This window comes from Bufo gargarizans, chromosome 4 (genome assembly GCF_014858855.1).
Source record: "Bufo gargarizans isolate SCDJY-AF-19 chromosome 4, ASM1485885v1, whole genome shotgun sequence".
NCBI classification, from domain to species: Eukaryota; Metazoa; Chordata; class Amphibia; order Anura; family Bufonidae; genus Bufo; species Bufo gargarizans.
The window spans coordinates 28,628,264-28,700,352 of record NC_058083.1 but is presented as its reverse complement, the minus strand read 5'-3'; the positions used below and the strand labels follow the sequence as shown (position 1 = coordinate 28,700,352).

The following is a 72,089-nucleotide window of genomic DNA, read 5'->3' as shown; positions in this document are numbered from 1 at the left end:
TCATGTCAGCAGAGAATCAGTCTGCATGTCATAGCAGAGAATCAGGCTTCACGTAAGCCACCACTGCAACAGTCCATTGGCATATATTTAGGCCCAGCACCCAGGCAGAGGAGAGAGGTCCCGTAATAGAGAATCTGTCTTCATGTCAGCAGAGAATCAGTCTGCATGTCAAAGCAGAGAATCAGGCTTCACGTCAGCCACCACTGCAACAGTCCATTGGCATATATTTAGGCCCAGCACACAGGCAGAGGAGAGAGGTCCCGTAACAGAGAATCTGTCTTCATGTCAGCAGAGAATCAGTCTGCATGTCATAGCAGAGAATCAGGCTTCACGTCAGCCACCACTGCAACAGTCCATTGGCATATATTTAGGCCCAGCACACAGGCAGAGGAGAGAGGTCCCGTAACAGAGAATCTGTCTTCATGTCAGCAGAGAATTAGTCTGCATGTCATAGCAGAGAATCAGGCTTCACGTCAGCCACCACTGCAACAGTCCATTGTCAGATATTTAGGCCCAGCACCCAGGCAGAGGAGAGAGGTCCCGTAACAGAGAATCTGTCTTCATGTCAGCAGAGAATCAGTCTACATGTCATAGCAGAGAATCAGGCTTCACGTCAGCCACCACTGCAACAGTCCATTGGCATATATTTAGGCCCAGCACACAGGCAAAGGAGAGAGGTCCCGTAAAAGAGAATCTGTCTTCATGTCAGCAGAGAATCAGTCTGCATGTCATAGCAGAGAATCAGGCTTCACGTCAGCCACCACTGCAACAGTCCATTGTCAGATATTTAGGCCCAGCACCCAGGCAGAGGAGAGAGGTCCCGTAACAGAGAATCTGGCTTCATGTCAGCAGAGAATAAGTCTGCATGTCATAGCAGAGAATCAGGCTTCACGTCAGCCACCACTTCAACAGTCCATTGGCATATATTTAGGCCCAGCACACAGGCAGAGGAGAGAGGTCCCGTAACAGAGAATCTGTCTTCATGTTAGCAGAGAATTAGTCTGCATGTCATAGCAGAGAATCAGGCTTCACGTCAGCCACCACTGCAACAGTCCATTGTCAGATATTTAGGCCCAGCACCCAGGCAGAGGAGAGAGGTCCCGTAACAGAGGATCTGGCTTCATGTCAGCAGAGAATCAGTCTGCATGTCATAGCAGAGAATCAGGCTTCACGTCAGCCACCAATGCAACAGTCCATTGGCATATATTTTAGCCCAGCACACAGGCAGAGGAGAGAGGTCCCGTAACAGAGAATCTGTCTCCATGTCAGCAGAGAATCAGTCTGCATGTCATAGCAGAGAATCAGGCTTCACGTCAGCCACCACTGCAACAGTCCATTGGCATATATTTAGGCCCAGCACACAGGCAGAGGAGAGAGGTCCCGTAACAGAGAATCTGTCTTCATGTCAGCAGAGAATCAGTCTGCATGTCATAGCAGAGAATCAGGCTTCACGTCAGCCACCACTGCAACAGTCCATTGGCATATATTTAGGCCCAGCACCCAGGCAGAGGAGAGAGGTCCCGTAACAGAGAATCTGTCTTCATGTCAGCAGAGAATCAGTCTGCATGTCAAAGCAGAGAATCAGGCTTCACGTCAGCCACCACTGCAACAGTCCATTGGCATATATTTAGGCCCAGCACACAGGCAGAGGATAGAGGTCCCGTAACAGAGAATCTGTCTTAATGTCAGCAGAGAATTAGTCTGCATGTCATAGCAGAGAATCAGGCTTCACGTCAGCCACCACTGCAACAGTCCATTGTCAGATATTTAGGCCCAGCACCCAGGCAGAGGAGAGAGGTCCCGTAACAGAGGATCTGGCTTCATGTCAGCAGAGAATCAGTCTGCATGTCATAGCAGAGAATCAGGCTTCACGTCAGCCACCACTGCAACAGTCCATTGGCATATATTTAGGCCCAGCACACAGGCAGAGGAGAGAGGTCCAGTAACAGAGAATCTGTCTTCATGTCAGCAGAGAATCAGTCTGCATGTGATAGCAGAGAATCAGGCTTCACGTCAGCCACCACTGCAACAGTCCATTGGCATATATTTAGGCCCAGCACACAGGCAGAGGAGAGAGGTCCCGTAACAGAGAATCTGTCTTCATGTCAGCAGAGAATCAGTCTGCATGTCATAGCAGAGAATCAGGCTTCACGTCAGCCACCACTGCAACAGTCCATTGGCATATATTTAGGCCCAGCACACAGGCAGAGGAGAGAGGTCCCGTAACAGAGAATCTGTCTTCATGTCAGCAGAGAATTAGTCTGCATGTCATAGCAGAGAATGAGGCTTCACGTCAGCCACCACTGCAACAGTCCATTGGCATATATTTAGGCCCAGCACACAGGCAGAGGAGAGAGGTCCCGTAACAGAGAATCTGTCTTTATGTCAGCAGAGAATTAGTCAGCATGTCATAGCAGAGAATCAGGCTTCACGTCAGCCACCACTGCAACAGTCCATTGCAGATATTTAGGCCCTGCACCCAGGTAGAGGAGAGAGGTCCCGTAACAGAGAATCTGGCTTCATGTCAGCAGAGAATTAGTCTGCATGTCATAGCAGAGAATCTGGCTTTACGTCACCCAACATTGGAAAAGTCCATTGGCATATATTTAGGCCCAGCACCCAGGCGGAGGAGAGAGGTCCCGTAACAGAGAATCTGTCTTCATGTCAGCAGAGAATTAGTCTGCATGTCATAGCAGAGAATCAGGCTTCACGTCAGCCACCACTGCAACAGTCCATTGTCAGATATTTAGGCCCAGCACCCAGGCAGAGGAGAGAGGTCCCGTAACAGAGAATCTGGCTTCATGTCAGCAGAGAATTAGTCTGCATGTCATAGCAGAGAATCAGGCTTCACGTCACCCAACATTGGAACAGTCCATTGGCAAATATTTAGGCCCCGGCACCCAGGCAGAGGAGAGTTTCATTCAACTTTTGGTAGCCTCGCAATATAATGGTAAAATGAAAATAAAAATAGGATTGAATGAGGAAGTGCCCTGGAGTCCAATAATATATGGTTAAGGGGAGGTAGTTAATGTCTAATCTGCACAAGGGATGGACAGGTCCTGTGGGATCCATGCCTGGTTCATTTTTATGAACGTCAGCTTGTCCACATTGGCTGTAGACAGGCGGCTGCGTTTGTCTGTAATGACGCCACCTGCCGTGCTGAATACACGTTCAGACAATACGCTGGCCGCCGGGCAGGCCAGCACCTTCAAGGCATAAAAGGCTAGCTCTGGCCACGTGGACAATTTAGAGACCCAGAAGTTGAATGGGGCCGAACCATCAGTCAGTACGTGGAGGGGTGTGCACACGTACTGTTCCACCATGTTGTTGAAATGTTGCCTCCTGCTAACACGTTGCGTATCAGGTGGTGGTGCAGTTAGCTGTGGCGTGTTGACAAAACTTTTCCACATCTCTGCCATGCTAACCCTGCCCTCAGAGGAGCTGGCCGTGACACAGCTGCCTTGGCGACCTCCTGCTCCTCCTCTACCTTGGCCTTGGGCTTCCACTTGTTCCCCTGTGACATTTGGGAATTCTCTCAGTAGCGTGTCTACCAACGTGCGCTTGTACTCGCGCATCTTCCTATCACGCTCCAGTGCAGGAAGTAAGGTGGGCACATTGTCTTTGTACCGTGGATCCAGCAGGGTGGCAACCCAGTAGTCCGCACACATTAAAATGTGGGCAACTCTGCTGTCGTTGCGCAGGCACTGCAGCATGTAGTCGCTCATGTGTGCCAGGCTGCCCAGGGGTAAGGACAAGCTGTCCTCTGTGGGAGGCGTATCGTCATCGTCCTGCCTTTCCCTCCAGCCACGCACCAGTGATGGGCCCGAGCTGCGTTGGGTGCCACCCCGCTGTGACCATGCTTCATCCTCATCCTCCTTCACCTCCTCCTCATCCTCGTCCTCCTCGTCCTCCAGTAGTGGGCCCTGGCTGGCCACATTTGTACCTGGCCTCTGCTGTTGCAAAAAACCTCCCTCTGAGTCACTTCGAAGAGACTGGCCTGAAAGTGCTAAAAATGACCCCTCTTCCTCCTCCTCCTCCTCCTGGGCCACCTCCTCTTGCATCATCGCCCTAAGTGTTTTCTCAAGGAGACATAGAAGTGGTATTGTAACGCTGATAACGGCGTCATCGCCACTGGCCATGTTGGTGGAGTACTCGAAACAGCGCAACAGGGCACACAGGTCTCGCATGGAGGCCCAGTCATTGGTGGTGAATTGGTGCTGTTCCGTAGTGCGACTGACCCGTGCGTGCTGCAGCTGAAACTCCACTATGGCCTGCTGCTGCTCGCACAGTCTGTTCAGCATGTGCAAGGTGAAGTTCCACCTGGTGGGCACGTCGCATATGAGGCGGTGAGCGGGAAGGCCGAAGTTACGCTGTAGCGCAGACAGGCGAGCAGCAGCAGGATGTGAACGCTGGAAGCGCGAACAGACGGCCCGCACTTTATGCAGCAGCTCTGACATGTCGGGGTAGTTGTGAATTAACTTCTGCACCACCAAATTCAGCACATGCGCCAAGCAAGCGATGTGCGTCAAACCGGCTAGTCCCAGAGCTGCAACGAGATTTCGCCCATTATCACACACCACCAGGCCGGGCTTGAGGCTCACCGGCAGCAACCACTCGTCGGTCTGTTGTTCTATACCCCGCCACAACTCCTGTGCAGTGTGGGGCCTGTCCCCCAAACATATGAGTTTCAGAATGGCCTGCTGACGTTTACCCCGGGCTGTGCTGAAGTTGGTGGTGAAGGTGTGTGGCTGACTCTATGAGCAGGTGGAAGAAGAGGAGGAGGAAGCCGAGAAGGAGGAGGTGGCAACAGGAGGCAAAGAATGTTGCCCTGCGATTCTTGGCGGCGGAAGGACGTGCGCCAAACAGCTCTCCGCCTGGGGCCCAGCTGCAACTACATTTACCCAGTGTGCAGTTAGGGAGATATAGCGTCCCTGGCCGTGCTTACTGGTCCACGTATCTGTGGTTAGGTGGACCTTGCCACAGATGGTGTTGCGCAGTGCACACTTGATTTTATCGAATACTTGGTTGTCCAGGGAAGGCACGGCTCTCTTGGAGAAGTAGTGCCGGCTAGGAACAACAGGGTGGCTAGGTGGGAATTTACGCTTTCTCTCAAATGTTTGTGAGATGGAGAGCTGAACGCTGCCGTGTGACATGGTTGAGACGCTTGGTGACGGAGGTGGTGGTGGTGTTGGTGGTACATCCCCTGTTTGCTGGGCGGCAGGTGCCAACGTTCCTCCAGAGGCGGAGGAAGAGGCCGAGGCGGCGGCAGCAGCAGAAGAGGCCGAGGCGGCAGCAGCAGAAGAGGTAGCAGGGGGAACCTGAGTGACTTCCTTGTTTTTAAGGTGTTTACTCCACTGCAGTTCATGCTTTGCATGCAGGTGCCTGGTCATGCAGGTTGTGCTAAGGTTCAGAACGTTAATGCCTCGCTTCAGGCTCTGATGGCACAGCGTGCAAACCACTCGGTTCTTGTCGTCAGCACATTGTTTGAAGAAGTGCCATGCCAGGGAACTCCTTGAAGCTGCCTTTGGGGTGCTCGGTCCCAGATGGCGGCGGTCAGTAGCAGGCGGAGTCTCTTGGCGGCGGGTGTTCTGCTTTTGCCCACTGCTCCCTCTTTTGCTACGCTGTTGGTTCGGTCTCACCACTGCCTCTTCCTCCGAACTGTGAAAGTCAGTGGCACGACCTTCATTCCATGTGGGGTCTAGGACCTCATCGTCCCCTGCATCGTCTTCCACCCAGTCTTGATCCCTGACCTCCTGTTCAGTCTGCACACTGCAGAAAGACGCAGCAGTTGGCACCTGTGTTTCGTCATCATCAGAAACATGCTGAGGTGGTATTCCCATGTCCTCATCATCAGGAAACATATGTGGTTGTGCGTCAGTGCATTCTATGTCTTTCACCGCTGGGGAAGGGCTAGGTGGATGCCCTTGGGAAACCCTGCCAGCGGAGTCTTCAAACAGCATAAGAGACTGCTGCATAACTTGAGGCTGAGACAGTTTCCCTGGTATGCATGGGGGTGATGTGACAGACTGATGGGGTTGGTTTTCAGGCGCCATCTGTGCGCTTTCTGCAGAAGACTGGGTGGGAGATAATGTGAACATGCTGGATCCACTGTCGGCCACCCAATTAACTAATGCCTGTACCTGCTCAGGCCTTACCATCCTTAGAACGGCATTGGGCCCCACCATATATCGCTGTAAATTCTGACGGCTACTGGGACCTGAGGTAGTTGGTACACTAGGACGTGTGGATGTGGCAGAACGGCCACGTCCTCTCCCAGCACCAGAGGGTCCACTAACACCACCACGACCATGTCCACGTCCGCGTCCCTTACTAGATGTTTTCCTCATTGTTATCGTTCACCACAACAACAAAAATATTATTTGGCCCAATGTATTGTATTCAAATTCAGCTGAATATAAATTTGAGGCCTAGTATTTAGGCGCTGGGTGACAGGTATGGGTTTACTGACAGAATTAGACTTGGAAATGCACAGTAGCGTGTGTGTGAAGTTATTCAGAATGACCTCTATCAGCACCTTGATTCTGATATACCCTTTTAGGGATGTATTTAAAGTAGGCATGATACAGCAGAAACCACTAAATTAGGAAATTGCTAAATTGGGAATTGTATTTCAACCCAGAACAAAAAATGTGCTTTGACGGACACTAAATAACTTGCCCAGCCAGAACAGTACAGCAGTAACGACAGATTTAGCGGGATATAAATTTGAGGCCTAGTATTTAGGCGCTGGGTGACAGGTATAGATTTACTGACGGAATTAGACTTGGAAATGCACAGTAGCGTGTGTGTGAAGTTATTCTGAATGACCCTATGTGCACCTTGAATATTATATACCCTTTTAGGGATAGATTTCAAATAGCTCTGATACAGCAGAAACCACTAAATTAGGAAATTGCTAAATTGGGAATTGTATTTTAACCCAGAACAAAAAATGTCCTTTGACGGACACTAAATAACTTGCCCAGCCAGAACAGTACAGCGGTAACGACAGATTTAGCGGGATATAAATTTGAGGCCTAGTATTTAGGCGCTGGGTGACAGGTATAGATTTACTGACAGAATTAGACTTGGAAATGCACAGTAGCGTGTGTGTGAAGTTATTCTGAATGACCCTATGTGCACCTTGAATATGATATACCCTTTTAGGGATAGATTTCAAATAGCTCTGATACAGCAGAAACCACTAAATTAGGAAATTGCTAAATTGGGAATTGTATTTCAACCCAGAACAAAAAATGTGCTTTGACCAGCCAGAACAGTACACCAGTAACGACAGATTTAGCGGGATATATATATATTTTTTTCATTTTTAAAGGTCTGCGCATGCTCTATGCCGGAAAAGAAAAACGCAAGTGTGAAAGTACCCTTAGCTGGTTTAATTTTGAAATTGGAGAGAGAACCAAAAGTTTCTAATATAGATAGAATAATTGGGAGAGATTTTTTAGGGTTCGTCGTGATGATTAGAAGATCGTCAGCAAAAGCTGCCAATTTAATCTCATGTTTGTCTACCTTAAGACCTGTAATGTCCAACTGTTGCCTTAGGGCCTGCAATAAAGTTTCCATTACCAACACGAAGACAAGAGGGGACAGGGGGCAACCCTGTCTGGTGCCGTTTTTAATAAGAAAGCGGGGGGAGAGGATGCCATTGACTGACACAGATGCCGAGGAAGAGTGGTACATGGCCCCAACTGCATTTGAGAAAGATTCAGGGATACCAAATCTTGTAAGTACCGACCTAATTTAAGTCCAGTCAATCCTGTCAAAAGCTTTCTCAGCATCTGTGCCAAGCATGACCAAGGTAGTGGCTTTATGGGATGAGAAAAATAGGGCATTTAAAATTTTCATCACATTGTCTTTCCCTTCTCTACCTTTAACAAAACCAACCTGGTCTGAGTGGATCAGGGAGGGTAATAACTGTTGTAATCTATTGGCTAGCATCTTAGCCAGAAGTTTCAGATCGGTGTTGAGAAGGGAAATGCACATAGTTTGCACAAGAAGAGGGATCCTTCCCAGGTTTAGGGATGATAGTTATAGTGGCTCTGGACATATCAGTCGAGATAGGGGAATTGAGTAGAGCACCATTACATACAGAGAGAAGATAGGGGAGGAGGGTGTCTGAGAAGATTTTTATAATAAGATAGAGGGAGTCCGTCAGGTCCCAGGCATTTCCCAGTGGGGGAGGAATTGAGAGCCTCCTTTAAATCGGACATTGTGAAAGGGGCAGCGAGTCTATCTTGCTGGGGAGGGGTGAGGGATGGGAGTTTTAATTTATTGAGAAATATAGAAATGTTGTGTTTCTTATCTAGCTCAGGGTCCGGGAGGAGGAGGGGGGTGAAGGGAGATTGTAGAGGTATTCATAGTACAATCTGAATTGTTCCGCTATTTCTTCAGATTTAAAAAGCATTTTGCCTAAGGAGCTAGTTATGCTTTGAACGTGGCTAGCTAGTTTCCTTCGTTTGATTCTCTGCATTTGGAATTTGGTGGCTTTATCGCCGTGAGCGTAGAACTTCTGTTGTGAAGATAAGAAAAACCTGGCTGAACGTTCATTAAGCATATTTTTAAGTTCAGTTTTGAGTGTAGACAATTCAGATAAATGCTGTTGAAGCAGGAGATTTTATGTGTTTTCTCTAAAGAATTAATCTGGGATAGGAGGAAATTTTGCCTTTTCTCAGATTGCTTCTTTAAGAATGAACACAGGCTGATTAAATGGCCTCTAATATAAACCTTATGTGCATCCCATAACACATTGGGAGAAATTGAGGGAGAAAGATTAATAGAAAAGTATTCTTTCAGTAAGGAATTAATACAGTTTTTATGACTATCTTTACCGAGGATGGATTCGTTGAGCCTCCAGCAGGGCGACCTACCCGGTCCCGTAGGGTGGTGAAGGGAGCAGAAGACTGGGGCATGATCGGATAAGGTCATGACTCCTATTCTAGCTTCAGAACACAGTTGTAGATACTCTTTCGCCACCAGGATATAGTCAATTCTGCTGTAAGAGTTGTTAGCTGGGGAATAAAAAGAGTAATCAGAGGTAGAAGGATTTAAACATCTCCATACATCAGTGAGACCTAAATTGTATAGCCTAGCCAGAGTAGCGCAGATTGCTCTTGCAGATAAAGCAGATTTCTTAGAGGAAGTGTCAACAAAGGGGCTAAGGGTTAGGTTGAGATCGCCTGCTAGAATCAGGATACCTTCTCTGTGGCTCTCCACCAAAGTTAAGAGGTCAGCAATCCAACGAGGTTGGTCAGTATTGGGTGCATAGGCGTTTACCAACGTGTAAAGAACTTGGCCTACACGGCCTTTCAGAATGATGTATCAACCGTCTGGGTCCCGTATATGATTCAAATAGGTGAATGGGGTGCCCCTACGAAACCCAATACTGACCCCCCTTGAGGCAGGGCCATCTGCTCCACAATGGTACCATAAAGGGAATTTGGAATATGATAGGTTGGGGAAATTATTGTTCTTGAAATGTGTTTCTTGTAGAAAAACAACATTACTCTTTTCTTTCCAGAGCAAGGAGAAAATTTGACATCGCTTGGAGGGGGACCTAAGACCTTTAACATTGAAGGAAACTAAGTTCAAATCAACCATATCTAAAGCAAATATTATCAGGAGATAGAGCAGGGTAGAGGCACACACTGTATGCCCAACAACAACATTGAGAAAACAACTTGTAAAACCGAAAAACGACAAGGAAAAATCCAAGTCCTAGTAAAAAACATAAAGAATATGGAATTGACTAGCATTATAAGAGGGGGAGAGTGGGTAGTTCCCATAAAACCTGCATGAAGGTGGGGGAGGATTTGTACTGAAGACCACATAAAGAAGCAGTAGTGATGAAAAGCAATAAGAAAAAGGAGAAGAAATGCAAATAAGGTGAGGAACAAGTTTAAGAGAAAGGGGTAGAAAGGTAAAGCAATGACAGGAAGGGTGAGACAGGGAGCATTAGACATTGCATTGTAGCATTACTTAATACAATGTAGACTGCTGAAAAATCACCTCTAGAGCTGTCACAGTGAAAAATGTGACAGAAAAATGTATAGCATACAATAATGATGGTTAAACTTAGAAAAGACCTGAATACTGAACATATATTGAGGATTCAGGTTCCTTCCTGTGGAGCAGGGATCTTCTTAGGAGTGGTGGTGGAATCCTTGGACTTCTTGGACTTCTGCTTCTTGGGAGTAGTGGAAAACTCCCATGGTTGTAGGGACGGAAGGGAAGGTAATGAGGTGATGTCCTGCACTTTGTCCCAATCCTGAATGTCCAGAGGCAGTATGTCCAGCGCATTATACGCTTCAGGTAAGTCGAGAAAGGACGAGATGAGGATCCTCTTGCCTGAAGCTAGGAATGACAATCCAAAGGGAAATGTCCACCTGTATGGGATCTTCCTTTCATTAAGGAGGGAGGTGAGAGTTTGCAAGGCCCTTCTTTTCTGGAGAGTAGATGGTGACAGATCCTGATAAATCTGGATAGGGACCCCGTCCAGGAGTATAGAAGGAGCTGATCTGTCCGCCTTAAGTATGGCTTCTTTGTCCTGGAAATTCAGGAAGCGACTTATAATGTCCCTCAGTGGATAATTTTCTTTAGGACGTGGGCGTAACACCCGGTGAGCTCTTTCAATAATCAGCATAGATGGGTCGAAATCCCCAAATATTGCTGCGACTATTTTCATTATCGCAGCAGGAATGTCAGTAGCCGCGACTGATTCGGGGACTCCTCTGAAGTGTAAGTTATTCCGTCTACCCAGGTTCTCTTGATCCTCCAGGGAGGTATATAATTGGTTAATGTGCACTTGGCAGTGCGAGAGTGACTGGGAGACCGCTTCGCTGTGCTTCAGAGAAACGGCTTGAACAGATTCTAGTGAGTCAACCCTGTGGCCTATGTGCTGGACGTCTTGGGCCACCTCCTGCAGCTTGAAGTAAATTGTCACGGCTGAGGATGGGGGAAAATCCTCAGCCGTGCGATGCCCGATGATGTTAGGGTGCTCGGCCAGGAAAACAGGATTAGGGAGCAGGTCACCTCCTAACGCGTCCCTAACCTGACCCTAACTCCTAGCTGCATGGGCCGACCTTTAAGGTAGGAGGACCCATGCTCAGGAACCTCGGATCCCTAACTCACCCTCCGTCCGGTCCCTGGGCTAGGAGTCAGGGTAAGAAGACCTACTCCTCCTAGGCACGGAGGAGCAGGAGTCTCAATGGCCAAGCTGCTGGGAAAAGGGGAACACAAACAGCCTTACAGGTATGGCAGGCGAACTAGTAGTTCCACCAACCTGCCACAGCCTTGCTGACTGGATCCCTGTGCACACAGGAATCCAGAACCGTAAGCTGCACAAAATCACATAGGAAGGTCCCAACAGAACATCACATACAACATCACAGACAACAAGACATAAACATAAAGTGACATAATCTTTATGACCACAGGGGTGGCTCTCACTGGCAGGTAGAATAGACAGGAGGCTGCTCCAGCCAAGCATGACTGAAGCAACCCTCAGACCTGAACTAACAGTGAGGCTTTATAGGCCAAGAAGCCACACCCCACAGTCGGACACACCCAGTGACACAACACACACACTGGGAAGGGAGTTAACCCTTCCAGCACCAGGGAAGGGAAAACACAAGTTAAAGGGGAAGTGTCCAAACATGGAACACACTGTGGCTGTTGCCGCAAGCAACGACATGGGTGGCAACCGTGTCCTGGGAGTCAGCCCGCAGGCCGGGACACTGCCACCACATGTACAACTCCAACCAAACGTTGCCACGGGCAACCACAGTGTAGGAAAGATGTCGGTGCACACCACACATAACACAGAGTGCACACAGACATACCAAAGTGCATACAAACGCGCACACAACTCCAAGGGAACCGCACACATAGCTGTTGTCCGCGGCAACCGCACTTAAGGCTAACAACCTTATGCCTCCAGCTGCGGTTGACACTACAACCCAAACCGCGGGCAACTGTATGCGGCTCCCAAGGAGTCACGGCCATAAACATGGTCGTGACTTAAATAGGGTTTAGGGCTTCCTCCAGGGCTTGCCTGATAAAACAGCGAGAAATCGGGAGGTTTTTTGACTCACCCGACTCCTCTGGCTCGTCCTCTTCATCATCATCGTCATCTGAGCAGGTGCTTGCTGCTTTTTAAGATATTTAGTCATATCAGACGCCGCTGATGGAGCTTTTGCTTGAGGGGTAGGATCTCCATGCTTAGTGCCTCCGTATTTCACCATTTTGGAGTGGTTTTGCTAAAGAATGCTGTCCCCACAGCAGGATAATAGCAGGAGCCTCAGCCGGACACAGCCATTCAGCTATGGCGCTAGCTCCGCCCTTCATGACGGCGACATCTGCCATAACACCCAATTGACTCAGTGGGGGACAGAGCCTAAACAACTGGCTCCTCAGACACATTGGCTAGAATGGAGAGCTGCGCTTGCTTACACAGTAAGAGAAGGATCGTTGACATCAAACAGTCTGATGACTACTGGATAGCTATGTTTTTAAACCCTCGCTATCAAAGCAAAATGACAGAAACACTGTTTTTGGTGACCAGAAGCCTGAGTGTCCAAAAGGGAGGACCCTCTCCGCCCCATGAAGAGTCCCCCACCTCCTGATGCCACATCCAGCAGAAGCTGCATGAATAGCCAGTTCAGTCTCCTAAACATGATGGAGCAGTTTTTTTCATGTGCCGTGTCAGGCTGAGGCCAATCAGCAAGCCGATACCTCCCGCCTCAATGCCCAGGTTCAGGCATACCTAAATTCTGGTCAGTCTCTGGCGCATACCCTGTTCCATGACCCCATGGACTTCTAGGCAGGCAGACTAGAACAGTGGCCCAAACTGATCCAATATGTTCTCTGTATTCTTTCTTGCCCAACCTCTAGTGTCATCTCAGAGATGGCTTTCAGAGTGGCGGGGGGCACAATGACATTCAAACAGACCAAGTTGTCCCCCTTCAGTGTCTAAAACAGCGATGGTGAACCTTTTTAAGACCGAGTGCCCAAACTGTAACCCAAAACCCACTTATTTATCGTAAAGTGCCAACACGGCAATTTACCCTGAATACAACAGTCCAATATAGTATATCTACCATGTACTTTATCATTTATCTATAACACCCTGGCTACATTCAATGCGCTTCCTGTGCCATTCACAGTGCGTCCTGCACTGATAAATGGCAGGAAAAGTCTAAGGCATATTGGTACACCATAGACTTTTTCCAGGGTGTGGGTGCCCACAGAGAGGGTTCTGAGTGCCACCTCTGGCACCCGTGCCATAGGTTCGCCAACACTGGTCTAAAACATCACTTTTGTTAAAATGAACCAAGCCTGCCTAAGGCAGATGAATAGATTTGGCCTTGGTGATAGTGCTCTAGCTTGCTACTGTTGCTGTCTGCCTACAATCATGTTCAGTATGTCTGCTGCTGCCATCATGACACTTCCACCACCATGCCTCTGTTGCTGTCTGTCTGCCAACATGTACCATATGGCTGCTGCTGCTACCAACTCAGCTGCTACTCCTCACTGATAATCTGCTACTTCCACCATTATTAACCCTATGGTTTCACTGCTACTACCACTACTAATACTACTTCTACCCCAACTGTTACCCATAGACAGCCAACCTATTGTCTTGTACAGTACTTTCCATGCTATGCTGCTTCTGTTGCTGCTACTATTGCGACCACGTGCCTGTAATACCCTACCCTTTCCACATCCCGATGGCACTGCTCCCAATTAAAAGGGAGAATTTAAACCAAATATTCTTCTGACAATTAACTCTTGTGATTGTTATATGGGTAGCCATTCTGACCCCATTAAGGCCTACATTTTGGATGCTTGGTCTCCCAAAAATCCAGTGTTTTTTTTAAATCCCATAACACATGTTATGGGATAGAAAATACATGATCTGCCCCTGATAAGGGACAATTTTTTGGAAGCTTTGGAATATGAAAAAGCATGAGACACGTGACAAAGAAAGTCTGCAAACCTGAACCGAACCAATTCTCAAAACGGTTGCTCATCTCAAATATACACCAAAATACCCAGTGGATAATTCATGGCATCTGGTGAATTGCACTTATCCAGGTTAGAGATAAGTATATGCAGCAATGACATGTGTGTTAAGGAAAGATAATTTACTGTTATTTATTGCCTCCATATCCGAAGGAAACGGCTAAAAGTAAATTGGCTCCTCAAATGGATGGGTAAACATCAGAAATATTCCAGTATGAAATGATGGCTCCCAGTGTGAGTCCACGGTCTACTACTTCTGTTCCTGGACCCCTGGATCATCATCTGCTGTCAGTATCTGGTTCTCGTGGATTCCTAATTTCTCATCATTATTGTTCTCTTGTTATTTCACTTTTAGCTCAACCAATATATAAGAAGAGTTCATTTTACAACTTCTGGTGGAGATTCCATTCACCTTGATGAGAAAGGAAATTTTCCAGCAAGATTTGATCTGGTGAATTACAATGTGTACGCTAACAGTACTGTGGGGACACAAACGGTGGGACATCTCCATGAAGACAATGGTCGTCTACAGTTGTCTATAAATGACAGTTCTATAGTATGGGATCCACGATTTTTGATGGTAAATTTTACATCAGATATGTTCTTTATCATAGAGAGCTGTAAATATATTTTTTTTATGCTAAAACTTTTACTTACAAATCATTCTCTGCAATGTGATGTAAAGATCGGGTGGTGGTAAGTGGTGGTAATGCACATTGTCAGCCTGTGACTCTTCATTCCAGACACCGCGCTCCACCTGTAGTGAGAGCTGTCTCCCCGGATACTGGAAAGTCCCACTGGAAGGAAAACAGAAATGCTGCTACTACTGTGTCCCCTGTGCAGAAGGCGAGATCTCCAACCAGACTGGTGAGGGATGGATAATCATTGGGTCCAAACTATTTGTCTAGCTGTTCAAAAAATCCTACTTTTCAGTAGAGTAGCCTGTATTGCAGCAGATTGTTTGTTCTGAATTTCCATCTACTTGGTAAGGCCGCTTTCACACAGTGTTTGATCTGTGATTTCCACCAGTGACTAAGCCAAAAGGGTATTAACGGCAGCTCTGACTTTTTTTTTTAAGTTTACTCTTAGGCTACTTTCACATTCGCGTTTCTATTTTCCCGTATTGAGATCCATCATAGGGTCTCAATACTGGAAAAAAAAATGCTTCAGTTTTGTCTCCATTCATTATCAATGGGGACAAAACGCAACTGAACAGAACGGAATGGTCCAAAATGAATTCCGTTCCATTCTCATACCGGAGAGCAAACCGCAGCATGCTGCAGTTTGCTTTCTGTCCTGGGATGCAGAGCAAAATGGATCCATTATGAACCACAATAAAAGTCAATGGGGGACGGGTCAGTTTTCTCTGACACAATGGAAAACAGATCCATCCCCCACTTTAAATGGAGTTCATGACGGAACCGTCTTGGGTATGTTAAAGATAAAACAACTGGATGCGTTTATCAGTAACAGAAGCGTTTTTGCTGAACCCTGCCGGATCCAGCAAAAACGCTAGTGTGAAAGTCGCCTTATCTTTCACTGAAGAATTCAAATGCAAACAGATCAGTACAGTTGTTAGCATGCAGCGGACTGGCAGTCAACATACAGAATGCACTTTCACGGATGTTACAGGTCTCATGGCTGCACAAGTCATTTATACGCCAAAGAGTCTCCTTAGCAATCTTCCATCACTTCACTAGCTGACTCTGACATAAGCATCCAGATGTAGGGTGCATGTGTATATTTTACACAATACAATGCAACCAAAAGGGTGGTCCACTCATGGCTAGTGATGTCCCAAACTATTCGCCGGCGAACAGTTCACGACGAACATAGCTTGTTTGCGTTCGCCGCGGCGGGCGAACATATGCAATGTTCAGTCCGCCCCCTATACGTCATTATTGAGCAAACTTTGACCCTGTACCTCACAGTCAGCAGACACATTTCAGCCAATCAGCAGCAGACCCTCCCTCCCAGACCCTCCCACCTCCTGGACAGCATCCATTTTAGATTCATTCAGAAGCTGCATTCTTAGTGAGAGGAGGGTAAGCGTAGCTGCTGCTGATTTAATAGGGAAATCGATAGCTAGGCCAGTGTATTCAGTGTCCACTAGAGTCCTGAAGGACTCATCTGATCTCTGCTGTAAGGACAGCACCCCAAAAAGCCCTTTTTAGGGCTGGTACATCAGTCTTCTTCTTTTTATTTATTTATATATATATATATATATATATATATTGCAGTTGCCTGCCCGTGTGTGAGAGGCTGCAGGCCCACAGACTGTACTGTGTGCACACCTGTCACGGACGGTGTACAGGAAACAAGACAAAACAACATGCATATATGACTGAGTGGATCCAAAGCTAAGGAACCAAAAGGGAGACCCCTGCACAAGACCTGAGACTATCCCTGGCTGCTCAGCCTATGCAAAGATCCGAAAGGTGGAGGTTTGCATATCCACGTACCTCGACTATATAACCCCTGAACACCCTACAATAGTGAGGGGACACGACCACCGGCTCCCTACTCCAGACACGGAGGGAGTCAGGGTCACCTGGGATCCAGCAAACAGAAAATAACAGATAAAGTTCAGCACTTAACTTTGTAGCAGACAGGAAAACAAGATCAGCATGCACACACACTCCAAGTGGAAGCATAAGCCGCCCAGTAATGCATTCTGGGGAGGAATTTAAAGGGAAGCAATTATTCCAACTCCATGACAGCTGAGAGAGGCTAACGAGATGAGGAACTGAACAGCACAACAAAGAGAACTCAAGGAGGAGGTTCTGAAAGGCCTCTGTCAGAGCTTCTCAGCTGTCTGGTTGTGACAACACCACTCATATAGGGTGTCACAATACCTTGCAGATAAAAAAAAGTCAATTTATTTTTTTCTCTGTGATATAATCGCAGTTGCAAGCCAGTGTGTGTCAGGCCCACATACTGTACTGTGGCCATTGGCCAGGCCACCACTCATACCGTTACAGGGTGTCACAATACCTTGCAGATAAAAAAAGTCAATTCATTTTTTCTCTATGATATAATCGCAGTTGCAAGCCCGTATGTGTCAGGCCCACAGACTGTACTGTGGCCACTGGCCAGGCCACCACTCATACCGTTACAGGGTGTCACAATACCTTTCAGATAAAAAAAGTCAATTTATTTTTTCTCTGTAATAAATATAATCGCAGTTGCAAGCCAGTGTGTGTCAGGCCCACAGACTGTACTGTGGTCACTGTCCAGGCCACCACTCATACCATTACAGGGTGTCAGAATACCTTGCAGATAAAAAAAAAGTCAATTAATTTTTTCTCTGTAAATAATATAATCGCAGTTGCAAGCCAGTGTGTGTCAGGCCCACAGACTGTACTGTGGTCACTGTCCAGGCCACCACTCATACCATTACAGGGTGTCACAATACCTTGCAGATAAAAAAAAGTCAATTTATTTTTTTCTCTGTGATATAATCGCAGTTGCAAGCCAGTGTGTGTCAGGCCCACATACTGTACTGTGGCCATTGGCCAGGCCACCACTCATACCGTTACAGGGTGTCACAATACCTTGCAGATAAAAAAAGTCAATTCATTTTTTCTCTATGATATAATCGCAGTTGCAAGCCCGTATGTGTCAGGCCCACAGACTGTACTGTGGCCACTGGCCAGGCCACCACTCATACCGTTACAGGGTGTCACAATACCTTGCAGATAAAAAAAAGTCAATTTATTTTTTCTCTGTAATAAATATAATCGCAGTTGCAAGCCAGTGTGTGTCAGGCCCACAGACTGTACTGTGGTCACTGTCCAGGCCACCACTCATACCATTACAGGGTGTCAGAATACCTTGCAGATAAAAAAAAGTCAATTTATTTTTTCTCTGTAATAAATATAATCGCAGTTGCAAGCCAGTGTGTGTCAGGCCCACAGACTGTACTGTGGTCACTGTCCAGGCCACCACTCATACCATTACAGGGTGTCACAATACCTTGCAGATAAAAAAAAGTCAATTTATTTTTTCTCTGTAATAAATATAATCGCAGTTGCAAGCCAGTGTGTGTCAGGCCCACAGACTGTACTGTGGCCACTGGCCAGGCCACCACTCATACCGTTACAGGGTGTCACAATACCTTGCAGATAAAAAAAGTCAATACATTTTTCTCTGTGATATAATCAAAGTTGCAAGCCAGTGTGTGTCAGGCCCACAGACTGCACTGTGGTCACTGGCCAGGCAACCACTCATACCGTTACAGGGTGTCAAAATACCTTGCAGATAAAAAAAAAGTCAATTTATTTTTTCTCTGTAATAAATATAATCGCAGTTGCAAGCCAGTATGTGTCAGGCCCACACAGACTGTACTGTGCCCACTGCCCAACACTTATATAGGGTGGCACAGTACCTTGCACGCATAGTACCACTTATCTTAAAAAAAATGACAGGCAGAGGCAGGCCACCCCGCAGGGGCCGTCGTGGTCGTGGTGCTGTGATTTCCACTGGCCCTGGAATAATGCACAGTGTTCAGAGGCCACGTACCCTGAACCCAAAAAATTCGGAGGACATAGTTGACTGGCTTACACAGGACACTCAATCTTCAACAGCTTCCGCTAAGAACCTTGACGCACCATCCTCCTCCAGCTCAGCTTCGGTCACCTGCTCTCAAGTTACCACTCTCCCGCCCACCGCCACCACCACCACCACTACCACCACAGCCACCACAGTTATTTACACATCAGTTGGATGAAATTTGTGATGCGCAACCATTATTGCCAGAGGATGTAGATAACAGGGATATGTCTCAGTCAGGCAGGATTACACACATGGACGTACAGTGTGATGATGATGATGATGTTGTACCCGCTGCTGCTTCCTTTGCTGAGGTGTCAGATACAAGTGAAGTGGTTGATGATGACGATGTGTCCGTGGATGCCACGTGGGTGCCTGCTTGAAGAGAAGAAGAAGAGGGGGAAAGTTCAGAAGGGGAGACAGAGAGAAGGAGGAGACGAGTTGGAAGCAGGCGGAGGTCATCGCAAGGAGCTAGTGGCACAGTCAGACAGCATGTATCGGCACCTGGGGCCAGCCAGACAGCACGCCAATCAACGCATGCTGTTGCAACCACCAGAATGCTGTCATTGCAAAGCTCAGCAGTGTGGCATTTTTTTGTGTGTGTCTGCCTCTGATAACAGCAATGCCAGTTGCAGCCTGTGCTAAAAGAAACGTAGTCATGGGAAGTCCAACACCCACCTCGGTACAACTGCTTTGCAAAGGCACATGATCTCACATCACAAACGCCTATGGGCTCAACACATGAGTACAAGCAGCACACAAACTCAAAGCCACCATCCTCCTCCTGGTCCAGCATCTTCAGCCACGTCAACCACTGCTATCCTCCTTGCCCCCTCTCAACCACCCGCCACTCCGCCTCTCACCTTCAGCAGTTCCATCTCATCTGCCCACAGTCAGGTGTCTGTCAAAGAAATGTTTGAGTGTAAGAAGCCAATGTCACAGAGTCACCCCCTTGCCCGGCGTCTGACAGCTGGCTTGACAAAACTCTTAGCCCGTCAGCTTTTACCATACCAGCTGGTGGAGTCTGAGGCTTTCAAAAAATTTGTCGCTATTGGGACACCACAGTGGAAGGTACCCGGATGATTTTTTTTTTCAAAAAAGGCATTCCGAAACCTCTACTCTGTTATTGAAAAGGAAGTCATGGCATCTCTGGCATACAGTGTTGGGGCAAGGGTCCATCTGACCACTGATACCTGGTCTGAAAAGCATGGTCAGGGCAGGTATATCACGTACACTGCGCATTGGGTCAACCTGCAGATGGCTCACAAGCATGGAATGCGTGGCTCTGCAGCGGAGTTGGTGACACCACCACGACTTGCAGGCTTGCCTACTGCCACCTCCTCTACTCCTCCTACTCCATCCTCTTCGATAACCTCCTTGGCTGAGTCCTCTTCTGCAGCGGTGTCTGGCTGCACATCAACTGAATCCCCCCAGCTCCACAGGGGCTATTCCACATCCCGGATACGACAGTGTCACGCTGTCTTGGGGTTGACTTGTCTGAAAGCAGAGAGCCACACCGGGCCAGCACTCCTGTCCGCCCTGAACGCACAGGTGGATCAGTGGCTGACCCCGCACTAACTGGAGATCGGCAAAGTGGTGTGTGACAATGGAAGCAATTTGTTGGCGGCATTGAATTTGGGCAAGTTGACACATGTGCCATGCATGGCACATGTGTTGAATCTCATCGTACAACGCTTCGTGTCTAAGAACCCAGGCTTACAGGACGTCCTCAAGCAGGCCAGGAAGGTGTGTGGCCATTTAAGGCGTTCCTACACGCCCATGGCTCACTTTTCCGATATTCAGCGCCGAAACAACATGCCATTGAGGCGCTTGATTTGCGACAGCCCGACACGTTGGAATTCAACACTCCTAATGTTAGACCGCCTGCTCCAACAAGAAAAAGGTATAAGAGAAAAAAAGATGTAGAGGGTTAATCACAAGACTTACTTGGAACCAAATCCAAGGGGTCTATATAATTAATTGCAGGGCGCCAGAGGAGGTGAGAATAGGATAAAGTAGGTCAAAGAGTAAAGTCAGGTATTTGATAGGCAGCCAGATGTGGTCAATGGTAATGAAAAAAAGGAGGCTGAAAAAACCACAATGTTCGGCGCCAGTCAAAAGGGAAAGGAGACAATAGCTACATTTGTGAGGTATATATATTCAACCCGTGCAGATCAGTAATTAGAAATAAATAAAAGTCGCACTGGAAGTCTAGAGGTATTAGGACCAGTTTTATGTTTACTGGATCGTGGTAATAGCAGTAAATAGGATAGATAGCGGAATAACACCCTAAACACTCAGATCCTGAGTGAATATCTTGCACAGAAATCAGAAAGTGCAGGTATAAACTGGTACTACCAGGTTTTGGACCCATAAGGGCCTATACATATAAGTGGATAAAACAGTATATAATTAATAAAATTGCATATACTTATTAAAATCAATAGTAATAATAGTATTCTCCACTCACTTCACGGGGAGGAAATTTTGAGGGATAAAGCTCAAGACCCAAAAAAAGTTTCCTCCCAATCCTGGATGGCTTCAATGGTCTTAGGAAGAGGCAGCAGTTCCAAACTCGGTACGTCTTGCAAATTCCTTTTGATTATAAAACAACAGGAACAAAGAGCTCTACGCGTTTCGGGGCACAGAGTGAGTCCCCTTCATCAGGAGCAGCATGTTATCACATAAAACAAACAGACATTTTATACCTACAATATGGGGTCAAACAATGAGGGGTCAAACAGTATGGTGTCCTGAGTGATGTCACTTCCGGGTCGAACCTGACTTTGATCATCATTTAACCCTCTTTCCATGAAACAAGTGGTAGTATTAAGTGCCACGTTACATTTTCTATATCTGATTCTGTGATCCATATCATCCAGCGTCGGTATATTACCTTAAACACTTTTGGAATAAGCGGTCCAGGTGACGGAGTGTGCCGGGGGACTACTTCCGGTCCATGGAACGCACAACTGGAGCGCACGCTAGCTTGGTGCGCATGCTCCAGGCACAGAACCGGAAGTGCCGTGTTTATCTGGTCAGCAAAAACTGGGCTTTCCCTTTGTGCTGGATGCGGTGTTTTGCACTCAAAAATAATAATTACTGATGTCCGGAGGACTAGTTTACACCTGTTAATACAGCACCTACTCAAAACTACCTAATACTTAGCTTTTATTGATATGCTAATAAAACTATATTGCTAACTTAACTAATTGTTAAAATTCCAGTGCATCGCAGTCCTCACTCTTCTATTTCATTCACTATAGTGTTGCACAGCATCCCCTATTAATATAGGGTACAGGTCACTGCTAGATTCAACTGATGCCGCTGGCTGCGTGCTGCCAGCATGCTATTTGTTCAGTTTTGTGATTCCCCTTATGCTGTTTGGGGCTGCAAACTGCACTGTATTAAAATTGAAACTTCACGCTGCCCCCCGACATGTTTCGCCGTTACTGGCATAATGCGTTCCACTTACGGCACTTGCGGTATCGCTATCTTATAGGGAACGGGGACTGAAATGTCTTACCGATAGACTAATATCAGACAAGAGATGATAAATGGGAGTATGAGGATAAACACTGGGGCCACTATATATACACATATCCGGAGGGACCATAATATTAATAAAAATAAATAAATATAGAGTATATGAAGAATGAGGAGTATATGTGTATATATATATATAGTAAATGGGGGAGTCAAATGGATATGAGGTTTAGACTATTGTATATATATACACATATATACCTCGAGGCCCCTCGTGACTAAGTGCTGAGTTTCCGGAGTTGTATCAGATGACATGTACTTGCACATATATGCAAAATATATAATAAAAATTAAAAATAGATAAAATAGATAAAAAGAAAAAAAGAAAAAATAATAAATATATAGTAAAATACATTTCTGTTGTACATATCTTTCATACCGAATACAATGAAATATATAAACAAATATAATAAAGATATAATTATATAATAAAAAATAATAATACAATGAAAATAATAATAATAATAATAAATTATAAAAAGATAATAAATACTGGGAGAAAATACTAAGAGAAAGTATATAAATAGATAAATATAAATATAAAACTCTTTTCAAGGATTGTCATAAATAAGTATAAAAAGTTATATTCAGGGGTGATGAACTTCATGGGTGGATTCAAAATTCAGTGATCAATAATTGGTATACTCCAGGGTTTCATTGAGGCCAAAGGGGGACAATGTGTTCAGACGATAAATCCAATACATCTCTTTTCGTGATAAACACTGATATGACTGGGGTACCCATTCAAGGGGTGTAACTTTTAGCAGTGCTGGGTCGCTATTGTGGGACTCCTGAAAGTGCTTGGGAAACTATGTGTAAAAATCTGTCTTTTTATGTTCGCGCGCTGCTCGTTCATACGTTCTCTTAAGGTCTGCGTTGTTCTTCCTACATAGAGGAGCTTACAAGGGCATTCTAGTAGGTAAATGACAGATCTTGTCCCGCAGTTTATGTTATGTCTCAAGGTGTAAGTGTCAGGAGTACCTGGGATTTGGATTTCTTTTAACCCATGGGTCATCATCTGGCAACATTTGCACCTTTTTGTACCACATTTGAGTACCCCTTTCGTGATGTCCCCAAGGTTAGTTTTTTTATTTTTTGTAAAGTTCGGGCACGACGGGGCCAAAATATTTTTGAGGGTAGGGGCCCTTCTGAACGTGAGGGTTGGAGTGGCAGATAGGATGTCTTTCAAGATGGGGTCTTTTAGGAGAATGTTCCAATGTTTGTTTATGATTTTTTTTATTTCTGTATGTTTATTGTTGTACTGGGTAATAAGATTGAATTGTGGTGCTTTACTTGGAATCGACATGTTTTTTTTCGGTAACAGAGCTTCAGTTTGGCTTAGTTTGAGGGTTCTTTTCACAGAGTCCTGAACTAGGGATCAGGGATAGCCTTTCTCTTTGAAACGGGTCTGAAGGATAGAGAGTTGTTCACGTAAAACTCGATTGTCAGAGCAATTCCTTCTTATCTGTTTCATTTGGCTAAATGGTATGTTTCTTTTCCATTTAGAGAAATGACAGCTCTTGAATTCGAGGTAGCTATTAGCGTCTACCTTTTTAAAATGTGTTTTTGTCGTGATAAACTCAGAACCCGATTCTAAATGAATATCCAGGAAGATAGCTTTAGTGGGATGTTGTTCCATGGTGAAGGATAGACCCCAATCATTAATTTTCAGATTGTTGAAAAAGTATGAGAGTTATTCACTGCTTCCTTCCCAAATGAACAGCATGTCATCTATGTAACGTTTGTAGAACTTTATTCTGGGGTGGAAGAGAAGACCGAACTGTTTCTCAAACATCCCCATAAATAGGTTTGCATACGATGGGGCAAACTTAGTCCCCATCGCGGTACCTTTGATTTGGATGTAAAATTGGTCATTGAAATTGAAGTAATTGTGTAATAGAATGAATTCTATTGAATTCAAAAGAAATTCCTTTTGTGTATCTGGCATGGAGGAATCTTGACTGAGATAATGTCTAACCGCTGTTATCCCAAGTTCCTGTTTGATGTTGCTATATAAAGAAGTAACATCTAACGTTACCCAGATGTACTCCTTCTGCCATTGGACATCTTGTAAGAGCTTAATCAGATGGGGAGTGTCTTTGAGGTATGACGGTAACGACTGCACATGCTTTTGTAAATAAAAATCTACATATGCTGAGAGGTTTGAAGTAAGTGAATTTATACCTGAAAATATAGGTCGGCCTGGGGGGTTAACAAGCGATTTGTGGATCTTTGGAAGAAAATAAAATTTAGCCAAAGATGGGTGGGATGGAGACAGAAAAAGTTTCTCTTTTTTGTTAATGACATTTGAATGAAAACCTTGCTCTACCAACATTGTTAGAGCCTTTTTGAAAATATTGGTTGGGTCCTCTTTGAGAGTTCTGTAGTACTCAGGATCGGATAAGATCCTATTAGCTTCAGTTAGATAGTAATCTGTATTAAGGATAACCACTCCCCCTCCTTTATCCGCATTTTTAATAGTGATGTTCTTGTTATCTTTGAGTGTTTTTAGTGCTTTCTTTTCTACTGGTTTTAAATTATGGCCTCCAGGTGTGGTCTTGTTGTTTTCACAAAGGTTCTTGAAATCGTCTAAAACCATTGTGTAATAGCTCTCCAGTTGGGGGCCTCGGTGTTCTATAGGGTAGAACGTGGAGTTCCTTTGTAGATTAGATGGTACAGGGGGAAGTAGTGATATCTCATCACTATTGTCACTATTAGAATCCAAGGGGTGTTTATCGGATGGATCGGTATTCTCTCTCTGTGGTGTAATGAGCTCCTTTATTCTAAAATGGCGTTTTAGAGTTAATTTCCTAATAAATTTATTCAAATCTATAAAAAGTTCAAACGGATCAGGTGAATTGGTAGGACAAAAGGATAACCCTTTACTCAAAATGTTGATCTCATCAGAATGAAGGGTATAACTAGAAAGGTTAAAAATTCCCTTTTCTCTTTCCAGTTTTTTGTTATTGATACTGTTAGTATCGCTTAGGGGGAAGATTGGAGTGGTGTCATCTGTTGGAAATCTAGAATTTTTGGATAGTGTGTCTCTGCAAATGTTGCCAGATGATGACCCATGGGTTAAAAGAAATCCAAATCCCAGGTACTCCTGACACTTACACCTTGAGACATAACGTAAACTGCGGGACAAGATCTGTCATTTACCTACTAGAATGCCCTTGTAAGCTCCTCTATGTAGGAAGAACAACGCAGACCTTAAGAGAACGTATGAACGAGCAGCGCGCGAACATAAAAAGACAGATTTTTACACATAGTTTCCCAAGCACTTTCAGGAGTCCCACAATAGCGACCCAGCACTGCTAAAAGTTACACCCCTTGAATGGGTACCCCAGTCATATCAGTGTTTATCACGAAAAGAGATGTATTGGATTTATCGTCTGAACACATTGTCCCCCTTTGGCCTCAATGAAACCCTGGAGTATACCAATTATTGATCACTGAATTTTGAATCCACCCATGAAGTTCATCACCCCTGAATATAACTTTTTATACTTATTTATGACAATCCTTGAAAAGAGTTTTATATTTATATTTATCTATTTATCTACTTTCTCTTAGTATTTTCTCCCAGTATTTATTATCTTTTTATAAAAAAAATTTTTTTTCCATTGTATTATTATTTTTTATTATATAATTATATTTTTATTATATTTGTTTATATATTTCATTGTATTCGGTATGAAAGATATGTACAACAGAAATGTATTTTACTATATATTTATTATTTTTTCTTTTTTTCTTTTTATCTATTTTATCTATTTTTAATTTATATTATATATTTTTCATATATGTGCAAGTACATGTCATCTGATACAACTCCGGAAACTCAGCACTTAGTCACGAGGGGCCTCGAGGTATATATGTGTATATATATACAATAGTCTAAACCTCATATCCATTTGACTCCCCCATTTACTATATATATATACACATATACTCCTCATTCTTCATATACTCTATATTTATTTATTTTTATTAATATTATGGTCCCTCCGGATATGTATATATAGTGGCCCGTCACCCGGACCGCTTATTCCAAAAGTGTTTAAGGTAATATACCGACTCTGGATGATATGGATCACAGAATCAGATATAGGAAATGTAAGGTGGCACTTAATACTACCACTTGTTTCATGGAAAGAGGGTTAAATGATGATCAAAGTCAGGTTCGACCCGAAAGTGACATCACTCAGGACACCATACTGTTTGACCCCTCATTGTTTGACCCCATATTGTAGGTATAAAATGTCTGTTTGTTTTATGTGATAACATGCTGCTCCTGATGAAGGGGACTCACTCTGTGCCCCGAAACGCGTAGAGCTCTTTGTTCCTGTTGTTTTATAAATAAAGGGAATTTGCAAGACGTACCGAGTTTGGAACTGCTGTCTCTTCCTAAGACCATTGATTGGGAGGAAACTTTTTTTGGGTGTCTTGAGCTTTATCCTTCAAAATTTCCTCCCCGTGAAGTGAGTGGAGAATACTATTATTACTATTGATTCCAACACGAAAAAGCTATCAACGAGTATTTGTATGACAGGGGAGCTAGGACAGCCTCTGCAGAGCTGGGAATTTTTTTGCCACGTTACTGGACGCTCATGCGCAATGCCTGTAGGCTCATGCGTCCTTTTGAGGAGGTGACAAACCTAGTCAGTCGCACCGAAGGCACCATCAGCGACCTTATCCCGATTGTTTTCTTCCTGGAGTGTGCCCTGCGAAGACTGCTGGATCAGGCTGTAGATGAGTGTGAAGAGGAAGAGTTGTGGTCACCATCACCACCAGATACAGCCTTGTCATCATTGCTTGCCGGACCTGCGGCAACGCTGGAAGAGGAGTATGAGGAAGAGGAGTCAGAGGAGGAATGTGGCTTTGAGGAGGAGGAAGACCAACCACAGCAGGCATCCCAGGGTGCTCGTTGTTGTCACCTATCTGAAACCCGTGGTGTTGTGCGTGGCTGGGGGGAAGAACAGACCGTCAATGACATCAGTGAGGACGAGGAACAGGAAATGAGTAGCTCGGCATCCAACCTTGTGCAAATGGGATCTTTCATGCTGTCATGTCTGTTGAGTGACCCTCGTATAAAAAGGATGAAGGAGAACGACCTGTACTGGGTGGCCACGCTACTAGACCCCCGGTATAAGCAGAAAGTGGCGGAAATGTTACCAAATTGCTGAAAGTCGGAAAGGATGCAGCAGTTCAAAACCAAACTAAAACATTTGCTTTACACAGCTTATAAGGGGGCTGTCACAGCACAACGGGAATCTAACTGAGGAAGAGGTGAAAGTAATCCTCCTCCTACCACGACCACGGCGGCAAGGACAGGACGCTTTACAGATGTGTTGTTGATGGAGGACATGCAGAGCTTTTTCAGTCCTACACATCACCACAGCCCTTCGGGATCCAGCCTTAGAGATCAACTCGACCGACAGATAGCAGACTACCTCGCCTTAACTGCAGATATCGACACTCTGAGGAGCGATGAACCCCTTGACTACTGGGTGTGCAGGCTTGACCTGTGGCCTGAGCTATCCCAGTTTGCGATAGAACTTCTGGCCTGCCCCGCTTCAAGTGTCCTGTCAGAAAGGACCTTCAGTGCAGCAGGAGGCATTGTCACTGACAAGAGAAGTCGCCTCGGTCAAAAAAGTGTTGATTACCTCACCTTCATTAAGATGAATGAGGCATGGATCCCGAAGGGACTGACAGTGGGGGATATGTTTGACTAACAATAGGCCTGATGACATGCCTTGGCCTCAAATGGTCCCCACGCTGCTGTATTTAATGTCTGCATACCGGATGACTTTCGTGAATTCTCCACCACCAACTAGGGTTCAAGCCGCAATGTTTTAGTCACCTTTCTGCCTGGAAAACATGCATTTTTCCGGCATGTGTACATGCTTAATTTTTCTGGCCTCGTACCTTGTTGTGGTGAAGGGGCTTGCGTGTCACAATGAAGCGATCATCACCTCTATGAACGTGTTGGCAATGTTGCCACACCCCAGATGATAAGGCCGTTGCTTCATTACGATCAGACCAAAAGCGATCGGCTGGATAATTTTTCATAGAAAAAACATTATTAATTTTTTTTAATTTGTATGGGTTTTTAATACATAAAATAAAAAAATCATAATAAAGTCTCTTAATAGTTTAGTAGAAATAATGCAGACAATTTAAAAAATCCCCATCAATTCCAATACAAAGCAAGTACAGAGCTCAGAACTAAATTATGTCGTAATGGTTCGTTAATTCGACATTGCTCCGTGCACGCGCAGTGCCCCAGCTTGGGAGTAAGAGGACCGACCAAGCTGCTTTTTCTTTCTCCCGGTTCCTAAAATCAATTCATTTTGGTGTATCAGAGTTTGGTCTGTCACTGTGAAAGCAGTTGAAGATCCCCGCCCAATTTATTTATTTTTCACAAAAGGCAATCCCTGATATGGGACGTAACAGGGATTAAACTGATGAGAAGAGAACTACAGAAAATACCACTCATATCAGGTGTGACAGTAAATTGCACAGTGCAGACGCAGTGACCGTGGATTAAAACAAAGGGGAGGGAGCCAGCGTTTTTTTAACCATCTCCCCGTTCGAAAAATCAATTCAATAAATGGACCCCAGATTGGGGACGTAATAGGGATTAAACTGATGAGAAGAGAACTACAGAAAATACCACTCATATCGGGTGTGAGAGTAAATTGCACGGCGCAGACGCAGTGACCGTGGATTCAAACAAAGGGGAGGGAGCCAGCATTTTTATTAACCATCTCCCTGTTCGAAAAATCAATTCAATTCACCTTTTGGGACCCTTGGTGTTGTACGTGGCTGGGTGGAGGAAGAAACCTTCAATGACATCAACAGGACATGGCTAGCTTCGTATACAACCTTGGGAGTTTGCGGTTGGGCAAATGGACTGTTTGCGGTTGTTTGCGGTGCATTAAAAGGGAGTTTGGTCTGTCAATGTCTGTGAAGCGGGCGTAACCCTTACACTACCTGATCGATACAACATCATACCTGATCGTATACAAACACTGGATGTTTTAAACCACGTTGTTCAAAAAAATTGGATTGTTAGGTGATTTATGCCCTTTATGGATTAAAACCCAGCTCTGCATCAACTATGTAATTTTCCATGGGAGTTTTGCCATGGATCCCCCTCCGGCATGCCACAGTCCAGGTGTTAGTCCCCTTGAAACAATTTTTCCATCACTACTGTGGCTAGAAAGAGTCCCTGTGGGTTTTAAAATTCACCTGCCTATTGAAGTCTATGGCGGTTCACCTGGTTCGCCGGTTCGCGAACATTTCAGGAAATTCGCGTTCGCCGTTCGCAAACTGAAAATTTTATATTCGCGACATCTCTACTCATGGCAGGCAAACTCTTTTGTACCTGTTTGAACAGGTTGCTGTAGTTCAAGTTCACATGCACAAAATCCACCGTGGGATGTGGCGATTGTTCTGCAGATGTTCAATCTCCTAAAAGGGTTATTCAGGCCGTGACGGGGACGAGCCTCCCTAGTGCCTCCCGTGAAAAGGAAATGCAGAGGTTGTTGTGCGGGGTTCAGGAGCGATGCGGGTGTCTAAAATATCACCAAATGTAATATAAATATGTGTATGAAAAATATATATCATAACTAGAGATGAGCGAATTTCTTCAAAATTCGATTTGGCTGCTTCGCCAATTATTTTTTTATTTTATTCCTTTGTGACAAATTACTTCGTCACGAAGCGCATTTTTTTGTAAGTAGAGGGTGCAATGACAGGGAGCTGTGATAGTCCCGCCCCTGTCATTGTACCCTTTAGATGCTGCATTCATACATGATTGTGGCATCGGAGTTTAAAATTAGTATAAAATTAACAATAAAAAATATCATATCATTATATCAAACTTACCGCCTTCATTTGCTTGCGACGAGCCGGCCGCAATCACGCCGGGCGGCGTGGTGATGTAATCTCACGCCTCACAGGATTTCGGCTGATATCTTCAAGCAAGATGGAGGCTGGCGGCCCGTCGTGAGCAAATGGAGGTGGTAAGTTTGATTTTTTTTGTTTTTTATACTATTTCAGGATAAATCGATTCGCTGACATGAAGCACGGATCAAATTCCACTTTGTGGGATTCGATTATTTCATCTCTAATCATAACTGCTTTGGTAATCCTCTCCAAATATAGTGTATGCATATTTGGAGTAAGGATCCCCCGGAGGACTCATTCACCAGGATTCAACAAGAGTTATATAAAAAAATTAATAATGTGATTTATTTTCGGTTTTCATAAAAGTTGATTACTTAAAAATTGTTTAGGAAAAGGCTTAGGCTATTTTCACACTAGCAAATATAGCAAACAAAAAGGCAGCTCTCCACTGGTTTTCTGGAAATAGGTGCTCTTCCCCAAATTGACTCACCCTTGTCAGTTGCGTATAGTTAATAATAAAATAATAGCGGGCAGGCACTCCAATTATGGGTTCATGGGGATAAGTGAGAATATTTTATTCAATTAAAAATACAATTCATATAACATTTGAACAATAATAACAATAGCAAGAAAATATAGCAGCAATTGATGGCAGTATAAAATATAATCTATAAATGGCAGCACGTTATAGCAGCAGATAGTCCAGTAATAGCAGTATAAACACCCCAATAGTCGGCCGGTTTTTAACTTAGCAATAGTTCTTCATAGAAGACAATGCAAATGTCTCAATAGGTTGTGTCAATATTCAACAGCGGCAGAGTTAAAGTGCAATGTGCTAATAATAGTTTTGCAACAACGTTGATACTGCTGGTTGAGATAACAGCAACAACGATGTTGATAGCAATGGCTGTAAATGATGATGGCTTGATGTTTCCAAATACAATGTAAATCGGACTTAACTTCTTATATAGTGCAGATGATCGCACCTTTTGATATAATCACACCTTTTCAGTGCAAGCAATTCCTGTAGTAAGATGTAGATGTCTTTACTCACGGTTTGGCTGCCTCTTAGGCCCCTTTTACACGGGCGAGTATTCCGCGCGGATGCGATGCGTGAATTGAACGCATTGCACCTACACTGAATACCGACCCATTCATTTCTATAGGGCTGTTCACATGAGCGGTGATTTTCACGCATCACTTATGCGTTGCGTGAAAATCGCAGCATGCTCTATTTTGTGCGTTTTTCACGTAACGCACGGTTGCTGGGAGACGATCGGGATGGAGACCTGATCATTATTATTTTCCCTTATAACATAGTTAAAAGGGAAAATATTAGCATTCTGATGGATCATGTGATGACCGGAGTGACATCACCACAGGTCCTGTTCCTGAAATGAATGCTCACCACCTGTCCTGTTCAGCAAAGGAGACAGAAGAGATGCCGGGCTACGTGATCAAGTGGACTAAGGTAAGTTAAATTTTTATTTTATTTTTTTAACCCCTCCAGCGCTATTTTACTATGCATTCTGTATTCAGAATGCTATTATTTTCCCTTATAACCATGTTATAAGGGAAAATAATACAATCTACAGAACACCGATCCCAGACCCGAACTTCTGTGAAGAAGTTCGGGTTTGGGTACCAAACATGTGCGATTTTTCTCACGCGAGTGCAAAATGCATTACAATGTTTTGCATTTGCGCGGAAAAATCGCGGGTGTTCCCGCAACGCACCCGCACATTTTCCCGCAACGCCCGTCTGAAAGAGGCATTAGTGCGGCGTCCCACACAATTTCTGAGAGCAGACTAACCTTTATCTTGTTCTTTTTGGAAACTCCAATCGCAGCTGTCCTCCAGATTCGGCGTCCCTAGTGTTATGGAGGCATCTCTGTGTAGTTCAGATTCGCCACTCAGATATTTGGTTCGCCTTTTTACTTTGCTGCCGGTGTTCCACTTGTATAGGAATAGGTCAGTTTACCATGAGTCTTTACTTTTCTTCTTTCTGGAGCGCTCCAGCAATGTTGTTTTCTGTGTTAGTATACTTGTTCACCCAAACATGTTTCGGAGTGTAAACTCGCTCCTTCCTCAGTGGTCAAGCATACTTCACATCACGCAATCTTTTTGTCTTTTTTGTGTTATTTATTTATTCTCTTTATCTGTCAAAGCCACAAGAATTATTTGTCGCCTCCAAGTCCTCTGTATAGGGATTTCAAAACATCCCAAAGATTTAAATTATTTCATCCTTATGCTTCTTCAAGAAATAATGTATGCAATTGCATTTCACTATAAGATATCATATAAAAATACATATAGAATGTATAAAAATATATAAAATAATATATATATATATATATAAATATATATATATATATATATATATATATAAATCAAGGAATGTGGGCAGCACCACTATCAGAATAGTACTGGCGGAGTGCCAGCGGCTGAGTCGGCGATCCACCTCCAAACGGTATAAAAAAATGAACTCCGCGGCACATCCAAGTCGTGAAAAAGTAAAAGAAATTTTAAAATTTCTTTACTTTTTCACGACTTGGATGTGCCGCGGAGTTCATTTTTTTTAATATATATATATATATATATATATATATAAAATATATAGAACATATATGAATATTCTCCAGAGGTCCCTTTCCTCAAGTGAAAAATATAAAAATATAAAAATGTAAAAATGTAGAATATGTAAAAATAAAAACCTCTAGGGAGTATGTGGTTATATAGGAGGCCCCTAGTCAAGGGAAAACGGAGGTGCTGATAGCAAACAGAGACCCCTGTCGTCCGTCAACCAGGGGCGTCCTATTTTACAGGAAACCCAAGATTTCTAGTTCTGCATTTAAGCCATTGGGTTGAATACTATCAAACTCAAAAATCCTTCTTGATTCCTGTCGGGACATCCTAGATATATGATCACCCCCCTTCCCCCTCCAGTGTTTGGTTACTTTTTCAAATGCTATGAATATTAGACCTGAGGGGTTCTGATTATGATGATGTTTAAAATGTCTGGACAAGGTGTGTTTTTCATAGCCTTTCTTTATATTTGCGATATGTTCTGCTATTCTAGTTTTTAGTAGTCTCTTGGTGCGTCCTATATACTGTTTGCCACAAGGGCATTGGATTAAATACAGTACATTGTCAGAACTGCATGTCAGAAGCTTGTTTATTTCTATCCTTAAATTATTCTGAGTGGATTGCACTTCCGCGGTCTTTCTTTGGAAGGTGGTTTGTTTGCAGTTAGAGCACCTCCCACATCTATAAAATCCTTTTAGGTGATCCCAATGTTGCGAAATTCCTTTCTTTTTTATAATTTGTTTGGTCTTTGGTGCTACTTTACATCCTAGATTTTGCGCTTTTGTATACACAAATTGTGGATTTTTCGAAATTAATGGACTATGGTCTTATCATCTAGGATGTGGTGCCAATAACGTCTAACAATTCGTTCCGCTTTTTTATATTCAGAATTAAAAGGCAAAATAATCCGCGGAGTTCCATCTTTCAAATCCATACACCCATTTTCGTTTCTATTTTTGCTTTTATTTTTGTTTTCATTTTCATTTTTATCTTAATTCTTAGATTTGAAAAAAAAAATCTATCTTTTTTATTTTGGATAGAAATTCTTCTACTATATTTGATGGATAGTTTTTATTTAAAAAACAAACTTTCATATCCTCGGCTTCCATTTCCAATTGTTCCTTCTTTATTCAATTACGCTTTAGCCTACCAAATTGTCCCATCGGAATGTTTAGCAACCATCTCGGGAGATGACAGCTGCTGAATAGTATATAACTAAGAATGAAGATAAAAATGAAAACTCTCCTGATATGAAGACTCATCAGGATCATTTGAGACAAGTGTTATTGATCCTTCGGGAGAATAAATTGTATGCTAAGTTGGAAAAATGTGTGTGTTTGCTGTTCAGGAGCTGCCATTTTTGGGGTACTTGCTTTCTGCTTCCGGTTTTCATATGGATCCCGAAAAGGTCTGTGCGGTACTAGAATGGGATCGGCCAGAGAATCAAAAAGGCCTGATGTGGTTTTTAGGATTTACTAATTACTACAGAAAATTCATCCTGAATTATTCCACCATTGTCTAACCTTTGACAGATATGACTAGGAAGGGTGCTGACTTCTCTGTCTTTGTTTCTGCGCCTATTCTGATGCAACCTGATGTGTCTCAACCCTTCATTGTGGAGGTTGACGCGTCAGAAGTGGGAGTCGGAGCAGTCTTGTCGCAGGGTCCCTCTCCTAGCAAATGGCGACCGTGTGCTTTTTTCTCGTAGAAACTCTCGGCCGCCGAGAGAAATTACGATGTTGGGAATAGAGAGTTGTTGCCCATCAAATTGGCCTTTGAAGAGTGGCACCATTAGCTAGAAGGGGCTACCCATCCAATTACAATATTTACTGACCATAAGAATCTGGCCTACCTGCAATCTGCAAAGCGTTTAAATCCTAGGCAGGCTAGATGGTCATTGTTTTTTACTAGGTTCAATTTAGTGGTCACCTATTGCCCTGAAATTAAAAACGTCAAAGTGGATGCGTTGTCACGTAGCTTTCCAGGGGAGGGGGGGGGGAGATTCGGAGGATCCCGCTCCGATTTTGGCTGATAGGGTGGTGGTTTCCGCTCTTTACCCCGAGCTGGAGACGGAAGTGTTGGGGGCTCAAGAGGAGGCACCTGATCCTTGTCCTCCAGGCAAGTTGTTTGTTCCTTTTGAACCTCGATACAAAGGAATATCATGATACTGTCCCTGCGGGACATCCTGGAAGTAGATCCACTGTAGATCTTATTTCCCGGAGATTCTGGTGGCCTCGGTTGCGTAAAAGTGTTGAGAGTTATGTAGCAGCTTATGAGACCTGTGCACGCGCGAAGGTGGCACACACTCGGCCATCAGGATCTCTTCTTCCTTTGTCCATCCCATCTTGTCCTTGGACGCATTTGTCCATTAACTTCATTACTGATTTGCTGAGTTCCTCTGGGAAAACTGTGATTTTGGTGGTAGTGGACCGCTTCAGCAAGATGGCTCACTTTGTACCATTATCAGATTTGCCCAATGCGAAAAACTCTTGCTCAGGTTTTTATTGACAACATTGTGAAATTACAGGGCATTCCCTCTAATGTGGTGTCTGACAGGTGGACGCAATTTGTTTCCAGGTTTTGGAGAGCGTTTTGTTCTCGTCTGGGTATTCAGTTTCTCTTCGGCTTTCCATCCTCAGTCGAATGGTCAAACTAAGCGCACTAACCAAAACCTGGAGACCTATTTGAGATGTTTTATTGCAGAGATTTAGGATGAGTGTCCCTCATTCTTGTCTTTAGCTGAGTTTGCCTTGAACAATCGTAGGCAGGAGTCAACTGATAAGTCACCATTTTTTTGACGCATATGGTTTTCACACTCAGTTTGGACTTTTTATGGGACTTAATCTTCTGGGATACCAGAAGAGGAGAGATTCTCTTCCTCTTTGTCATCTATCTCGCAGAAGATTCAAGTTAATTTGAAAAAATTGGGTGAAATATATAAACAGATGGCTGACAAGAGACGTATGACTGTTCCAGACCTGTGTGTGGGTGATTTGGTGTGGTTTTCCACTAAAAACATAAAGCTGAAGGTACCCTCTTGGAAATTGGGTCCAAGATTTATTGGCCCTTACCAAATCTCGGCCATTGCCAATCTGGTGGCGTTTCGTCTGGAACTTCCGCAGGCCTGGAAGATCCATAATGTGTTTCCCAAGTCTTTGTTGAAGAAATATGTGGAACCTGCGGAACCATATCCTTTGCCTCCACCTCCTGTTTTGGTTGATGGTAATCTGGAGTTTCAGAGCTCTAGATTTCTCAATTCATGTGTTCTTCGGGGTTCCCTTCAGTACCTGGTGCATTGGAGGGGATACGGTCCCGAGGAAAGAATGTGGGTTCCGGCTACCGATGTTAATACCTTTCACAGGGCACACCCAAATAAAGTTGGGCCTGGGTGTCCAGAGATCAGCCGTAGAGGGGGTACTGTCACGCCCTGCCCTGTGGGTGTTCTGAGATGATCTGTCAGAGTTGCTGCACGTGACTCGATCTGACAGTTTGTTTTGTATGGGTTTGAACAGAATCCCACCTCCTATAAGGTGTGGTTAGTTTGGTCATTGGGGAGGCTATTTATTCCTCCCTCTCCCTATAGCCTTTGCGGGTTATAGTTCTACCTTGTGTGAGCTTTGGATGCTTGGTGGATCGTCTGCTCCTTCTCGTATCAGATAAGTCTTTTCCCTTCTTTTTCCCCTTTTGGTTTCTGTTTGGTCTAGGCCTCTAGTGAAGACGCTAGTGCTTTCGGTGGTAGAAGGCGCTGGGTGTCTCTTACCCTTTTTCCCTATTGCGGAGGGTCTGTTTAGTGTGTTATAGTCTTAGGCACGGAGACATGTGTATATCTACCATTGAGGTATGCACATGGGCTTAGCAGCATAGGGAAAGTGTGTCACGGATTGCTAGTGTCATGCCCCACTCTGACGATGTGCGGAGGTCGTCCAGGATAGCAGCACGAAGTTAGTGGTTGCTTTGGAGCCGTGCTGGATCCGCATCTCATCAGGTGCACTGGGTGGAGTCATTAGTTTAAACAGCACACTGCCCAGTGCCCTGAGCGGATTATACTGTTCATTTTGGTCTGGGAAGCTTGGAGGGAAGGTTGGCTGTCAGTTCCTGCTCTTAGAGATAAGTGTCGTTTCTAATTTGGTTGTTTGTGTCATCTATTCCATCCAGGTTCTGTGCGAGCAGACTGCTCCTATATCCCCACTTCACCATCTTAGGGAGTTCAGGGTTTTGTCAGCTCAGGCTGGAGGACTCAGCACACCTACCTTCAAGGTCTGCTTGTGGGCTGAGCAGTGCAGAAAAAGAGGTCAGGACTCAGGAATAAGCTAGGAGGTGACCCTTCCCCCGTCTCTCGTCCAGAGCCTGGTTGGCGTGTTATCTTTTGTACTGAGTGCACGTCCGCCGTGACAGCTAGGTGGTGACCTTGTTTTTCCCTAGCTTGTAGGGCCTAGTTTATTGTTTAGTTTGTCTTTCAGTTTACTGTTCCGTTCCCTACCTATCGTGACACCTTGTCTGTCTCTGTCAATCATTTATACCATAGATACAGGCGTGTCTTACACATGTATGTGCTTCTACATTGTCATATATGGTGACTTCAAATATAGGACTTGACGTTCCCATACAGACCTCCCATCACCAAGTGTATTACTATAGATGGTGTCAGTATGTAGTGTTATACATCCTTTATATTACATATCAATTCATATTATATCTCATTATTTAACAGGGTGCCAGGGAGCGAAGTAATTACAATCTATATGAGGGGTCCAGGCATTGGGGTGAATGTTTTATACTATGGATAACGCCTTTAAATGTGTATCCAGGCATGGGAGGCTAACCCCTGGATTCTGTACATGTGCCATTCCTGGTCCAGGACAGGCTGTTAGTATTGCATCTGTTCGGGTTGGTCCCCAAAAGCAATTTTTTCGTTTTTTTTGTTTTTTGGCTACTTAAAATCCTTATACAGGGAGTGCAGAATTATTAGGCAAGTTGTATTTTTGAGGATTAATTTTATTATTGAACAACAACCATGTTCTCAATGAACCCAAAAAACTCATTAATATCAAAGCTGAATATTTTTGGAAGTAGTTTTTAATTTGTTTTTAGTTTTAGTTATTTTAGGGGGATATCTGTGTGTGCAGGTGACTATTACTGTGCATAATTATTAGGCAACTTAACAAAAAACAAATATATACCCATTTCAATTATTTATTTTTACCAGTGAAACCAATATAGCATCTCAACATTCACAAATATACATTTCTGACATTCAAAAACAAAACAAAAACAAATCAGTGACCAATATAGCCACCTTTCTTTGCAAGGACACTCAAAAGCCTGCCATCCATGGATTCTGTCAGTGTTTTGATCTGTTCACCATCAACATTGCGTGCAGCAGCAACCACAGCCTCCCAGACACTGTTCAGAGAGGTGTACTGTTTTCCCTCCTTGTAAATCTCACATTTGATGATGGACCACAGGTTCTCAATGGGGTTCAGATCAGGTGAACAAGGAGGCCATGTCATTAGATTTTCTTCTTTTATACCCTTTCTTGCCAGCCACGCTGTGGAGTACTTGGACGCGTGTGATGGAGCATTGTCCTGCATGAAAATCATCTTTTTCTTGAAGGATGCAGACTTCTTCCTGTACCACTGCTTGAAGAAGGTGTCTTCCAGAAACTGGCAGTAGGACTGGGAGTTGAGCTTGACTCCATCCTCAACCCGAAAAGGCCCCACAAGCTCATCTTTGATGATACCAGCCCAAACCAGTACTCCACCTCCACCTTGCTGGCGTCTGAGTCGGACTGGAGCTCTCTGCCCTTTACCAATCCAGCCACGGGCCCATCCATCTGGCCCATCAAGACTCACTCTCATTTCATCAGTCCATAAAACCTTAGAAAAATCAGTCTTGAGATATTTCTTGGCCCAGTCTTGACGTTTCAGCTTGTGTGTCTTGTTCAGTGGTGGTCGTCTTTCAGCCTTTCTTACCTTGGCCATGTCTCTGAGTATTGCACACCTTGTGCTTTTGGGCACTCCAGTGATGTTGCAGCTCTGAAATATGGCCAAACTGGTGGCAAGTGGCATCTTGGCAGCTGCACGCTTGACTTTTCTCAGTTCATGGGCAGTTATTTTGCGCCTTGGTTTTTCCACACGCTTCTTGCGACCCTGTTGACTATTTTGAATTAAACGCTTGATTGTTCGATGATCACGCTTCAGAAGCTTTGCAATTTTAAGAGTGCTGCATCCCTCTGCAAGATATCTCACTATTTTTGACTTTTCTGAGCCTGTCAAGTCCTTCTTTTGACCCATTTTGCCAAAGGAAAGGAAGTTGCCTAATAATTATGCACACCTGATATAGGGTGTTGATGTCATTAGACCACACCCCTTCTCATTACAGAGATGCACATCACCTAATATGCTTAATTGGTAGTAGGCTTTCGAGTCTATACAGCTTGGAGTAAGACAACATGCATAAAGAGGGTGATGTTGTCAAAATACTCATTTGTCTAATAATTCTGCACTCCCTGTACAGCGATTTTTCAATATATAGTGCTCTTAGCATTTTTCGTTCACTAGTTTGTTTAAAAAACAGACTTTTATAATATGTAAATTACCTCTCTACCAGCAAGTAGGGCGGTTACTTGCTGGTAGCAGCTGCATCCTGCTTTAAAAAAAACGCCCCCTCCTCCTGTTGATTGACAGGGCCAGCGATCGCTCTCATCCTCTAGCTGGCCCTGTCTGCGTTATAAATCTCGCGCCTGCGCCGTATTGGTCTTCAGTCGGCGCAGGCGCGCTGAGAGGAGGACGCTCGCTCGGCCGCTCCTTCCTCAGTGTGCCTGCGCCGGGTGTAGATGTGACGTCATCGGCGCAGGCGCATTGAGGAAGGAGCGGCCGAGCGAGCGTTTTCCTCTCAGCGCGCCTGCGCCGACTGAAGACTGGTACTGCGCAGGCACGAGATTTTGAACGCAAACAGGGCCAGCCAGAAGACGAGAGCGATCGCTGGCCCTGTCAATCAACAGACGGAGGGGGCGTTTTTTTGAAAGCAGGATGCGGCTGCTACCAGCAAGTAACCGCCCTACTTGCTGGTAGAGAGTTAATTTGCATATCATAAAAGTCAGTTTTTTAAACAAACTAGTGAACGAAAAAGGCTAAGAGCACTATATATTGAAAAATCGCTGTATAAGGATTTAAATTAGCCAAAAAAAAGAAAAATGACTTTTCGGGGGGTGACAGAAGCCCTTTAAACTAATAACACACAAAGAATTAAATGTTACCATGTTTTTATTGAGCACACCATGTAAACATTCACAGTGTAGGTGGAAAAAGTATGTGAACCCTTGGATTTAATAACTGGTTGAACCTCCTTTGGCAGCAATAACTTCAACCCAACGTTTCCTGTAGTTGCAAATCAGACGTGTACAACGGTCAGGAGTAATTCTTGACCATTCCTCTTTAAAGAACTGTTTCAGTTCAACAATATTCTTGGGATGTCTGGTGTGAATCGCTTTCTTGAGGTCACAGCATCTCAATCGGGTTGAGGTCAGGACTCTGACTGGGCCACTTCAGAAGGCGTATTTTCTTCTGTTTAAGCCAGGCATGTCCAAACTGCGGCCCTCCAGCTGTTGCAAAACTACAACTCCCAGCATGCCTGGATAGCCTACAGCTATTATGGCATGCTGGGAGTTGTAGTTTTGCAACAGCTGGAGGGCCGCAGTTTGGACATGCCTGGTTTAAGCCATTCTGTTGTTGATTTACTTCTATGCTTTGGGTTGTTGTCCTGTTGCAACACCCATCTTCGTTAAGCTTCAGCTGCTGTTATAAACAGCAGTTACCAGTCTGTAGCATGGTCTAATAGGCAGACACTGATGTCAGGACTGGGGGACTATTTTAGGTGACCCTGTGATCATATTCGAAAGTGCTGAGGAGTAGACAGAGGAAAGGTCCTCTCTCTGTCAACCACTTGAATAGAGGGGTTCAGGATAGAGAGTAAAAGCATTTTTATTATTATAATATCTTTCCTAATACCTAATAAAAAAATAACTCAGATTTTCCTTTTAACTTTTATTTTGTAGTTGATGAATTACACACATTTCCAATATCTTATTTTCTTTTATTCAGATATGGAGAGATGCTCGGAGTGTCCTGAAGACCAGTGGTCTAATAAGAGAAGAGACGCCTGTATCCCGCGACCACTTGACTTCCTGTCATATGAAGATACCTTGGGATTATCTCTCATTATTATCAATCTCTTCTTCTTTTCTGTGACGGTCGTTGTGTTAGGGATATTTATAAAGCACAAGAACACGTCAATTGTGAAAGCTAATAACAAGAACCTAAGCTACATCCTGCTCCTGTCTCTGCTCTTCTCATTTCTATGTCCTCTCTTATTCATTGGACGTCCCACAAGGATGTCATGTCTACTACGACAGGTTACTTTTGGGATTATTTTTAGTCTTGCAGTTTCTTCTATTTTAGCTAAAACAGTCACTGTAGTCCTGGCTTTTCGTGCCATCCAACCAGGCAGGACACTGAGGCAGTGGCTGGGGAGACATCTGTCCACATTATTACTTATTACTGGTACAATAGGAGAGGTTGTGATCTGTGTCCTCTGGTTGTGTTTTTCTCCACCATTCCCAGATTATAACACTGAGATAGAGGTTGGAAAGATAATCTTACAATGTAATGAGGGATCTGCCAATGCTTTCTACTTGTCGATGGGCTACATTGGAATCCTGTCCATGTTGAGCTTTATTGTAGCCTTTTTGGCCAGGAAACTTCCAGACATCTTCAATGAGGCTCAGTACATCACCTTCAGCATGCTGGTCTTCTGCAGTGTGTGGATCTCCTTCATCCCGGCCTACCTCAGCACCAAGGGGAAATACATGGTTGCTGTGGAGATCTTCTCTATCTCATCTTCCAGTGCTGGACTTCTGGGCTGTATCTTCATTCCCAAATGTTACATTATTTTAATGAGACCAGAAATTAACATAAAGTCCAATCTAATTTTTATACAACAATAAAAGAGCATAATGATCAAATATGTTAGTTTTAGCCTATAGAATTAGCCAGTCTTCCTTCCTTGCCTTTATCTTCTGTGACCAGAGTCCTTGTTCTAGCTTTTCTCTATCATATCAAATTTAAAGTTGAAATTACCGTTTAGTCATAAATTAAGAACAGAAAGTTTTCTATCACTCAAAATACCACACTGGAACCAACGGTTCCTAAATTCAAGAACTCAATGGACTTTCCAATAGTTAAGATATTTGCCTAGTGTTAAAGCCAACCATTTAATTTATATATAAAGCAAGTTTCATTTAATAAAGGTCTTACACTTTACTGTGTCAGAAAGCATGTTGAAGTTTCTATATGTTGTTCAATACTTGAAAGCAAATTCTTTCTTTCAAGTATCATTTTATTGAGTCTTCAAATGACATATTCACATTCCTAACAGGAAAACAGAATACTTACCCGGTGCCCTCTGTCTCATCTTTTCAGCTGCAGATCCCCCAATTCCTGTGCAACATTTCTGCCACTCAAGATGGTTGCACCACTTCTCAGACTACCTAGTGCAGATTGTACATTTGGTCGTCTCAGACACTTTCCCACTTAATGTGTTTTTTTCTTTTTTTTCTTGAACTGGAGGCTCACTATGGTTAAACAGAGATAAAAAAAAAGGGGGCAAAGGAAGAATTTATCATAGGTCTGCGTTTTACACTGGTCTATGATATCCCCTGCACTGTTGGAGGATGCACCCAAATTAAGATGAGGTGCATCATAAATTAGGACCATATTCCGGCAGCCCTTGAAAACTGGCATAAATGAAGGTAAATTAATTGGTCCTGCTGGTAAGTACCTTCTACTGCCTTTTGAGGAAAGTGGCAGGGATACTGTAAAAATGCCACTCACACCTAGATTTAGGAGCAATGGAATTTATTTTATATTTACATGTGGATACAGTATATATATCCCTTTCAGGACCAGGCCATTATCTGTTTTTGCACTTCCATTTTTACTCCCTGCCTTACTGGTGCCATTTTTTTCTGTTCACATAGCCATCGTAGGGCTTTTTCTTTTGGCATAAAAAATGTGTACTTTGTAATGGCACCATTTAACCCTTTCGCTACCATGCACGGGGTCTTTAAACATGGGTCCCACTCGCGTGTGCAGCGGTCACCATAGCTGACGGGTCTCTGCTGTTTTAAATATTAAGCCAGCGGCTGATGTCTGCGACCTGCAATAATGCTGATTGTGGTCATTACAGCCTTTATTAGCCATGTTCAAGTGTGATCACAAATCTAAAAGATAAAAAACCCGGAAGCACGTGCTTCTGGGTTAAGTCTGGCATCCCTGTATGGCGATCGCGGATGCTAGTCATTATTTCTAAAAGATTGGGTCTCTTTGAAGAGACCCAGCATATTAAAGCTGCAGTTCCTATGCTCGCCAGCAGCTGCAGTTCATATGTTGCTTAACATAGGAGATTACAAAATTTTTATACTCTTTATGAGAGTATAGTAAAGTAGTGGACATTGTAGACTCCTAGCAGGGGCTAAAAAAATTAATTTAAAAATATATTAAAATGTAACTCACCCCCCTTTCCTTAGAATAAAACAATACATAAATAATAAAAAAATATAAACATCATCAGCATCGCCGTGTCTGAAAACACCCATACTATTAAAATATAAAAAATATCTTTCCAATACGTTGAATGGTGTAATGGAAAAAAGTATCAAAATGTTCAATTCATTTTCATTACTTCTCTTACCCAAGAAAATAGAATAAAATATGATCAAAAAGACACACACATTCCAAAATGGTATCAATAAAAACTACAGATCATCCTGCAAAAAAAAACTGAATTAGTTTTACCGGTAATTCAGTTTCCATGAGATCATCACAACGGCATACAAGGAGATTGATCCCTGACCTCTGTAGGGGCAGGAACAGAGAAATGTTAAATAACCCCCTCCCACCACCAACACCAGTGTTTCCAGAATCACACAGAGTAACCCGGTAGTGAAAAAATAACAAACAATGGAGAAGGTATTACTTCATACTTTCTGGAGACCCTCCAAAAGGAGATATACAACATATATCGGTTAAGGGGGGCTACGGCCTTGAGGACTTTCTGACCCAAGCACAGATCAGAGGATCTGGAAAGATCCAGGCGGTAGTGTTTTATAAATGTATGGATGCTGGACCAAGTGGCAGCTCGACTTATTTCTTCTAGGGAGGCGCCAGCTCGCTCTGCCTGAGAGGAAGACATGGCCCTAGTGGAATGGGCCCTAATGTTGACTGGACATGGAAGATTTTGAATTTGGTAACAGAGGCAGATGGTTTCCTTCATCCATCTCGCTATAGAAGACCAGGAGGTCTTTTGGCCTTTGTACTTTCCTGCAAAGAGTACTATTAAGTTGTCAGATTTTCTGAACTTTTTGGTAGCAGAAATATAGTCTAGAACTGCCCGTCTAACATCCAGAGAGTGAAAGGAAGATTCTCTGTCATTAGAAGGGTGTTGACAAAAGGAAGGCAGGGTAATCTCCTGGCTCCGATGCAAGCTGGATACAACTTTAGGGAGAAAGCCTGGGTCAAGTCGGAGAATGATCCTATCATCCAGGACACAAAGTTATGGTTCCCTAACAGATAGAGCCTGTAACTCGCCTAATCTGCGGGCTGAGGTTATTGCAATTAGGAAGGCGGTTTTCAGGGACAATAATTTTATTGGACAATCAGCAATGGGTTCAAATGGTGGTAGCATGAGACCGGTAAGGACCATATTTAAATCCCAGGAGGGGACAAGGGAGGTGATTGTTGGACGAAGTCTGGTAGCTGCTCTAATGAACCTTCTGACCCAACGATGACTAGCTATATCCTGGTCAAAAAAACAACTTAGGGCTGAGATTTGGACCTTCAGGGTAGAGGGTCTAAGCCCGAGGTCGAGACCCTGTTGCAGGAAATCCAGGATTCTTTAAATGCTGGGTCTTTACAGGTGTGGAGATTTTAAGGTAGATTGTAGTTGGTACTTTCTTCCTGGAGGCTTTCAAGGTAGTTATAACCTTATCTGATAAGCCCTGTTGTTTTAGAGTCTGGGTCTCAGGATCCATGCTGCTAGTTTCAGAAGATGTGGGTTTGGGTGTAGAACCAGATCCTGATGGAGTAGATCCCTCCTTATAGGAAGGGGCCAGGGATCCTGGAGGGAGTATCTCTGGAGAGATGCGAACTAGCTCCTTTTCGGCCATAGGGGAGCGATGACGGTTACTGTGGCCTTGTCCTGGCAAATTTTCTGGATTACCTTCGGAATTAAAGGAAGCGGAGGGAAGGCATAGCCTAGCTTCCAATGCCAACGGATGGTGAAGGCGTCCAACGCTTGAGGTTTGTCCCTGGGGTTTAAGGAACAAAATGTCTCCACCTTTGAGTTTACCCTGGTGGCGAATAGATCCACATCGGGCATCCCCCACTTTCCTACCACCAACCTGAATGTCTCTGAGCTTAGGGACCATTCTGTATGATTGATCCTGTGGCGGCTGAGGAAATCCGCTTCCAGATTCAGCGTTCCCTTCAGATGAATTGCAGCGATGGAGGCCACTTTCTGCTCTGCCCATGAAAAAAATTTCATTATCAGCGTTTTAAGAGTTGCTGACCACATTCCCCCTGATGGGAGAGGTAAGAGACGGTAGTAATGTTGTCACACTTATATGGTGAAGACGTAGTATTCTCTCTGCTGCTTTCAATGCCTGCCAGACTGCTCTCAGTTCTCTGAAGTTTGACAACTGGGATTTGATCGATTGTGGCCCGGTGCCCTGAAAAAGATGGTCCCCTACTTTTGCACCTCAGCCGGACAGACTTGCGTCCATTACTACTTGTATTAGGGGAGTTTTCTGCCAGGGAGTCGCCTTGGATAAGTTCTGAATTGGTAGGATTACTCGATGATCCAGGCAGGATTGACGCCTGTTCCAGACGTCCAGGATCCAAGACTAAAGAGGTCTGAAGTGAATCTGGCACCAGGGAACCGACCAGGGAACAGACCTAGCAGACTCATTGCTTCTCTGATTGAGCATGACCTTTTTTTCTGAAAAGATCAGATTTTTTGCTGAAGAGTCGAGATCTTGTAGAGGTAGGAATACCGCTTGCCTTCTGGAATCTAGGGTCATGCCTAGAAAACTGACTTTTTTGGAGGGGGTGAGGACAGACTTGTTTTCGTTTATAATCCACCCGAGGTTGTTTTGGATGGAGAGAAAATGGGGCGGAGTTAGCCGCGAGCCGAGATGGACGCTTGATCTCAGAGCTCCTCACAGACGCCGCTGCTTTTCCAGCATAACGGGTGCCTTATCCCCCTAACATGGTGAAAACTAACAAGGAAAGAAGTGAGAACACTCCTGGCACACAGAGATCGTGCCACACGCAATCTGAAATGGATCGCTTTCTCAAAAAGAGAGGTTATTCACTGGCACACAGAACCAAGATGGCGCCGGAGGGTGCCAGAGCAGCCGCGCAGCCTGAAGACTCAGATGGAGAGAGCTCTTGCGCCATGTCAGAAGGAGCAGAAGCCGCTGATCTTCCATTGTCAAGAGCCTTCTTCAAAAAGATGCTGTACAAAGCTCTCCAGCCTCTTAATAAGGACATTTCAGACATCAAAACAGAGGTAAAGCAAATTGGGGGATGCGTACTGGCACTGGAGGAGAATCAAGCGGCCATAGTTAATCATGGCGAGGTCGTACGTAAGGTCCTGCAAGACCATAACTCTTATCTTACCTCAGCTCTCCTCCACTTGGAGGATCAAGAAAACAGGAGCAGGTGGAAAAATGTCTGCATCAGAGGTGTGCCTGAGGACGTTCCCCCTGGAGAAATTACAAATGTGGTCACCGCTATCTTTGCCTCCCTTGTGGGAGAAAACAAAGCCTCACAGATAATAATCGAGAGGGCCCACAGAGCTCTGTGGCCGAAACCACCTGAAAACGGCCCACCTAGAGATATAATTTGCAGCCTACTAAATTATCTTTACACGGCCTCTCTTTTACGTGCTGCAAGAGATTCTAAGGACATCACTTATAATGGGGCGCGAATACAATTTTGCCAGGATCTTGCCTCTAGTACACTGGCGAAATGCAGAGCCCTAAAACCTGTCACAGATGCCCTCAGGGCGCACAAACTACCAGTGAGGTGGTTGTTTCCCTTTGGCCTGGCTACCTCCAAAGCAGGGCAGCAAATTGTGATCAGAATGCCACAGGACTTAACAGCAGCTTGGGACAAGCTTGATATTGCACCAGTGGAACTTCATTTTCCGGACTTACCTGAGATCCCAACGTGGCAAGTGGTCAAGAAACCAAAGTCCCCAAGAAGCAGGAAGAACACTTGAAGACCGCCGGGAGTCCGCCTTAACTATATATTCACAGTCGCCTTTACCCCTCAACACCAGACGCGACACTAGGGGGTCATCGGGCGACCCTCTAACTGCTTTTTCTCAACAGTTCAGTTATGTGTTTCACTGCAGGTTGTATATTCCCCTTGTTATGGTCTGCATTATATTCATGTCTCCTAGGTCACTAATCCATTATCCTTTTAGTGGATGGTGAACTAGGAACTGCATCTGTAATTCATTTATTTCCAATAAGTCTTGAAAGGTTTTATATTGCTTTTTCACCTTTTAGGATTTTTGGAGCCATCCTTGTTTGAACCAATTATGCAATGATATGTGTAATCCTAGCTGTTTACAAAATGCAGCTAGTCTTGCTGTCAATGCCTTTCCTCCCTTCCCAGCTGGGGTGTTGTGTTTCTCCAGGCCGAACCCATCCTCCCCATTTACACATTGGGGATGTTGTGGTTGGGCTCATTGAAACGCAAGCGCCTCAGTTACTGATTATATCAATAACCACTACCAATCCCCTGTCTGTTACCACTGTTTGTTGTAAAAATTGGTTCCTATTAGTTTCCACCTTTAAAAGGCTCGCAGTAGACAGCGACATTTGCTTTTCCTCATGAGGTTATGGCTAATTTAAATGTATTGTCCCATAATGTGAACGGGCTTAATATTCCCCAAAATAGAAAACTGATTTTCAACTTGCTACTTAAACAGAAAGAGGATATAGTCTTGTGGCAGGAGACGCATTTCCGCCATAGCCATATACCTTCCCTATCCACATCTAAATATTCACAATGGTTTCATGCCACACACTCATCTGCTTCTAGAGGTGTGTCTATAGCCATCAGTTCCTCCATCCCTTTTTATCTGGTTAAATCCTACATTGACCCAGGTGGACGTTTGCTCATTATAAAGGGCACAATTTTCAATTTTAAAATCACTATAGCCAACGTATACGCACCTAATTCACGCCAAGTTCCTTGGTTACTAGGGATGCTCAAGACGATTAGAGACTATACTGAAGGCATGCTGATAGTGGGAGGTGATCTTAATATCTCATTAGACACCCCATCCCAAGGACCACCCAAAGTTCCTAGGAAACAAATGGTAAAAATTGATGATGGTGTTGGCGGAGATGCGTCTGGTTGATGTCTGGAGAACTATTCATCCCACAGACAGGGATTACACTTTTTTCTCACACTCAAAACTCATACAGCTGAATTGATTACCTATTCTTGCCCGACTCCCATATAACATTGGTGAAAAGTGCAGATATTGGATATCAGATCATGCCCCCGTCATGATGTCACTCTCTCTCCAATGTCTCCCACATAAAGCTTGGTCATGGAGGTTGAATACCACACTTCTTGAAACGCAGACACACCTAAAGGCATTAGGAGAAAAGCTAGAAAATTACTTCAAAACTAATACAACACCGGAAACTTCTACTCCAATACTTTGGGAGGCTCATAAGGCTTATATAAGGGCGAACTGATAGCTTTAGGTTCTTATGTTAAAAAGAAAACCACAAAGGAGTTGATGTCGTTGCTCTCTCAGATTCAAACGCAAGAAGAAATGCACAAATTAGCGCATTCTGATGTGCATAAAGAGGCTTTGATCACACTTAGACGTAAGGTCAAAGACCTTCTTAACATTAAGGAAGCTAGAGCTCTCTTGTGCCTAAAAAGGAAAATATATGAACACGGCGACAAAGGGAACAAAATGATGACTCACTTAATTAAAAAGAGGAGAGAAAAAAACCTTTGTTTTATCAATACGGTCCAGCCCATCCTTAAGAGTCACCTCTACCCCCCTCATTGTCAAAGCCTTCCAGTCATTCTATACAAAACTATATAATCTCCCTTCGTCAGTTGCGGACCCCGACTTACAAGGAAAACCATATGAATCTCTCATAGAGGAGTTCTTAACCTCAATTAAATCTCCCACACTATCTGGTGAGGAACGACAGCAACTCCTTAAACCTTTTTCTATATCTGGGAAAAAATATGGAGGATTCAGCCCGCACAACCCCTAGCAGGTGCAGATTGCTATGGCGAAATACAGATACAAACGTAAAAACACAAAATGCAATCGCACACTGCAATCAGCACTCTGCCCTACCTTTATGCTGGATGTTGAATAAGGTATTGGTGTACATTTTGGCCAAAGCGTAATAAGCCACTCACCACGTCAAGGTCGCCTTCATGAGTGGTCCCTAACACTAGTTCCTACCTTTTATGGGCAATGACAGCCACATAAAGTCCAGGGAGCGCAGGTACAGCATGCACGCCAAGCACACTCTGCTTCTAACCCCGTCCGGTGCCATTACAGCTTTCATCGGATCCAGGGATGCAAGTATCAACATGCATGCTGAGCCTACTATATACTTCTCCTGGAGCCTAATGGCTACTGGTAGGTGCTACATAAGCAGACTCAGTTTTATACTGACTTTAAAACCAGCCTCCAGGAGGCAGATTAACTGGACAGGTGTGCTTGACCGCTTGGAGATCGCCACACCTCCAATGCGTACTACAAAGAAAAAATATGGAAGATTCAGCCCGCACAACCCCTAGCAGGTGCAGATTGCTATGGCGAAATACAAATACAAACGTAAAAACACAAAATGCTATCGCACACTGCAACCAGCACTCTGCCCTACCTTTATGCTGGATGTTGAATAAGGCATTGGTGTACATTTTGGCCAAAGCGTAATAAGTAGAGTTGAGCGAACACCTGGATGTTCGGGTTCGAGAAGTTCGGCCGAACATCCCGGAAATGTTCGGGTTCGGGATCCGAACCCGATCCGAACTTCGTCCCGAACCCGAACCCCATTGAAGTCAACGGGGACCCGAACTTTTCGGTACTAAAAAGGCTGTAAAACAGCCCAGGAAAAAGCTAGAGGGCTGCAAAAGGCAGCAACATGTAGGTAAATCCCCTGCAAACAAATGTGGATAGGGAAATGAATTAAAATAAAAATTAAATAAATAAAAATTAACCAAAATCAATTGGAGAGAGGTCCCATAGCAGAGAATCTGGCTTCACGTCACCCACCACTGTAAGAGTCCATTTTCATAAATTTAGGCCCAGCACCCAGGCAGAGGAGAGAGGTCCCGTAACAGAGAATCTGGCTTCATGTCAGCAGAGAATTAGTCTGCATGTCATAGCAGAGAATGAGGCTTCACATCAGCCACCACTGCAACAGTCCATTGGCATATATTTAGGCCCAGCACCCAGGCAGAGGAGGGAGGTCCCGTAACAGAGAATCTGGCTTCATGTCAGCAGAGAATCAGTCTGCATGTCATAGCAGAGAATGAGGCTTCACGTCAGCCACCACTGCAACAGTCCATTGGCATATATTTAGGCCCAGCACACACACAGGCAGAGGAGAGAGGTCCCGTAACAGAGAATCTGTCTTCATGTCAGCAGAGAATTAGTCTGCATGTCATAGCAGAGAATGAGGCTTCACGTCAGCCACCACTGCAACAGTCCATTGGCATATATTTAGGCCCAGCACCCAGGCAGAGGAGGGAGGTCCCGTAACAGAGAATCTGTCTTCATGTCAGCAGAGAATTAGTCTGCATGTCATAGCAGAGAATGAGGCTTCACGTCAGCCACCACTGCAACAGTCCATTGGCATATATTTAGGCCCAGCACACACACAGGCAGAGGAGAGAGGTCCCGTAACAGAGAATCTGTCTTCATGTCAGCAGAGAATTAGTCTGCATGTCATAGCAGAGAATGAGGCTTCACGTCAGCCACCACTGCAACAGTCCATTGGCATATATTTAGGCCCAGCACACACACAGGCAGAGGAGAGAGGTCCCGTAACAGAGAATCTGGCTTCATGTCAGCAGAGAATCAGTCTGCATGTCATAGCAGAGAATGAGGCTTCACGTCAGCCACCACTGCAACAGTCCATTGGCATATATTTAGGCCCAGCACACACACAGGCAGAGGAGAGAGGTCCCGTAACAGAGAATCTGTCTTCATGTCAGCAGAGAATCAGTCTGCATGTCATAGCAGAGAATGAGGCTTCACGTCAGCCACCACTGCAACAGTCCATTGGCATATATTTAGGCCCAGCACACACACAGGCAGAGGAGAGAGGTCCCGTAACAGAGAATCTGTCTTCATGTCAGCAGAGAATTAGTCTGCATGTCATAGCAGAGAATGAGGCTTCACGTCAGACACCACTGCAACAGTCCATTGGCATATATTTAGGCCCAGCACACACACAGGCAGAGGAGAGAGGTCCCGTAACAGAGAATCTGGCTTCATGTCAGCAGAGAATCAGTCTGCATGTCATAGCAGAGAATGAGGCTTCACGTCAGCCACCACTGCAACAGTCCATTGGCATATATTTAGGCCCAGCACACAGGCAGAGGAGAGAGGTCCCGTAACAGAGAATCTGTCTTCATGTCAGCAGAGAATTAGTCTGCATGTCATAGCAGAGAATGAGGCTTCACGTCAGCCACCACTGCAACAGTCCATTGGCATATATTTAGGCCCAGCACCCAGGCAGAGGAGGGAGGTCTCGTAACAGAGAATCTAGCTTCATGTCAGCAGAGAATCAGTCTGCATGTCATAGCAGAGAATGAGGCTTCACGTCAGCCACCACTGCAACAGTCCATTGGCATATATTTAGGCCCAGCACACAGGCAGAGGAGAGAGGTCCCGTAACAGACAATCTGGCTTCATGTCAGCAGAGAATTAGTCTGCATGTCATAGCAGAGAATGAGGCTTCACGTCAGCCACCACTGCAACAGTCCATTGGCATATATTTAGGCCCAGCACACAGGCAGAGGAGAGAGGTCCCGTAACAGACAATCTGGCTTCATGTCAGCAGAGAATCATTCTGCATGTCATAGCAGAGAATCAGGCTTCACGTCACCCAACATTGGAACAGTCCATTGGCATATATTTAGGCCCAGCACCCAGGCAGAGGAGGGAGGTCCCGTAACAGAGAATCTGGCTTCATGTCAGCAGAGAATCAGTCTGCATGTCATAGCAGAGAATGAGGCTTCACGTCAGCCACCACTGCAACAGTCCATTGGCATATATTTAGGCCCAGCACACAGGCAGAGGAGAGAGGTCCCGTAACAGACAATCTGGCTTCATGTCAGCAGAGAATTAGTCTGCATGTCATAGCAGAGAATGAGGCTTCACGTCAGCCACCACTGCAACAGTCCATTGGCATATATTTAGGCCCAGCACACAGGCAGAGGAGAGAGGTCCCGTAACAGACTAACTGGCTTCATGTCAGCAGAGAATCATTCTGCATGTCATAGCAGAGAATCAGGCTTCACGTCACCCAACATTGGAACAGTCCATTGGCATATATTTAGGCCCCGGCACCCAGACACAGGAGAGGTTCATTCAACTTTGGGTAGCCTCGCAATATAATGGTAAAATGAAAATAAAAATAGGATTGAATGAGGAAGTGCCCTGGAGTCCAATAATATATGGTTAAGGGGAGGTAGTTAATGTCTAATCTGGACAAGGGACGGACAGATCCTGTGGGATCCATGCCTGGTTCATTTTTATGAACGTCAGCTTGTCCACATTGGCTGTAGACAGGCGGCTGCGTTTGTCTGTAATGACGCCCCCTGCCGTGCTGAATACACGTTCAGACAAAACGCTGGCCGCCGGGCAGGCCAGCACCTCCAAGGCATAAAAGGCTAGCTCTGGCCACGTGGACAATTTAGAGACCCAGAAGTTGAATGGGGCCGAACCATCAGTCAGTACGTGGAGGGGTGTGCACACGTACTGTTCCACCATGTTAGTGAAATGTTGCCTCCTGCTAACACGTTGCGTATCAGGTGGTGGTGCAGTTAGCTGTGGCGTGTTGACAAAAGTTTTCCACATCTCTGCCATGCTAACCCTGCCCTCAAAGGAGCTGGCATTGACACAGCTGCCTTGGCGACCTCTTGCTCCTCCTCTGCCTTGGCCTTGGGCTTCCACTTGTTCCCCTGTGACATTTGGGAATGCTCTCAGTAGCGCATCTACCAACGTGCGCTTGTACTCGCGCATCTTCCTATCACGCTCCAGTGCAGGAAGTAAGGTGGGCACATTGTCTTTGTAGCGTGGATCCAGCAGGGTGGCAACCCAGTAGTCCGCACAGGTTAAAATGTGGGCAACTCTGCTGTCGTTGCGCAGGCACTGCAGCATGTAGTCGCTCATGTGTGCCAGGCTGCCCAGGGGTAAGGACAAGCTGTCCTCTGTGGGAGGCGTATCGTCATCGTCCTGCCTTTCCCCCCAGCCACGCACCAGTGATGGACCCGAGCTGCGTTGGGTGCCACCCCGCTGTGACCATGCTTCATCCTCATCCTCCTCCACCTCCTCCTCATCCTCGTCCTCCTCGTCCTCCAGTAGTGGGCCCTGTCTGGCCACATTTGTACCTGGCCTCTGCTGTTGCCAAAAACCTCCCTCTGAGTCACTTCGAAGAGACTGGCCTGAAAGTGCTAAAAATGACCCCTCTTCCTCCTCCTCCTCCTCCTCCTCCTGGGCCACCTCCTCTTGCATCATCGCCCTAAGTGTTTTCTCAAGGAGACATAGAAGTGGTATTGTAACGCTGATAACGGCGTCATCGCCACTGGCCATGTTGGTGGAGTACTCGAAACAGCGCAACAGGGCACACAGGTCTCGCATGGAGGCCCAGTCATTGGTGGTGAAGTGGTGCTGTTCTGTAGTGCGACTGACCCGTGCGTGCTGCAGCTGAAACTCCACTATGGCCTGCTGCTGCTCGCACAGTCTGTCCAGCATGTGCAAGGTGGAGTTCCACCTGGTGGGCACGTCGCATATGAGGCGGTGAGCGGGAAGGCCGAAGTTACGCTGTAGCGCAGACAGGCGAGCAGCAGCAGGATGTGAACGCCGGAAGCGCGAACAGACGGCCCGCACTTTATGCAGCAGCTCTGACATGTCGGGGTAGTTGTGAATGAACTTCTGCACCACCAAATTCAGCACATGCGCCAAGCAAGGGATGTGCGTCAAATTGGCTAGTCCCAGAGCTGCAACGAGATTTCGCCCATTATCGCACACCACCAGGCCGGGCTTGAGGCTCACCGGCAGCAACCACTCGTCGGTCTGTTGTTCTATACCCCGCCACAACTCCTGTGCGGTGTGGGGCCTGTCCCCCAAACATATGAGTTTCAGAATGGCCTGCTGACGTTTACCCCGGGCTGTGCTGAAGTTGGTGGTGAAGGTGTGTGGCTGACTGGATGAGCAGGTGGAAGAAGAGGAGGAGGAAGCCGAGAAGGAGGAGGTGGCAACAGGAGGCAAAGAATGTTGCCCTGCGATCCTTGGCGGCGGAAGGACGTGCGCCAAACAGCTCTCCGCCTGGGGCCCAGCTGCCACTACATTTACCCAGTGTGCAGTTAGGGAGATATAGCGTCCCTGGCCGTGCTTACTGGTCCACGTATCTGTGGTTAGGTGGACCTTGCCACAGATGGCGTTGCGCAGTGCACACTTGATTTTATCGGATACTTGGTTGTGCAGGGAAGGCACGGCTCTCTTGGAGAAGTAGTGGCGGCTGGGAACAACATACTGTGGGACAGCAAGCGACATGAGCTGTTTGAAGCTGTCTGTGTCCACCAGCCTAAATGACAGCATTTCATAGGCCAGTAGTTTAGAAATGCTGGCATTCAGGGCCAGGGATCGAGGGTGGCTAGGTGGGAATTTACGCTTTCTCTCAAATGTTTGTGAGATGGAGAGCTGAACGCTGCCGTGTGACATGGTTGAGACGCTTGGTGACGGAGGTGGTGGTGGTGGTGTTGGTGGTACATCCCCTGTTTGCTGGGCGGCAGGTGCCAACGTTCCTCCAGAGGCGGAGGAAGAGGCCGAGGCGGCAGCAGCAGAAGAGGCCGAGGCGGCAGCAGCAGAAGAGGTAGCAGGGGGAGCCTGAGTGACTTCCTTGGTTTTAAGGTGTTTACTCCACTGCAGTTCATGCTTTGCATGCAGGTGCCTGGTCATGCAGGTTGTGCTCAGGTTCAGAACGTTAATGCCTCGCTTAAGGCTCTGATGGCACAGCGTGCAAACCACTCGGGTCTTGTCGTCAGCACATTGTTTGAAGAAGTGCCATGCCAGGGAACTCCTTGAAGCTGCCTTTGGGGTGCTCGGTCCCAGATGGCGGCGGTCAGTAGCAGGCGGAGTCTCTTGGCGGCGGGTGTTCTGCTTTTGCCCACTGCTCCCTCTTTTGCTACGCTGTTGGCTCGGTCTCACCACTGCCTCTTCCTCCGAACTGTGAAAGTCAGTGGCACGACCTTCATTCCATGTGGGGTCTAGGACCTCATCATCCCCTGCATCGTCTTCCACCCAGTCTTGATCCCTGACCTCCTGTTCAGTCTGCACACTGCAGAAAGACGCAGCAGTTGGCACCTGTGTTTCGTCATCATCAGAGACATGCTGAGGTGGTATTCCCATGTCCTCATCATCAGGAAACATAAGTGGTTGTGCGTCAGTGCATTCTATATCTTTCACCGCTGGGGAAGGGCTAGGTGGATGCCCTTGGGAAACCCTGCCAGCGGAGTCTTCAAACAGCATAAGAGACTGCTGCATAACTTGAGGCTGAGACAGTTTCCCTGGTATGCATGGGGGTGATGTGACAGACTGATGGGGTTGGTTTTCAGGCGCCATCTGTGCGCTTTCTGCAGAAGACTGGGTGGGAGATAATGTGAACGTGCTGGATCCACTGTCGGCCACCCAATTGACTAATGCCTGTACCTGCTCAGGCCTTACCATCCTTAGAACGGCATTGGGCCCCACCATATATCGCTGTAAATTCTGGCGGCTACTGGGACCTGAGGTAGTTGGTACACTAGGACGTGTGGATGTGGCAGAACGGCCACGTCCTCTCCCAGCACCAGAGGGTCCACTAACACCACCACGACCATGTCCACGTCCGCGTCCCTTACTAGATGTTTTTCTCATTGTTATGGTTCACCACAACAACAAAAATATTATTTGGCCCAATGTATTGTATTCAAATTCAGCGGGATATAAATTTGAGGCCTAGTATTTAGGCGCTGGGTGACCGGTATGGATTTACTAACAGAATTAGACTTGGAAATGCACAGTAGCGTGTGTGTGAAGTTATTCTGAATGACCCTATGTGCACCTTGAATATTATATACCCTTTTAGGGATAGATTTCAAATAGCTCTGATATAGCAGAAACCACTAAATTATGAAATTGCTAAATTGGGAATTGTATTTCAACCCAGAACAAAAAATGTGCTTTGACGGACACTAAATAACTTTCCCAGCCACAACAGGACAGCGGTAACGAGAGATTTAGCGGGATATAAATTTGAGGCCTAGTATTTAGGCGCTGGGTGACCGGTATGGATTTAGTGACAGAATTAGACTTGGAAATGCACAGTAGCGTGTGTGTGAAGTTATTCTGAATGACCCTATGTGCACCTTGAATATTATATACCCTTTTAGGGATAGATTTCAAATAGCTCTGATATAGCAGGAACCACTAAATTATGAAATTGCTAAATTGGGAATTGTACTTCAACCCAGAACAAAAAATGTGCTTTGACGGACACTAAATAACTTTCCCAGCCACAACAGGACAGCGGTAACGAGAGATTTAGCGGGATATAAATTTGAGGCCTAGTATTTAGGCGCTGGGTGACCGGTATGGATTTAGTGACAGAATTAGACTTGGAAATGCACAGTAGCGTGTGTGTGAAGTTATTCTGAATGACCCTATGTGCACCTTGAATATTATATACCCTTTTAGGGATAGATTTCAAATAGCTCTGATATAGCAGAAACCACTAAATTATGAAATTGCTAAATTGGGAATTGTATTTCAACCCAGAACAAAAAATGTGCTTTGACGGACACTAAATAACTTTCCCAGCCACAACAGGACAGCGGTAACGAGAGATTTAGCGGGATATAAATTTGAGGCCTAGTATTTAGGCGCTGGGTGACCGGTATGGATTTAGTGACAGAATTAGACTTGGAAATGCACAGTAGCGTGTGTGTGAAGTTATTCTGAATGACCCTATGTGCACCTTGAATATTATATACCCTTTTAGGGATAGATTTCAAATAGCTCTGATATAGCAGGAACCACTAAATTATGAAATTGCTAAATTGGGAATTGTACTTCAACCCAGAACAAAAAATGTGCTTTGACGGACACTAAATAACTTTCCCAGCCACAACAGGACAGCGGTAACGAGAGATTTAGCGGGATATAAATTTGAGGCCTAGTATTTAGGCGCTGGGTGACCGGTATGGATTTAGTGACAGAATTAGACTTGGAAATGCACAGTAGCGTGTGTGTGAAGTTATTCTGAATGACCCTATGTGCACCTTGAATATTATATACCCTTTTAGGGATAGATTTCAAATAGCTCTGATATAGCAGAAACCACTAAATTATGAAATTGCTAAATTGGGAATTGTATTTCAACCCAGAACAAAAAATGTGCTTTGACGGACACTAAATAACTTTCCCAGCCACAACAGGACAGCGGTAACGAGAGATTTAGCGGGATATAAATTTGAGGCCTAGTATTTAGGCGCTGGGTGACCGGTATGGATTTAGCGACAGAATTAGACTTGGAAATGCACAGTAGCGTGTGTGTGAAGTTATTCTGAATGACCCTATGTGCACCTTGAATATTATATACCCTTTTAGGGATAGATTTCAAATAACTCTGATATAGCAGGAACCACTAAATTATGAAATTGCTAAATTGGGAATTGTACTTCAACCCAGAACAAAAAATGTGCTTTGACGGACACTAAATAACTTTCCCAGCCACAACAGTACAGCGGTAACGAGAGATTTAGCGGGATATAAATTTGAGGCCTAGTATTTAGGCGCTGGGTGACCGGTATGGATTTAGCGACAGAATTAGACTTGGAAATGCACAGTAGCGTGTGTGTGAAGTTATTCTGAATGACCCTATGTGCACCTTGAATATTATATACCCTTTTAGGGATAGATTTCAAATAGCTCTGATATAGCAGGAACCACTAAATTATGAAATTGCTAAATTGGGAATTGTACTTCAACCCAGAACAAAAAATGTGCTTTGACGGACACTAAATAACTTTCCCAGCCACAACAGGACAGCGGTAACGAGAGATTTAGCGGGATATAAATTTGAGGCCTAGTATTTAGGCGCTGGGTGACCGGTATGGATTTAGTGACAGAATTAGACTGGGATATAGCCAAAAAATAACCACACTATTGCTGGTTAAATGCACTTGGTGACGGGCGCAGCTTGCCCCTGATGTAGTATATGGCCAAAAAATGAACAGACTATTGCTGGTTAAATGCACTTGGTGTCACAGCTTGACGAACCACACTACTGATGGTTAAATGCACTTGGTGACGGGCGCAGCTTGCCCCTGATGTAGTATATGGCCAAAAAATGAACAGACTATTGCTGGTTAAATGCACTTGGTGTCACAGCTTGACGAACCACACTACTGAGGGTTAAATGCACTTGGTGACGGGCGCAGCTTGCCCCTGATGTAGTATATGGCCAAAAAATAAACAGACTATTGCTGGTTAAATGCACTTGGTGTGACAGCTTCACCCTGATGTAGGCTTTAGCCAAAAAACAACCACACCATTGAGGGTTAAATGCACTTGGTGACAGGCGCAGCTTGCCCCTGATTTAGTATATGGCCAAAAAATGAACAGACTATTGCTGGTTAAATGCACTTGGTGTGACAGCTTGACCAACCACACTACTGAGGGTTAAATGCACTTGGTGACGGGCGCAGCTTACCCCTGATGTAGTATATGGCCTAAAAATAAACAGACTATTGCTGGTTAAATGCACTTGGTGTGACAGCTTCACCCTGATGTAGGCTTTAGCCAAAAAACAACCACACCATTGAGGGTTAAATGCACTTGGTCGCAGCTTGGATGCACTTGGTCGCAGCACCGCACAAGACACAAAATGGCCGCCGATCACCCCAGAAAAAAGTGACTGACAAACGGTCTGGGCAGCCTAAAAACAGTGAGTGAGCATTTGAATTTCAGCAGCTCAATGATGCACAGCTGCAGATCGATCGATTAATCAAGTGAAGTCCTTTGGAGGAGTTAATCTGCCTAATCTCGCCCTACTGTCGCATCCGCAACCTCTCCCTACGCTAATCAGAGCAGAGTGACGGGCGGCGCTATGTGACTCCAGCTTAAATAGAGGCTGGGTCACATGGTGCTCTGGCCAATCACAGCCATGCCAATAGTAGGCATGGCTGTGACGGCCTCTTGGGGCAAGTAGTATGACGCTTGTTGATTGGCTGCTTTGCAGCCTTTCAAAAAGCGCCAAGAAAGCGTCACAAAAGCGCCAAGAAAGCGACGAACACCGAACCCGAACCCGGACTTTTACGAAAATGTCCGGGTTCGGGTCCGTGTCACGGACACCCCAAAATTCGGTACGAACCCGAACTATACAGTTCGAGTTCGCTCATCCCTAGTAATAAGCCACTCACCACGTCAAGGTCGCCTTCATGAGTGGTCCCTAACACTAGTTCCTACCTTTTATGGGCCATGACAGCCACATAAAGTCCAGGGAGCGCAGGTACAGCATGCACGCCAAGCACACTCTGCTTCTGAAGGTTGAATACCACACTTCTTGAAACGCAGACACACCTAAAGGCATTAGGAGAAAAGCTAGAAAATTACTTCAAAACTAATACAACACCGGAAACTTCTACTCCAATACTTTGGGAGGCTCATAAGGCTTATATAAGGGCGAACTGATAGCTTTAGGTTCTTATGTTAAAAAGAAAACCACAAAGGAGTTGATGTCGTTGCTCTCTCAGATTCAAACGCAAGAAGAAATGCACAAATTAGCGCATTCTGATGTGCATAAAGAGGCTTTGATCACACTTAGACGTAAGGTCAAAGACCTTCTTAACATTAAGGAAGCTAGAGCTCTCTTGCGCCTAAAAAGTAAAATATATGAACACGGCGACAAAGGGAACAAAATGATGACTCACTTAATTAAAAAGAGGAGAGAAAAAACCTTTGTTTCATCAATATGGTCCAGCCCATCCTTAAGAGTCACTTCTACCCCTCTCATTGTCAAAGCCTTCCAGACATTCTATACAAAACTATATAATCTCCCTTCGTCAGTTGCGGACCCCGACTTACAAGGAAAACCATATGAATCTCTCATAGAGGAGTTCTTAACCTCAATTAAATCTCCCACACTATCTGGTGAGGAACGACAGCAACTCCTTAAACCTTTTTCTATATCTGAAGTAGAAAAACTCCTCAGTTCCATCCCTATAAGGAAGAGTCCTGGTCCTGATGGACTCCCAATTATCTACTATAAGAAATTCAAACAGTTTTTACTTCCTTATTTTACTGACCTCTGCAACTCGCTGTTGGGAGGATCATCTTTGGCTCCCCAGGCCTTGAGGGCTCATATAACAATTCTACACAAGGAAGGGAAAGACCCTGAGGATTGTGGGAGCTATAGACCCATCTCTTTACTCAACTGTGACTTAAAATGGTGGTATAAATTGCTGGCATATAGAATATCCCCCCTATTAAACAAACGTATTGACCCTGAACAAGTAAGGTTTGTCCCTGGAAGGGAGGGGAAGCACAATATATGGAGACTAATACACCTGATCCATAATGCCCAAGTAAACAATACACCCATGTTACTTTTGGGTACTGATGCAGAGAAGGCATTCGAAAGGGTCAACTTTGACTTTATGAAAGCTACATTAATGAAATTTGGTTTTCCCTCTGTTTTTGTTACAGCCATTTTTTCACTATATTCCTGTCCTACGGCGCAAGTGTTGGTAAATGGTGCCCTGTCGGATGCCTTCCCCATCAGAAATAGGACTAGGCAAGGTTGTCCCCTTTCCCCTTCCCTTTTAATCTTATGTCTAGAGATGCTCCTCCTAAAAATCAGACAATCAAACAAAATACAAGGTATTCCCCTTGGTCAATATCATCATAGGTCTGCGGCGTTTGCTGATGACCTCTTAATTATAATATCCAACCCGACTAAAGCCCTCCCCATTATCATGTCCATATTTAGCCAGTACGGTATGATCTCTAATTTCAAGATTAATTTTTCTAAATCAGAGGCCCTTCCGATTAACATTTCATCCACCATTTTAGCTCCACTCAAACATTCTTCTCCTTTTAAATGGCCCACAAATGCAATTACGTTTCTGGGTATTCATGTTCCTACTGATCTGAACCTACTGTTTAAACTTAACTACACCCCAATACTTTCTAAGATTAGATCATTTATGTCTTCTTTAAGGGTATCTTACATGTCATGGTTTGGTAGAAAAAAACCTATTGTCCACGTTTGTTTTACCCCAACTTCTATACATTCTACAAGCTATCTTGATACATCTACCGTCCTCCTTCTTTGCCCAAATTAAGAGCTTTTTCACATCCTTTTTATGGATAAACAGAAAACCTAGAATAGCCTATTCACTTCTTTCCCAAAGGAAGAATAAAGGGGGTATTTTGCTGCCTGATATTTCATTATATAATAAAGCTATCCAGCTATCCAGATGGGTACTCGTAGCAAACGACAAATTAGAGGCACCCTATCTAGACATAGAAATTAGGGATGAGCGAACTCGAACTGTATAGTTCGGGTTCGTACCGAATTTTGGGGTGTCCGTGACACGGACCCGAACCCGGACATTTTCGTAAAAGTCCGGGTTCGGGTTCGGTGTTCGTCGCTTTCTTGGCGCTTTTGTGACGCTTTCTTGGCGCTTTTTGAAAGGCTGCAAAGCAGCCAATCAACAAGCGTCATACTACTTGCCCCAAGAGGCCGTCACAGCCATGCCTACTATTGGCATGGCTGTGATTGGCCAGAGCACCATGTGACCCAGCCTCTATTTAAGCTGGAGTCACATAGCGCCGCCCGTCACTCTGCTCTGATTAGCGTAGGGAGAGGTTGCGGATGCGACAGTAGGGCGAGATTAGGCAGATTAACTCCTCCAAAGGACTTCACTTGATTAATCGATCGATCTGCAGCTGTGCATCATTGAGCTGCTGAAATTCAAATGCTCACTCACTGTTTTTAGGCTGCCCAGACCGTTTGTCAGTCACTTTTTTCTGGGGTGATCGGCGGCCATTTTGTGTCTTGTGCGGTGCTGCGACCAAGTGCATCCAAGCTGCGACCAAGTGCATTTAACCCTCAATGGTGTGGTTGTTTTTTGGCTAAAGCCTACATCAGGGTGAAGCTGTCACACCAAGTGCATTTAACCAGCAATAGTCTGTTTATTTTTTGGCCATATACTACATCAGGGGCAAGCTGCGCCCGTCACCAAGTGCATTTAACCCTCAATGGTGTGGTTGTTTTTTGGCTAAAGCCTACATCAGGGTGAAGCTGTCACACCAAGTGCATTTAACCAGCAATAGTCTGTTTATTTTTTGGCCATATACTACATCAGGGGCAAGCTGCGCCCGTCACCAAGTGCATTTAACCCTCAGTAGTGTGGTTCGTCAAGCTGTGACACCAAGTGCATTTAACCAGCAATAGTCTGTTCATTTTTTGGCCATATACTAAATCAGGGGCAAGCTGCGCCCGTCACCAAGTGCATTTAACCAGCAATAGTCTGTTCATTTTTTGGCCATATACTACATCAGGGGCAAGCTGCGCCCGTCACCAAGTGCATTTAACCCTCAGTAGTGTGGTTGGTCAAGCTATCACACCAAGTGCATTTAACCAGCAATAGTCTGTTCATTTTTTGTCCATATACTAAATCAGGGGCAAGCTGCGCCCGTCACCAAGTGCATTTAACCAGCAATAGTCTGTTCATTTTTTGGCCATATACTACATCAGGGGCAAGCTGCGCCCGTCACCAAGTGCATTTAACCCTCAGTAGTGTGGTTGGTCAAGCTATCACACCAAGTGCATTTAACCAGCAATAGTCTGTTCATTTTTTGTCCATATACTAAATCAGGGGCAAGCTGCGCCCGTCACCAAGTGCATTTAACCAGCAATAGTCTGTTCATTTTTTGGCCATATACTACATCAGGGGCAAGCTGCGCCCGTCACCAAGTGCATTTAACCCTCAGTAGTGTGGTTGGTCAAGCTATCACACCAAGTGCATTTAACCAGCAATAGTCTGTTCATTTTTTGGCCATATACTAAATCAGGGGCAAGCTGCGCCCGGCACCAAGTGCATTTAACCAGCAATAGTCTGTTCATTTTTTGGCCATATACTACATCAGGGGCAAGCTGCGCCCGTCACCAAGTGCATTTAACCCTCAGTAGTGTGGTTGGTCAAGCTATCACACCAAGTGCATTTAACCAGCAATAGTCTGTTCATTTTTTGGACATATACTAAATCAGGGGCAAGCTGCGCCCATCACCAAGTGCATTTAACCAGCAATAGTCTGTTCATTTTTTGGCCATATACTACATCAGGGGCAAGCTGCGCCCGTCACCAAGTGCATTTAACCCTCAGTAGTGTGGTTGGTCAAGCTATCACACCAAGTGCATTTAACCAGCAATAGTCTGTTCATTTTTTGGCCATATACTAAATCAGGGGCAAGCTGCGCCCGTCACCAAGTGCATTTAACCAGCAATAGTCTGTTCATTTTTTGGCCATATACTACATCAGGGGCAAGCTGCGCCCGTCACCAAGTGCATTTAACCCTCAGTAGTGTGGTTGGTCAAGCTATCACACCAAGTGCATTTAACCAGCAATAGTCTGTTCATTTTTTGTCCATATACTAAATCAGGGGCAAGCTGCGCCCGTCACCAAGTGCATTTAACCAGCAATAGTCTGTTCATTTTTTGGCCATATACTACATCAGGGGCAAGCTGCGCCCGTCACCAAGTGCATTTAACCCTCAGTAGTGTGGTTGGTCAAGCTATCACACCAAGTGCATTTAACCAGCAATAGTCTGTTCATTTTTTGGCCATATACTAAATCAGGGGCAAGCTGCGCCCGGCACCAAGTGCATTTAACCAGCAATAGTCTGTTCATTTTTTGGCCATATACTACATCAGGGGCAAGCTGCGCCCGTCACCAAGTGCATTTAACCCTCAGTAGTGTGGTTGGTCAAGCTATCACACCAAGTGCATTTAACCAGCAATAGTCTGTTCATTTTTTGGCCATATACTAAATCAGGGGCAAGCTGCGCCTGTCACCAAGTGCATTTAACCAGCAATAGTCTGTTCATTTTTTGGCCATATACTACATCAGGGGCAAGCTGCGCCCGTCACCAAGTGCATTTAACCCTCAGTAGTGTGGTTCGTCAAGCTGTGACACCAAGTGCATTTAACCAGCAATAGTCTGTTCATTTTTTGGCCATATACTACATCAGGGGCAAGCTGCGCCCGTCACCAAGTGCATTTAACCAGCAATAGTGTGGTTATTTTTTGGCCATATCCCAGTCTAATTCTGTCACTAAATCCATACCGGTCACCCAGCGCCTAAATACTAGGCCTCAAATTTATATCCCGCTAAATCTCTCGTTACCGCTGTCCTGTTGTGGCTGGGAAAGTTATTTAGTGTCCGTCAAAGCACATTTTTTGTTCTGGGTTGAAGTACAATTCCCAATTTAGCAATTTCATAATTTAGTGGTTCCTGCTATATCAGAGCTATTTGAAATCTATCCCTAAAAGGGTATATAATATTCAAGGTGCACATAGGGTCATTCAGAATAACTTCACACACACGCTACTGTGCATTTCCAAGTCTAATTCTGTCGCTAAATCCATACCGGTCACCCAGCGCCTAAATACTAGGCCTCAAATTTATATCCCGCTAAATCTCTCGTTACCGCTGTCCTGTTGTGGCTGGGAAAGTTATTTAGTGTCCGTCAAAGCACATTTTTTGTTCTGGGTTGAAGTACAATTCCCAATTTAGCAATTTCATAATTTAGTGGTTCCTGCTATATCAGAGCTATTTGAAATCTATCCCTAAAAGGGTATATAATATTCAAGGTGCACATAGGGTCATTCAGAATAACTTCACACACACGCTACTGTGCATTTCCAAGTCTAATTCTGTCGCTAAATCCATACCGGTCACCCAGCGCCTAAATACTAGGCCTCAAATTTATATCCCGCTAAATCTCTCGTTACCGCTGTCCTGTTGAGGCTGGGAAAGTTATTTAGTGTCCGTCAAAGCACATTTTTTGTTCTGGGTTGAAATACAATTCCCAATTTAGCAATTTCATAATTTAGTGGTTTCTGCTATATCAGAGCTATTTGAAATCTATCCCTAAAAGGGTATATAATATTCAAGGTGCACATAGGGTCATTCAGAATAACTTCACACACACGCTACTGTGCATTTCCAAGTCTAATTCTGTCACTAAATCCATACCGGTCACCCAGCGCCTAAATACTAGGCCTCAAATTTATATCCCGCTAAATCTCTCATTACCGCTGTCCTGTTGTGGCTGGGAAAGTTATTTAGTGTCCGTCAAAGCACATTTTTTGTTCTGGGTTGAAATACAATTCCCAATTTAGCAATTTCATAATTTAGTGGTTTCTGCTATATCAGAGCTATTTGAAATCTATCCCTAAAAGGGTATATAATATTCAAGGTGCACATAGGGTCATTCAGAATAACTTCACACACACGCTACTGTGCATTTCCAAGTCTAATTCTGTCACTAAATCCATACCGGTCACCCAGCGCCTAAATACTAGGCCTCAAATTTATATCCCGCTAAATCTCTCGTTACCGCTGTCCTGTTGTGGCTGGGAAAGTTATTTAGTGTCCGTCAAAGCACATTTTTTGTTCTGGGTTGAAGTACAATTGCCAATTTAGCAATTTCATAATTTAGTGGTTCCTGCTATATCAGAGCTATTTGAAATCTATCCCTAAAAGGGTATATAATATTCAAGGTGCACATAGGGTCATTCAGAATAACTTCACACACACGCTACTGTGCATTTCCAAGTCTAATTCTGTCACTAAATCCATACCGGTCACCCAGCGCCTAAATACTAGGCCTCAAATTTATATCCCGCTAAATCTCTCGTTACCGCTGTCCTGTTGTGGCTGGGAAAGTTATTTAGTGTCCGTCAAAGCACATTTTTTGTTCTGGGTTGAAGTACAATTCCTAATTTAGCAATTTCATAATTTAGTGGTTCCTGCTATATCAGAGATATTTGAAATCTATCCCTAAAAGGGTATATAATATTCAAGGTGCACATAGGGTCATTCAGAATAACTTCACACACACGCTACTGTGCATTTCCAAGTCTAATTCTGTCGCTAAATCCATACCGGTCACCCAGCGCCTAAATACTAGGCCTCAAATTTATATCCCGCTAAATCTCTCGTTACCGCTGTCCTGTTGTGGCTGGGAAAGTTATTTAGTGTCCGTCAAAGCACATTTTTTGTTCTGGGTTGAAGTACAATTCCCAATTTAGCAATTTCATAATTTAGTGGTTCCTGCTATATCAGAGCTATTTGAAATCTATCCCTAAAAGGGTATATAATATTCAAGGTGCACATAGGGTCATTCAGAATAACTTCACACACACGCTACTGTGCATTTCCAAGTCTAATTCTGTCGCTAAATCCATACCGGTCACCCAGCGCCTAAATACTAGGCCTCAAATTTATATCCCGCTAAATCTCTCGTTACCGCTGTCCTGTTAGTGGCTGGGAAAGTTATTTAGTGTCCGTCAAAGCACATTTTTTGTTCTGGGTTGAAGTACAATTCCCAATTTAGCAATTTCATAATTTAGTGGTTCCTGCTATATCAGAGCTATTTGAAATCTATCCCTAAAAGGGTATATAATATTCAAGGTGCACATAGGGTCATTCAGAATAACTTCACACACACGCTACTGTGCATTTCCAAGTCTAATTCTGTCGCTAAATCCATACCGGTCACCCAGCGCCTAAATACTAGGCCTCAAATTTATATCCCGCTAAATCTCTCGTTACCGCTGTACTGTTGTGGCTGGGAAAGTTATTTAGTGTCCGTCAAAGCAAATTTTTTGTTCTGGGTTGAAGTACAATTCCCAATTTAGCAATTTCATAATTTAGTGGTTCCTGCTATATCAGAGCTATTTGAAATCTATCCCTAAAAGGGTATATAATATTCAAGGTGCACATAGGGTCATTCAGAATAACTTCACACACACGCTACTGTGCATTTCCAAGTCTAATTCTGTCGCTAAATCCATACCGGTCACCCAGCGCCTAAATACTAGGCCTCAAATTTATATCCCGCTAAATCTCTCGTTACCGCTGTACTGTTGTGGCTGGGAAAGTTATTTAGTGTCCGTCAAAGCACATTTTTTGTTCTGGGTTGAAGTACAATTCCCAATTTAGCAATTTCATAATTTAGTGGTTCCTGCTATATCAGAGCTATTTGAAATCTATCCCTAAAAGGGTATATAATATTCAAGGTGCACATAGGGTCATTCAGAATAACTTCACACACACGCTACTGTGCATTTCCAAGTCTAATTCTGTCACTAAATCCATACCGGTCACCCAGCGCCTAAATACTAGGCCTCAAATTTATATCCCGCTAAATCTCTCGTTACCGCTGTCCTGTTGTGGCTGGGAAAGTTATTTAGTGTCCGTCAAAGCACATTTTTTGTTCTGGGTTGAAATACAATTCCCAATTTAGCAATTTCATAATTTAGTGGTTTCTGCTATATCAGAGCTATTTGAAATCTATCCCTAAAAGGGTATATAATATTCAAGGTGCACATAGGGTCATTCAGAATAACTTCACACACACGCTACTGTGCATTTCCAAGTCTAATTCTGTCACTAAATCCATACCGGTCACCCAGCGCCTAAATACTAGGCCTCAAATTTATATCCCGCTGAATTTGAATACAATACATTGGGCCAAATAATATTTTTGTTGTTGTGGTGAACCATAACAATGAGAAAAACATCTAGTAAGGGACGCGGACGTGGACATGGTCGTGGTGGTGTTAGTGGACCCTCTGGTGCTGGGAGAGGACGTGGCCGTTCTGCCACATCCACACGTCCTAGTGTACCAACTACCTCAGGTCCCAGTAGCCGCCAGAATTTACAGCGATATATGGTGGGGCCCAATGCCGTTCTAAGGATGGTAAGGCCTGAGCAGGTACAGGCATTAGTCAATTGGGTGGCCGACAGTGGATCCAGCACGTTCACATTATCTCCCACCCAGTCTTCTGCAGAAAGCGCACAGATGGCGCCTGAAAACCAACCCCATCAGTCTGTCACATCACCCCCATGCATACCAGGGAAACTGTCTCAGCCTCAAGTTATGCAGCAGTCTCTTATGCTGTTTGAAGACTCCGCTGGCAGGGTTTCCCAAGGGCATCCACCTAGCCCTTCCCCAGCGGTGAAAGATATAGAATGCACTGACGCACAACCACTTATGTTTCCTGATGATGAGGACATGGGAATACCACCTCAGCATGTCTCTGATGATGACGAAACACAGGTGCCAACTGCTGCGTCTTTCTGCAGTGTGCAGACTGAACAGGAGGTCAGGGATCAAGACTGGGTGGAAGACGATGCAGGGGATGATGAGGTCCTAGACCCCACATGGAATGAAGGTCGTGCCACTGACTTTCACAGTTCGGAGGAAGAGGCAGTGGTGAGACCGAGCCAACAGCGTAGCAAAAGAGGGAGCAGTGGGCAAAAGCAGAACACCCACCGCCAAGAGACTCCGCCTGCTACTGACCGCCGCCATCTGGGACCGAGCACCCCAAAGGCAGCTTCAAGGAGTTCCCTGGCATGGCACTTCTTCAAACAATGTGCTGACGACAAGACCCGAGTGGTTTGCACGCTGTGCCATCAGAGCCTTAAGCGAGGCATTAACGTTCTGAACCTGAGCACAACCTGCATGACCAGGCACCTGCATGCAAAGCATGAACTGCAGTGGAGTAAACACCTTAAAACCAAGGAAGTCACTCAGGCTCCCCCTGCTACCTCTTCTGCTGCTGCCGCCTCGGCCTATTCTGCTGCTGCCGCCTCGGCCTCTTCCTCCGCCTCTGGAGGAACGTTGGCACCTGCCGCCCAGCAAACAGGGGATGTACCACCAACACCACCACCACCTCCGTCACCAAGCGTCTCAACCATGTCACACGCCAGCGTTCAGCTCTCCATCTCACAAACATTTGAGAGAAAGCGTAAATTCCCACCTAGCCACCCTCGATCCCTGGCCCTGAATGCCAGCATTTCTAAACTACTGGCCTATGAAATGCTCTCATTTAGGCTGGTGGACACAGACAGCTTCAAACAGCTCATGTCGCTTGCTGTCCCACAGTATGTTGTTCCCAGCCGCCACTACTTCTCCAAGAGAGCCATGCCTTCCCTGCACAACCAAGTATCCGATAAAATCAAGTGTGCACTGCGCAACGCCATCTGTGGCAAGGTCCACCTAACCACAGATACGTGGACCAGTAAGCACGGCCAGGGACGCTATATCTCCCTAACTGCACACTGGGTAAATGTAGTGGCAGCTGGGCCCCAGGCGGAGAGCTGTTTGGCGCACGTCCTTCCGCCGCCAAGGATCGCAGGGCAACATTCTTTGCCTCCTGTTGCCACCTCCTCCTTCTCGGCTTCCTCCTCCTCTTCTTCCACCTGCTCATCCAGTCAGCCACACACCTTCACCACCAACTTCAGCACAGCCCGGGGTAAACGTCAGCAGGCCATTCTGAAACTCATATGTTTGGGGGACAGGCCCCACACCGCACAGGAGTTGTGGCGGGGTATAGAACAACAGACCGACGAGTGGTTGCTGCCGGTGAGCCTCAAGCCCGGCCTGGTGGTGTGCGATAATGGGCGAAATCTCGTTGCAGCTCTGGGACTAGCCAATTTGACGCACATCCCTTGCTTGGCGCATGTGCTGAATTTGGTGGTGCAGAAGTTCATTCACAACTACCCCGACATGTCAGAGCTGCTGCATAAAGTGCGGGCCGTCTGTTCGCGCTTCCGGCGTTCACATCCTGCTGCTGCTCGCCTGTCTGCGCTACAGCGTAACTTCGGCCTTCCCGCTCACCGCCTCATATGCGACGTGCCCACCAGGTGGAACTCCACCTTGCACATGCTGGACAGACTGTGCGAGCAGCAGCAGGCCATAGTGGAGTTTCAGCTGCAGCACGCACGGGTCAGTCGCACTACAGAACAGCACCACTTCACCACCAATGACTGGGCCTCCATGCGAGACCTGTGTGCCCTGTTGCGCTGTTTCGAGTACTCCACCAACATGGCCAGTGGCGATGACGCCGTTATCAGCGTTACAATACCACTTCTATGTCTCCTTGAGAAAACACTTAGGGCGATGATGCAAGAGGAGGTGGCCCAGGAGGAGGAGGAGGAGGAGGAGGAAGAGGGGTCATTTTTAGCACTTTCAGGCCAGTCTCTTCGAAGTGACTCAGAGGGAGGTTTTTGGCAACAGCAGAGGCCAGGTACAAATGTGGCCAGACAGGGCCCACTACTGGAGGACGAGGAGGACGAGGATGAGGAGGAGGTGGAGGATGATGAGGATGAAGCATGGTCACAGCGGGGTGGCACCCAACGCAGCTCGGGTCCATCACTGGTGCGTGGCTGGGGGGAAAGGCAGGACGATGACGATACGCCTCCCACAGAGGACAGCTTGTCCTTACCCCTGGGCAGCCTGGCACACATGAGCGACTACATGCTGCAGTGCCTGCGCAACGACAGCAGAGTTGCCCACATTTTAACCTGTGCGGACTACTGGGTTGCCACCCTGCTGGATCCACGCTACAAAGACAATGTGCCCACCTTACTTCCTGCACTGGAGCGTGATAGGAAGATGCGCGAGTACAAGCGCACGTTGGTAGACGCGCTACTGAGAGCATTCCCAAATGTCACAGGGGAACAAGTGGAAGCCCAAGGCCAAGGCAGAGGAGGAGCAAGAGGTCGCCAAGGCAGCTGTGTCAATGCCAGCTCCTTTGAGGGCAGGGTTAGCATGGCAGAGATGTGGAAAACTTTTGTCAACACGCCACAGCTAACTGCACCACCACCTGATACGCAACGTGTTAGCAGGAGGCAACATTTCACTAACATGGTGGAACAGTACGTGTGCACACCCCTCCACGTACTGACTGATGGTTCGGCCCCATTCAACTTCTGGGTCTCTAAATTGTCCACGTGGCCAGAGCTAGCCTTTTATGCCTTGGAGGTGCTGGCCTGCCCGGCGGCCAGCGTTTTGTCTGAACGTGTATTCAGCACGGCAGGGGGCGTCATTACAGACAAACGCAGCCGCCTGTCTACAGCCAATGTGGACAAGCTGACGTTCATAAAAATGAACCAGGCATGGATCCCACAGGATCTGTCCGTCCCTTGTCCAGATTAGACATTAACTACCTCCCCTTAACCATATATTATTGGACTCCAGGGCACTTCCTCATTCAATCCTATTTTTATTTTCATTTTACCATTATATTGCGAGGCTACCCAAAGTTGAATGAACCTCTCATGTGTCTGGGTGCCGGGGCCTAAATATATGCCAATGGACTGTTCCAATGTTGGGTGACGTGAAGCCTGATTCTCTGCTATGACATGCAGAATGATTCTCTGCTGACATGAAGCCAGATTGTCTGTTACGGGACCTCTCTCCTCTGCCTGTGTGCTGGGCCTAAATATATGACAATGGACTGTTGCAGTGGTGGCTGACGTGAAGCCTCATTCTCTGCTATGACATGCAGACTGATTCTCTGCTGACATGAAGCCAGATTCTCTGTTACGGGACCTCCCTCCTCTGCCTGGGTGCTGGGCCTAAATATATGCCAATGGACTGTTCCAATGTTGGGTGACGTGAAGCCTGATTCTCTGCTATGACATGCAGAATGATTCTCTGCTGACATGAAGCCAGATTGTCTGTTACGGGACCTCTCTCCTCTGCCTGTGTGCTGGGCCTAAATATATGCCAATGGACTGTTGCAGTGGTGGCTGACGTGAAGCCTCATTCTCTGCTATGACATGCAGACTAATTCTCTGCTGACATGAAGCCAGATTGTCTGTTACGGGACCTCTCTCCTCTGCCTGTGTGCTGGGCCTAAATATATGCCAATGGACTGTTGCAGTGGTGGCTGACGTGAAGCCTCATTCTCTGCTATGACATGCAGACTGATTCTCTGCTGACATGAAGCCAGATTCTCTGTTACGAGACCTCCCT

The 72,089-nt window shown here is 45.2% G+C and overlaps 1 protein-coding gene across 1 annotated transcript; it reads left to right on the top strand.

Moving 5' to 3' along the window:
• The first annotated feature begins 12,446 nt into the window (after positions 1-12,446).
• On the top strand, positions 12,447-41,643 carry LOC122935142 (vomeronasal type-2 receptor 26-like). The gene is made up of 4 exons (XM_044290908.1): positions 12,447-12,572; positions 14,396-14,620; positions 14,784-14,907; positions 40,742-41,643. Exons 1-4 carry the CDS (start codon positions 12,447-12,449, stop codon positions 41,641-41,643), a joined length of 1,377 nt encoding a protein of 458 aa, XP_044146843.1.
• The last annotated feature ends 30,446 nt before the right edge of the window (positions 41,644-72,089 follow it).

Excerpts from the sequence above, each read along its gene's own strand:
- LOC122935142 (XM_044290908.1), top strand. The coding sequence starts at position 12,447 with ATGGAGAGCTGCGCTTGCTTACACAGTAAGAGAAGGATCGTTGACATC. Across the intron at positions 12,573-14,395 it reads TGACAGAAACACTGTTTTTG|CTCAACCAATATATAAGAAG; the intron begins GTGACCAGAAGC and ends TTTCACTTTTAG. Across the intron at positions 14,908-40,741 it reads CGAGATCTCCAACCAGACTG|ATATGGAGAGATGCTCGGAG; the intron begins GTGAGGGATGGA and ends TCTTTTATTCAG.